Raw genomic sequence first — 72,089 nt, forward strand, 5'->3', positions numbered from 1 at the left:
ATTGATTGTATACACACATCTGCCAGTGTTGGTGACTATCGACCCTGAGAGTAGTCAATTGCATTTATGTATGTATCACAATAGTTTTCACTAGATATGGTACCCGTTAAGAAATTGTTCTCAAAAGATTATCTGTGAGGATGTGCGTGACCAGATCAGGTAATCTGGCTAGAACAATTAGTCTTTGTGAGAAAGTACATTGTCCAAGAGCGGGTAGCCCGCGAAGAATTCCTGTGAGGAAATGCATTGTCCAAGATCACGTAGACCATCCATCCACGATAGTAACTCTTTATGAAGTTGTACATTTCCCAGACCAGGCGATCTGATGTGGATCTTGTGAATATTTATATCATTAAATAAAATATTATGATGAATTATGATGATCTTCTGAGTTGATTGAGATAGTCAGTTATGAATCTAAAGGTTTGACTTTTCTGTTGTAGCATGATTATATACTGAACTCAGATGTGAGAATCAGATCCTTATTGATTTTAGATTTTGATATGAGGTTATGATTGTGACGCTTATATTAGAATATAAGTGAATGACACATCACACCTACAAATAACTATATTGACTTATTAGATGAATGACACTTCACGCCTACATAGTTTCATTGCAAATGATTGCATTATGACTGTCTAAATGAATATATCACACATATGTATCATGATTGGTGTGTATTATGAATATCTAACGAAATTACTTAGAAAATATGTGTGTGTTTCACGCTGGATGGTTAAATATGATTTGACCTATTGTTTATAAGAATTATGAATGCATGTGAAAATGATGCAATGACCTGAATGTCTTAGATGTATGTATGTATTGAAGCGATTACTTGTATGTCTTGAATGCATATAAATTATGTTTGATGATGTAAGTTTATATTAAATGAAATATTAAGTGATAGATTACTTTTAAATGCCTTATGTTTAAATGCTTGAATGGATGACTTATGGGATGTTATTTCATTGTCTGTCACTTGATGATTAATAAATAATATATCATGTTTTTACCTTTGGATGTTTGATATATTTTCTTTAAGTTTGAGTTTAGATTGTTCTACCAGACTTTAGCGAATTTGACTGTGTTTTATGGGAGACATGTAATACAGGTAAAGTAATGATGAGTAGTTTGAGCAAAGGACTAGTCGAGTTGCATCCTCGAGGGTTTACTCTTACCTTGCGATCTCGGTATATATGATCTTTTTGTTTTAAGTATTTGATCATGTAGAGAGTGAACTATTATTTTTATACTCTGATTTAAAATGAAATTAAAACTCTTCGTATTTTAGTCTTATATTATACGTGGTTTGAAATGTATATAAAATGATTGTTATCTTTAGTGTAATCTCACCAAAGTGTAACTCCGCATTATAAGATCTGATTTACCTATACTTATAAAAAAAAATTAGTCTCGAAATTTTAATATTTAAACAATTAATTAAGGTTAAAATTATATATATATTGAAAAATCACAGGTGTTACACTAACTTGTCGCTCTCTTTCTAGATTTCATTTTCTAGAGAGAGAGAGAGAAGGAAAAAGAAAGAAAGAGAGAAGAAAAAAATAGAAAGGAAGAAGAAGAAGAAGAAAGATAGGAGATTACCTTCTGTTCCGATCATTCGTCAAATATTTTTTAGTAATTTCTGTTTTTTATCCAAGGTACAGGTTCCTCTCTAGGTTCGAACGGGGAAGAAATAGGTATAACTCAATTTATTTATAAATATTTAATGAGAAAAAAGAAAATTTGTTTCAAAAAAGATATATATATAGAGAGAGAGAGAGTGACGATTTTTTATTTTCCTTTTGTTATGTCAATTTTCCTAAAGCATCCACGGCTGAAAATACGATAATCTTGATAATAGTCGACTTGTCTTGTGGAACTAATACATGTTAATGACCTTTCCTACTTATGCATGCGAGATTGCATGACTTATTTGTGTTAATTTTAACAGTGTAGCTCTGGATTTCATATATTATTTTATTTCTGTTATATGATATTTATTTATTAATTAATTAAGTTGGTTATTCGTTGGTTGATTCAATGTAAGATCACTTAATTTGGTAGTTGTCAAGTCTCTGAGACCCCAAATCCTTGGGTTTTGGTTTTCGCAATTGTTTAAAAAAAATTACATTTCACGAGGATAAGTTGGAGTTAATACACTATTGCTGCAAGTTGATCCACAATAGCTTTAATTTTGTTGAGGTACTTTATGACATTCCCTCTTTTCAAATCCAGTTAGTGCACCTTTGGAGTGAAAATCTCTTAGTACCACTTGTGCATGGTGTTCCACAACTCTTTCACTTGATCACCAAAGGGAATATGTAGTACTTTACGAAAGGAAGGTGTTATGAAAGTTACCACTGGTTGATGAGACTCCCTCTTGTCGTCCTGTGAGGAAGTTTAGAAAACATATTTGAGAAGGCGTGAGAATCGGCTCATCAAGGTGTTCCATTAAATCATGACTGCAAAGAAAAATAATAATTTGTTTCTCCCCGGTAGAGTTTTTTGGTAACCAAGTGGCTAAAGAAGCATTGAGAGAGGAGGAAGAAGTGATGAGGAAGATAAAAAGGAATTTACAAGAAAATAAATGAAATAATGAGGAAAAATAAAATCAGATCTCTGATCTGGACAGGTCATCAGCCATACATTTTTTTTTAAGGCGGTCAGATATAAAGAGGTGACCAGAGATCAGATACACCCACGTTCAATCAGGGTATACAAATTTGTTTTTGTTTTTTTTTTAACGATGTCACCCAACATATATATACATTTTGAGAAAGGGAGGACGGAATGCTGGTCATATCTGGATGCTGATCTGACCTGAATGATGATCAGATCTGGGAACGATCGGGATATCTGAATAAAACTCAGATTTGAAAGGAAACTAGAGGGAAAATAGATCTAAACAAAAGAGAAACAATATTTAAAGAAAAAGGGATTTAAGAAGAAAAACAAGATTTAATAATGAGAGGAAGAAAGAAGGAGAAAGAGAATATGGAGAGGAGATATTTCTTGAAAAAGCGGAAGATTGCAGCCAAAATATAATGAAACTCACCTCTATAGGGCTCTGATACCATGTGAAAATCAGCCTAAAAATGTGTCCTGTACAACCAACTCCAGCAACATGATGAGGTGAGAGAGAGAGAAGACTTGGAGGCTAAGGGACGTCCAGCAATTATATGTTATCTCAGGTATATAATATTAATAACATGAGGAAAGGACAAAATTGCCCTCAGTAGAATGAAACATATTACACACACCACATACAGATTTGGATCTCTAAATCTGGACCCGCATTCATGACCCATATTCCCAACATAAACATGGTAAACAGAAAAAACAAGGAAATTGTATGCACATAAGTACATGAATGCTATCTTAATTTACATAAATTAAGATTTTATCTTTCTCGTGGCATGTTAGCCCATGGACTCAACTTGATCAGGGAACATAGAGACAAGCTTTCTTAGTGCAATCTAAAAATCCTGGCAACATCTTCATGCCTACACAGTGATTTCTGACATTTGAAGTTTCTCACCAAGCAGGTTTCTGTATTGATCATCATTGTCCTTCAAATGACGCAACGTCTGGACCTGTTCAATTTACATGCAAGTCTAGTAAACAGCAGTTGAATTGCACAAGGGGAAAAATCAATTACCTGTGCAAGCATTCATCTGAATAAGAACACACATGGCAGCACAAATAATAATTTCACTGGCCTGCCTACCTTATCTGTTCTGTCTTGAGATAGAGCTGCTCATGAAACAACTTCATTAAGGGGGAAAAAGGAAAAAAAATAGACCACATACAAAATGACCAAGAAATCATCATGGCCACTGATATATCAGACTGATTAAATTAAGTCTTTATGGGAGTAACTGCAGAGAAAGAAACAAGTAATTGTCATATCACATCACAGATTGAGAAACCACTCATTATGGTTTAGAATAAAGGCAAGTCTGCAAATTTGCATGTTCACCTAATTCTTATTGAACTAAAAAAGTATAACCACAGCCTTTGATTGTAAAACCCATAATTTTTAAGGATTATTAATAAATAAAGAACTCACTTTTTTATCTTCAAATTAGAAATGTGTTTCTAGTTTTTGAATTTTATTTATTTATTTATTACATATTCATTTGTTCATTCAAGCCAATCAGGGTATAATTTGCATTTATAGAACTATTTTGAACTATAAATCACTATATATATATATTATATTTAAATATATTTTTGATGGAATTTATAAATTATTAGAGTGTATTTGTGTGTTATTTGACTCTTGGTAATGATTTATAGGGTAATTTGCTATTTTTGGCTAATCTTGTTATAATTGGCATTTTTTTAGTTTTTGGCATTTGCGATCGCACACGAAGGGTTCAGGGTTCGTTGTATTGCTTGTGTAACGGTCTTTGCGGACTTCAAAACTCCTCGATCTTTTGAGTTTCAATTCATTGTTCTTCACATTATTAAGGTAAGATACCTTAACTGAACTTGTAGAGAGCATGTTTAGACACTAATTGTGTAAGCATGATGTCGTTGCACTCAATATTTAAATGAATTGCAAATATAAGTTATGCTCACACACTTCACTTAGTTATGGATATCTACGACTCTTGTGATTGTAATTCGGAGATCATGCTTGTCATTTGTAGTTAGCGGAATATGAAGTGTGTTTGTTGCAGGTACATCTGTGTGTGTGTTTGAATACCCGTGCACTTATAAATGTATAATATATACGTAATGTGTGTCATCATACTTTGGTTTGCGCATACTATGTTGCTTTGTGTGTTTGTATGAATTTGATATATGGTGCACATATAACTACTATGGATATGTATAAGTCGTGTTCGATGCATAATGTAAATGTTATATATATTGTCTTGTCATATGATGGACTTATTTATTCTTGTATAGAAGAATGCATGCGAATGTCATAAATTGTTTTAAACTTGTATGTCTTGTTTGCTTGAGAAATATATGCGTACGATGTACGGTAGGATGGTCAATAAGATTTTGACCAACTCTTACACAATTATATCTAAGGTGATATATCGATTCATGTGATGAAAAATGCATGACTTATCGTGTGTGCAAATCTCGAACTACATAGGAGTTATGTATGTTAAGGTTTAGTTGTTTTGTATTATGAAATGTGCATGTTCACGTATGCATGCATAGAACTCATGTTTTGTTTACGCATTTTTCGAGGTTCAATTTACAAAGTGCAATGTTCTTTGTGACGATGATATGATGCGTAGGATAATATGCTTCTATATGATATGATTTAAATATCAAGTGATATGAAATTATGAATGCATGCGATAAATGTTTAAGTTCAATATTGAACTTTGGTTCATGAAGCCTTATTGGTTAAATGTGTGATTTTATAATTTTAATATCATATGAAGTGATGTATGATGTGATGCTTTGATTATATACATGCTTATGCCCGTATTGATGGCTATCGACCCTGAGAGTGGTCAATTATATTGATGCATGTATCACACTAGTTTTCACTGAATATGGTACTCATTGAGGAATTGTTCCCAAAAGATTCTCTGAGGATGTGCATGACCAGATCAGGTAATCCGGCTGGAGCGGTAAGTCTCTGTGAGGAAGTGCATTGTCCAAGAGCGGGTAGCCCGCGAAGACGGTATATTCCTATGAGGAAGTGCATTGTCCAAGACCAGGCAGACCATCCGTCTAGAGCGGTAACTCCTTGTGAGGTTGTATATTTTCCAGACCAGGTGATCCGATGTGGATTTTGTAAATCTTTATTATGAATAAATGAAATGTTATGATGAATTGTGATTATCTTCTGAGTTAATTGAGATAACCAGTTATGAATTTATAGATTTGGCTTTTCTATTATAGCATGATTATATATTGAACTCAGATATGATAATCAGATCCTTATTGATTTTAGATCTTGATATGAGGTTATGATTGTGACATTTATGTTAGCGTATAGGTGAATGATACATCACGCCTACAAATGACTAGTTTTGATTTATTAGGTGAATGATACATCACGCCTACATAGTTTCATTGCAAATGATTGCATTATGATTGTCTAAGTAAATATATCACACATATGTATCATGAATATCTAACTAAATTACTTATAAGGTACGTGTGTGTTTCACGTTGGAATGGTCAAATGTGATTTGACTTATTGTTTATAAGAATTATGAATGCATATAAAAATGATGCAATGATCTGAATGTCTTTATATATATATATATATATATATATATATATATATATATATATATATATATATATATGCGATGACTTGTATGACTTGAATGCATATAGATTATGCTTTATTACGTGAGTTAAGGTTGAATAGAATATTAAGTGATGAAATGCTTTTAAATGCTTTATGTTCGAATGCTTGAAATGAATGACTCATAGGACGTTGTTCCCTTGTCTATCACTTGACGATGGATGAATAATATATCTTTACCTTTAAATGCTTGATATGTTTTCTTTAAGTTTGAGTTTTGATTGTTTTACCAGACTTTAGCAAGTCTGACCCCGTTTTCTGGAGGACAGGTAATGCAGGTAAAGTATGATGAATAGTTGGAGCGAAGGGCTGGTCGAGCTGCATCCTCGAGGGTCCACTCTTACCTTGCGATCTTGGTATTCATGATCTTTTCGTTTTAAGTACTTGATCATGTAGAGACTGAAGTATTTTTTCATACTCTGATTTGAAATGAAATTAAAACTCTTCATATTTCAGTCTTATATTGTACGTGGTTTGAAATGTGGATATCTTCGTACATTTTGATTTTATTGTTATCTTTAGTGTAACCGTGCCCAAAGTCTTAACCATTTTTAAAAATCGTTTTTGCATTATAAGATCTGATTTACTTATACTTATAAAAAAAAAATTGGTCTCGAAACTTCAATATTTGAACTATAATTAAGGTTAAAAAATTTGGGGTGTTATATTGATTCTTATTACATGGGAATCTATCATGTAGGATCGCACATTTCAAAAGGAAAGCTTTATCACATCACTGAACAAGAACACTACCGAATTCTGTTTTTCATATTCATATAGCTTCACCTAATGCTTTTTAAAATGAGTACTACAGGTCTAGTAAGACGCCATTTAACATTACATGAGAATCCTCAGGTTTTAATGAAAAGTGAAATTAAATTTGCATGCATTTAATAGGGACATGCATGCAAAAGAGAACTCTGATAATAACTTAATAAGTTATTCATGCATGTGCATTGGAATCATGCATATTTACTGTTTTGCATTAGTTCATGCATTCTTATTTGTTTTGTTTCATGTGAGATATTGTTATTACATGATAATTGTTTTTAAAAGCTTGGATGATAATTTAATAATGAGATTATTGTAGTTATGTTCCTCTTAAAACTTGCATCAATTTGATTTATGTTTTTTCTTGCCTATTTGGATCTTTAGAGAAATCCGTACAAAAAATCTTTGATTCTTACCCAGTACTTCGTATGTTTTTTCACATGACTTGTAGCTCTGTGATGAAAATGACTGCATCAGGGAGTCTACAAGATCGCGTGACTTACTTATGTTATTCTTGGACAGTGTGGCTTTAGGATTTTATACTTTAATTTAATTCTATTCTCAGACTTCGATTTTTTATTAATAAAGTTAGTTATTTTGATTGGATGGTTCAATGTAGAGATCTCTTGTGGTTTGAAATGTTGTTAAGTCTGTGAGGCCTCAGATCCTTGGGTTGTAGTTTCTGCAATTGTTTTAAAAAAAATATACTTTTCAATGGGGATGAGTTGGGGTCGTTACTCTCTCTCTCTCTCTCTCTCTCTCTCTCTCTCTCTCTCTCTCTCTACATATATATATATATATATATATCAGTGGTTGTGTGCATTTGTTTTGGATGGATGCACATAAGGTGTATGCTTGAGTGTTTTGTAGTGAGATTGATTTGTACTTTTTGTATATTTTTGGTATTACTAAAAATTATTTATTTTATTTCTTGGTGTTCTTGTGAATATTCAAATATGTTGTTCTTTATTTTGGGGCTAAATGAATCATGTTTTTGCTTTTAGTCACTTTTTGTTTGTCTTTTGGTTGTCTTGGGTTCTGTGACACTTCACTATTTCGCTCAAGCTAATACCCTAGCGTTCATGACATCAGCGTTATGACTATAGCACATGCTCAAAGGTCCCGAACCATGCACTCCCAGAGAGAATATTCATTATAGAAAACACAGCAATAGCATGTTCATTTGAAAAGGTCATCAATCTCAGTGATGAACTTGCAAGACATAAAGTCTCCTAATGGAAGCTCTATCCTACATAACACACAATCCCAATGATAACTCTTTATCTGGAATAACTGACTTGATAATGTTACCTGTTATAGGGCACACACAATTTACACATTGGTTGAGGGTTCGAAAATGCAGAAGTTAAAAGGAACTGTGCTCAAGCTTATGAACTATCAAAGTCTAACAAAATTGTCCTCAGTACCAAGGTGAATTTAGTTTCCTTCCCTCTCCATCCTACTACTCTAAAACAGGACAGCGGAATGCATATTCCTTCATCTCTAGTCTGTCAAAGAACTTAAAACCTACAGAAATTTAGGCAACAGACCATAATCACTACCCATATCCAGAAAATGACATCCTTATTGACCTTATTTTGAGTTTAATGGATAAGGCTGTTTTGGTAATAGAGGGCATTGATGGGTTAAAAAGTAATCTTAGTTACGCCCTGGCAAGGGATTTTGTATAAATATTAGGTTTTCTTCTACATGAGATATGTCATGTGGGAAGTGTGTGCATGCGTTTAGTGCCTAGATCTGCCTGAAACTAACAAACTTTCTGATAGCACTAACATTTACCTGTGTCTGAAACCAATCAAATTCATCAGAGCTTAAAGACCCATCACTGTTTGCATCAATAAGCTGCATTAGCTCCATGGCGTCCTCCCTATCAGCTCCAAGCTCCTCCATCACTTCTTTAAGTTCCTCACTACTTATCCTGCCATCCTCATTTTTATCAAGAAGATGAAACACACGGTTCTTCTGATCAATGCTGATGCCTCCCATTTGACTTGGAGGATAGTCACTAAGACGTAATGCTGCAAGTTCTGCTGCGGCCATCATAATGGCCTTGAGCCGCTTTGCCTGCAAATGCAACATCGTGTTCATTCAAAAAATTTAAAAAGCTGTAAGAAGTGTAGAAGACTTGAGCATTTGTATGCCTCCAACAAGGACATTTGGATGGATCCCCTATGGCCCCAGCAGAGATATTAGGAATTAAAACATTATATTTCAGATCCCCATCTTTCATGGTTCTGATATTAATCTCAGAAGGAAAGTCTGAAAATCCCTTGTTTGGTCTTGCATCAAAAATCTGAGTTAATCAAACATTATATTGTTATGCTTTATATTGTCTTGGACTACAGGTCCTATAATCAAATCAATCTCAATTAAAAAAAAGAGAAGAATTTGGTGATTGGCTCATCTTGAAGGTGTTAGGTTCATTCCTTGGCTTATCGCCAACAAAGAGAAGGCAACATTTCATAGGAAATATGTAAAGTCTTATCATCAAAACACTGTGACAGAACTCAATATTAAATGGCATAGATGGAAGGGGTTTCAGAACCAAGGCAGGCAAATGCAGCAAAAAAACTGATAAATCACCAGAAATAAAAAGGTCAAGCAAAAAACATCCAATTGACAATTAACACAGATATGTGCAAGATCGGATCAGTATTAAGGAGCTATGGAAACCCTATACAAGTTTCACCAGCATTGTAACATATAAAAGAAAAGGGTGGAGTCCTTGTAATTTCTTGCAATTTTTTCACTATTTTTAAATTTAATAAATATAATTTTTATTTAAATAATAATATTTTGATGTCTAAAATTAAAACAATATATATATAATAAAAATAGTGGCTGACATTATGTAATATCTCGCAAATTTTGCCTAATTTAAAATTTAAAAAAATGTACTTTTTTATCTAATAAATATATTATTATTAACTAAATTGATATATATATATATGTGGGTATAGAGTGGTTGAAGTGATGTGAATCTTGATATGGATCTTGGATCCATTGCCAAGATCCATGATCCATTTGTGATATGGATCTTGGACCACTTACCAAGATCCATGATCTAGTTAAAATATAGATCTTGGATCCGATGCCAAGATCAATGATCCAACTATAATATAGATCTTGGACTCATTGCCAAAGATCCATAATCCATGTATGATAAGATAAATTTATTTAAAAATATATATATATTAAAGATAGGATAATAACTAGATAATATATATATAGTATATATATATAAGAGTTTGATTTAGAAAGACTTCTATTTCCATAAGGAAATAGAAGGCTTTCTATTATTAAAAACATAAGGGTCGACCTCCTATGGGAGTCCCTATTGTTTTATATAACTCATGTTAGCCTTCTTGTAACGCCCCAAAATCATGGACTTGAAACCTTTTATGAAAAGGTTGAAAGCTTTGAAATCAATCATTTGTCAGAGTTTAAAACAGAAGTTCAGCGGAAAATCAGGTTCAAAACAACAAGTCCCTAGACCTTGAGCACATTACAACCAAAAACAGATTCCCCCTTACAAACCGATTTGCAGTTCAAATATATATTTTATTGAAATTAAAGAAGAACCACATTTTGGTAGTACAGTTTTAGAAATGCAGAGTTATAATCGAAAGAGATACTTTCAAAGAAACATTGTACCATCTATCAAAAGAGTCCCCAGGAGCGCAACGTCAGGAAAGAGCATTGCCTTGAATGCATCACATCATCATGCCATCGCAAGCTGTCTCAACCTGTTCACCACCTGCCCATGGAAATGGGTCAGTCACACAACAGACTAGTAGGGGTGCAAAGGACAAGAAAGAGCAGAAGCTGCAATAAGTAAGATAAACGCTAGCTCAAGCAGAAACAAGCAAGACTAGCAGATCTAACCAAATGTGTTGTGGAGTAAGCAAAGCTCTAGTAAAGCAGACAGCTACGTAAAAGAGCAGGAAGGATCAGAGTGCTGAACAGACAACTATAGCAATCTCATAAATATAATAGGTGAAGAGTAACTAACTCTATCCACCAGCCAAGCAAAGCAATTTCATCAGACAGGTATTCATAACAACACTCGTAATACATCCAAGTACCATAGGATGGCTCAGTCCATCGACAAGTGATTACATTAATTGTGAGGCACACGCTATTGCATCACAAGCAATTCCTAAGCAATATAAGATAAGCAATCAACTAGTATGAGAAGCTAGTTATTACCAAGCAAGGAACTGCGTAAGCAGTTTAACCAACAAGGGTAACGCCTCGACGGGTGTACCTAGCTCAACGAATAGCATACCGAACTACCGAGCTAACAAGCAAGCAAGCAAAGCACATCACAACATGTGTATCTCACGATCATGTGTATAAGTTATATCTTGTCTCATTACTGAGCAGGCCGTTGTGGGTACGCACAAGGCAAAACGTAGAAACAGCCGAGATCGATTCGGGGGTCCATTATGCTATGTATTTTATTATACCCCGAATGACTGACTGAGTCCGCTTCCTAAGGGGACGGTCTGTGACCAAGAGAGTAAATCCCCAAAGGCAAACAAAGGCCCAATAGATGCGCATCCGTACTTCTGCAGAAGTGGCCCGAAGGATTTCCCCTAACCTCCGATGACTGGGGAAGGTCGGATCTTTGCCCGAGATTGCCATATATGACTGTCCATCGGAGTTTTGTACCATCCATCCTCTTTCTTGATGAACCGTCCCGAATGAGCACGACGGAGGGTTTCTTAACCGCCGTCACATTCTCATGCTCTGGTCTTTCAACCCAATCGAGCATCTTGCCTGTGAAGGCGCATGATTATTATTTAGGTGAGTTATACGCGCCATTGCGCGTTCGAGACAAGCACACAATTCACATCTTACTCACAGCAGTACGCATCGTAACTATTCACATATACAATCACGATGAAAAGGGGGTCAATCCTCAGTGAGGGTAGAAACATCACTCTTGTGATCTCAAACACATGCCATTGCATGTTCGAGGCAGACATAGGCTTCTCATCCTACTCATCGTAGTACGCAACGTACCTGTTCAAAAGTACAACCACGATAAGAGGGGTATGGATCTCTCGCAGGAAATCCCAAAGCTTCTACTTTATAGAAACCCGCAGTGAACTCATTTCAGTTCCAACTGATCGTGCTCGGGTCCTTTAGACAATTGCGAGCAACCCGCCTATTAGGCGAAAGCAACATAACAGGATTAGCTTAATGTGTCAATACACGCTTAGAGGTTACTGTAGACCTCTCGTTCTGCTCTCGTAGCCCAAACATATCGTATGTGACTAAGGGTACAACTACAAGAGGAGGAACATGGATCCTTCGTAAGAGATCCAACAATACCTTCACAAAGGAAGGCACTACAATCTCGATTGAACCAGAAAGGCCTAGAAACTAGGTCTTGTATCAGAGGTGAGGTAACGCCGATCTAGTGATGGCGCAAGTACCTTGCTAGGATTCCCGCCCCTACTCGTGCACAGGCTTCTAAACCAGGCTATCTGAGTCATATCGAATAGGTGAACTAAGGTTGTAACACACCTATCCCGAATGCATCGGTTTGGGAGATCTGGCCACTATCACTTTACAAGCTATACATTCCTGAAAATAGGATCGCACCTAAGACGATGTCTTTTGAGAACTGAAGTGCATAAGAGCGTGTTGTGGCTTGTAAGCCAAGTGAAACGATATACACTATACATTCGAAGTTGCACGCAGGGAGTGCAAGCTGACAAGAGGCAAACACATGCACATACTAATACAAAGGCAAAACGAGGGACAAGACTCAGTGGGCGAAACCGTACCGCGAGGGTAGAACGCTAAAGCTCCACACGAGGTATGAGATCATACCTCGATCATCGTAACGCACAAGCAGGCAAACACGTAAGCAACTCGTGAGGTAAGAGATCCTATACTGACCACGCGAGTGTAAAGGACGACTCACGAGGCATGGGGTTGCACCTCGATAGATCAATAAGCACAAGTAGGAAAAGGAGCATGCGACAAAGATAGGATACATGCACGAACAAGGCATATGCACGAAGCGTAGCAACAAAGTAAGGACGAATACATACAAAAGGTAAGTGCAAGAGCAAGCACGGCAGCACAGGAAAATAAAATACGAAGAGTAAAGCAGAAGCAAAGCCATGGCGCATAAAGCGCGGGGCAACAAGTAAATACAAGAAGTAAAGTGCAAGAACGTAAAGGAGGACCAGGCATCCTGGAGAACAAGGCAAACATAAGCAAGTAAATGCCAAGGCGCAAAGTGCGGGGCAGCAGGAAAGTAAGTGCGAGAAAGTAGGGAGGACAAGGATCGCGAAACCGCGTCCTTGAGTTAAGAGACATGAAATGTAAAGACAGGAATGAAAATCCTAGGCACATATAGCGCGGCGGCGACAGAAAGGAAAGTGCAAGAAAGTAAAGAGGACAAGGATCGCGAAACCGCGTCCTTGAAGGTAAAGACATACGTATATATATTATACGTATACATATATCATCCTCTTTTAGTTATCTTCCTTATTTTAGCATTTATCAGTTCATTGTCCTTTCACGCAAGAATCCCCTACCTTAAGGGGTTGCGGGTCCTCGTACGCATGCAGCGTAGGCAAGCAAGAGCTCGAGCCACAGAGGGCGAGCTGGATCCACCGTTCAACCTGGAGATCTCAGAACATTAGCATATGCCGAATATAAACAAGAAGCAACAAGGCAACCAGGCCTCTTGCCTGCAGGAGGCAGAGGCAGGAGCTCTGCATCCTGCAGACAAGGGTGCCAGAGGCAGGGGCCTCAGCCCTGCTTGGCAACAACAGCAGAGGCAGGGAGCAGGAGCTCCCTGTCTGCTAGCACAAGGAAAAGCAGGGGAGGGAGCAGAAGCTCCCTGCCACACCTGCCACAACAAGGCAGGGGGGAAGCACCCCCTGTCAGAACACGAGACAGGGGCGCAGCCCCCTGCCGGCAACAAGAACAAGGCAAGGGGGCAGAGCCCCTTGCCAGAGAACACGGAGATGCAGAGGGCAAGCCCCTGCTCGAAAACCAGAAAGCAGGGGAGGCTTCGCCCCCTGCTGGCACAACGCAGGAGGCAGGGGAGGCCCCGCCCCCTGCCGGCATAATGCAAGAGGCAGGGGGGGGGGGACAGAACCCCCTGCCGAGGAGCAGCAGAAGAGCAGGGGGGCTCCACCCCCTGCCGAGGAGCAGCAGAAGAGCAGGGGGGCTCCACCCCCTGCAGGGGAAACAACTAGAAGGCAGGGGGCCCGCCCCCCTGCCGGCAACAAAAGACAGGGGGCAAAGCCCCCTGCCGAGAGGCACCAAAAGAGCAGAGGGACTCAGTCCCCCTACCGACCCACTGCAAAAAGGCAGGGAGGTAACCCCCTGCCGACAAGAGGCGACAGGGGGCTCAGCCCCCCTGTTGACCAAGAGCAAAAGGCAAGGGGGGGGTAACCCCCTGCCAAAAAAGGAAGCGACAGGGGGCTCAGCCCCCCTGTCGTCCAACAGCAAAAAGAAAAGGGTTGCAGGAGGCGGAACCCCCTGCCAAGAAGAGCCAACGACAGAGGCTCAGCCCCCTGTCGACCAAGAACAAAGGGAGGCAGTGGGGGGTTTAGCCCCCCCTGCCAACAAGTGGTGATGACAGGGGGCTCAGCCCCCCTGTCGATCCACCCTGCACATAGACGAAAAGAAGCAACGAAGAGGGGAGGGTTTTATACCTCAGAAGACCGTAGCAACGGGACCGCCTGAGGGGAGTCGTGACTGTCGGGGCTGGAAGGTCGACAGCACAGGCTCCAAGGAGAACGAGGAAGGCGGTGGCGATGAACGGTGGCGGCTGCAGCACCCCGAACGGAAGCAGAGGCTGACGGCACGCTCGGGGTCCCTGGCGCAGCCTCTGACGAAGGGGGAGTAGAGAGGGGCGGCCGATGGCAAGGAACCCTCGCTCGAAGGGTGAGAGGCGAAGAGGAGACAGCAAGGGGAAAAGGGGTGGTCGGCAAGGCTCGAAGGTCGCCGGCGATTCGTCGGTGCTCGAGGTCGCTGTGGATGCAAGCGGCGAAAAGCTCTGACGACGGGGGCTCCCGCGCAGTCGACTGGGTCACGGGTGGCCACCGAGGAAACCAAGGTCGCAGGCGGCGGCGGCGAGGACCGGGAGTCGTCGACGCCCAGGGATCGTCGATCGTCAGGGAGGCCGGCCGGACGGAATCACTCGCCGGCGTCTCCGATCGTCGGCGGCAGCGTGAGGGGCGGGAGATCGGAGCAGAGGAGAGAGAGAAGGGGCGAGGGTTTTACCCCTCGCCCGAGACACCTGCGTCTTTTTAAAAGACGCAGGTTCTCGAGAGTTCGAGAACCCGGGTCCGGGTTGATCTCGGGTCCGGCCCGGATCCGGCCCCGACACAGGGGTCAGACCCTGACTCGTGTCCGACACGTACCGGGCACGTGTCTGACACGAGTCGGACGCGATTTTTTTTTTTTCACGGGCTTTACACTTCTCCTTCTCAATACCAATTTTATGCGAGAGAAGAGAGCTGAACACATAAAAAAATATTGAGGGAGGGAACAGTGTGTGAAAGGCTATAGTTCACTCCCAACGTCATCTTCAACTTCTTCTTCTTCCTCTTTTGCTCCGTGAATCAACCAGCAAGGTATGGGATTTTCTCTTCCTTAAACCAGGGGATTAGCATGGGTCAAACCACGCATAGGTTTAAGATAGCTTGAATAAGAAATCCAAACTGGTATTGACAGGGTTTGGTTTCAGCAGGCTGAGGAAATCACAGCCTGTATGGGTTCGGATTTCATAATGGTTTTTGAGCCATTAAAACTGTGTTAGAAATAAATTTTTCTGGCTCACATGCATGCTGTTAGTTTTAGTGTGATGTTATTTTATAATTTCCGTAGATTTCTGTCAGTTTTGCTTATAATTTAGTCACGTTGTTCAGTTCTGGTTTGAATGGGTACCTTTGTCTGTAACGCCAGTCAACAAGAACAAATGCATATATATATATATATATATATATATATATATATATATATATATATATATATTTTTTTTTTTTTTTTGCTTTGTTCATGACTGATTTCTGTTGAGTTTTTAAGTTAAAACTAAAGAAACTGTCAAAGAATCATATTCGTGTTGGGATTCATGGATTGAGACCCATTAGAATGCAATGTGTGGGCTGTTGCAAATTCGGGTTTTATTTAGGATCAGATTCAGATGTTCTGAACCCTATCTATACAGTTTTTTTTATGTATTCAGAAACTCTATTTAACATGTGTCATGTTGAAAAATACATTCATATGCACAGTCTGGTCACATTCAGGTTTAGTTTCTTGTTGAAATCTGTTTTCTTTTTTATCAATTTAATCCTTAAAAGATGATTAATCATTATGCAGATTTTTACCATGCTTTGAGGCGGCGATTTAGTCAGCTTCTTTTGTTTTTTCTTTTTTTGTGAGGCTAAGATCTAGTCAGCTTCTTTTTTTTTCTTTTTTTGTGTTCTGTTATGCCCAATGCATGGGTGTTGGATGTATGGTAAGAATCGGGCATGCTGTTTTTGTTAACTGGCGGTTTTAAGAAAAAAACATTAGAATGTGTCAGTCTCAAGCAGTTCCGATGCAGATCTGAACCTAAAACAGGTTCAGATCGTTCTCAGACTGAAGGTGTATGTTATGTTGTTGGTTCTTTGTTGTTTATACTATGTTGTTAGATCTTTATTGTGTATGTTATACTGTGTATTTTAAACTGTCAGTTCTTTGTTGTGCATGTTTTAAATCCATTTGGTTTTAAGTTCTTGATTTTCTTAATCATCTAATATGAAAGGGCTCAATATATATATATATATATATATATATATATATATATATATATATATATATATATATATATATGATCTAAAGTATGTGTTTAGAATAAGATCAATGCAAACTCAAAAGTAAAGGAATATGTTTGTCCATAGAAACACACACAAACCATATTCCTCTTCTTCTTTAGATATTCCTTTTGTAATGAAACTAGAAAAAGAGTACAAGTGGGTGCCTCTTATGGTCATACAAGAACACTACATAATCAAGAACAATGGGTCAATAAAAAACACAATCACACAAGCCACTTGGGGCTAAATATAATATTGCGTATTTTCACACTTAGTTATTTTGAGATTTTTCGAAAATTTGGCTAAGTATAGAGGAAAAATTGGTAGATTCTCGATTTTAGGCCGATGCTTTTGAGTCTAGGCTTGGCCCAGGTCTCATCGATAAGGCCTAAATGAGCACACTTAAAATATGAGAAAAAGTTTTATTTTCAACCTTTTAATTCAAGCAAAAATCGGGTTATTTTTTAACAAATTTCAGAGGCGAAATTCAAATTATATATCGTTAGATGCGTCTCGAAGGTCTGAGGGTAATAATATTTTACTTTTCGGAATTCGGACTACGGTTGGCTCGAAAATCATAATTTTTCAAAAAAAGACTGCCTCGACGTGCCTGGTGTAATGCCCCAAAATTTTAACTTGTGATTCGAAACCATTGATGAAAAACTCTTCAAAGATTAGGATTTTTATTTTTAAAATCGACAGCAAAAGCAATTTAGAAAGAAACATAAGTTGATAAATTTTGGTCACATTAGCTTTAAAATCATCATCATCCATAAAACAGTTCTTAAAAGGAAGTGAGGAACAAAACAATAGATAATTAATAGAAATTGCAGTTAATTACAAAAATAAGCATGCTTCCCACAATCCAAAAATCTAAAGAAAACCCAAAACACAGAGCCAAGATGCCAACAGAAAGAAAAAAATCTCGAGCCAAGTTGCATCGCGTCATCGGTCGTTTATAAAGTCCTACTCGTCACCTGCCCATGAAATGAATCAGTTTCATAACAAACTGATAGGTGCACGAATAGACAACAACAACTACGCCTCCATCCCAAAACAATTGGGGTCAGCGATATGAACCAACAAAGAGTTTGATCGAGATTTCGGGCGATATGAACCAAAACAATTGGGGTCGGCGAAATGAATCAGTTATCATTTTTCAGGTAATGAATACAGTATATGAGCGGTTGCGGGCTGAGGTTTCGATCGAGATTTTGGATTTACTGTTCCAGGGATGGTTCGAGAAACTCTGATGTTAATTTTCATTGATATTGAAATAAAATAAATGATTTTGGTTTGCTCCCCACTGTAATGTTCCGGAATGCTTAACCTTATAGTATGACTTGTTTCCGCTATTTCAAAAAGAAAAAAAATCCTCAAAATTTGGGTTAAGATTTCGGGGCGTTACAGTACATGACTCTTACATAACTGACAATTGGAACAAAGAGGTTCTTCTGACATTTTATTCAAACTAGACTCTGGAATAAGCTCATTTGACATAAGATTTTCAAATAACGAACGACCACAATGACCCAATCGACGATGCCAAACTTCTGGCTTATTACATTTAGACAGACTAAAACAATCTTGAGACAACTTTGATTGAATAATTGACGAGATTGGTGAAGCAACACGAACTGAAGAGGGAGACTCCTTGAGGACATAAAAAAAAAAATTTAATTGTATCGGACCCGGGCCCGTCATCGGTAGGGTTTTAATAACCCGACTAAGGAAGAGGATTTTAAATCCTCTTCCCGAGTGCCGCACCCCCCACCTTCGTTTTCGGGAGGATTAGGGAAACCCATCGGGGTTTCCCCATTCATCGCCCCCCCTGTGCCCTTTAAGAGCAGCGTAGGAGGGCGAGGGGAGGCATGCCTCCCTCTCGACGCCCTTCGCTCCCATCACGCCGACCTCCTCCTTCCCTGCGTACGCCACCAACGTTGATCGCCGTTGTCGCTGTGACGCCGCCGACGCCGATCGACAACGCCGGCCACCGCCGTCGATCTCCTTCCAGGTACGCCCTCTTCACCTCCCTTTTCACTGCCCTCTTCACCTCCTAATTTTCCCCCTTCTTAAGGGTCTGCCGGGAGGTCGACAAGCGGCGCACGGCCCCTGTCGCGCCCTCCCTCTCCCTCTGTGAACATCGGAGGGTCGACAGGGAGCCCTCAGGCCCCTATCATCTTTCCCCCCTCCCTCTTGGGGCTGTCAAAGAGCCGACAGGGGTCCAGTCACCCCTGCGGCACCCTCTTTTTCCCCTTTTTGGTGTCGTCGTGACTCTGTCAAGCAGGGGCTGAGACCCCTGCCATTCGTCGATTCTTCAGGCAAGGGGCCGAGGCCCCTGCCATCCCTTATTTCGTTAGGCAGAGGCCTGTTAAAATGTACTCATCAATTATTGTAATTAGATATATTTTATATATATAAAAAATAATACATATACATATATGGTATATATGTATATGTATCTTCCTATTTATATATATAAAATATACATATTTCTATATTAGTCGTAGGGGTAGTTTAGTCATTTTACGCATATTCCATTTTGGAATATGATTGTATTTTCTCTTTTATTTTTATTTTTCATTTTGTTTTTTCTAAATTTATTTTTTGGTGGTTTGCGCCACATTGGAGGGATCCCCAAAGAGTCGTTGGGGGCTCCCAACGACTCCTTTGGGAGCCCTCAATGTGGCTCCTCAAAGGCTTATAAATAGGGGCTTTCCCCCATGTATTTGTGACTTCTTGGAGGAGCTTTTGCTCCATTGTAATGGGTGTTACACCCTTCTTCTCTTCAATAATATTAACTTATGCCTTATAGGCATTTTTGCCCCTTTTGTGGGTTTATGTGTTAGCACATTATGTGCTTGTGTTTTCCCCTTTAGTGGGTATATCCGTAGTTTATGTGCATGTGTATTGGTTCATTATTGAACCTAATGTATTCAAAGTTGTTTCTTTACATGGTATCAGAGCAAGGTTGGGATCGAGTTGCTCTTTGTTGCATTGGGAAGTGTGCTATTCAAGAAATTTTAAAGAAGAATGGTGAAGTTCTCGTTTCTCTCTTTTGCTTCTTAAAATTATTTGGTATGCATTATATTTCTTTAAGTATTGTGCATTATGAAGAATTAGATATGTTTTTGCATATGTGTTTCTCTCTTTTGCTTCTTAAAATTATTTGGTATGCATTATATTTCTTTAAGTATTGTGCATTATAAAGAATTAGATATGTTTTTGCATATGTGTTCTTCTTGTCATTATGAGTTTGGATTCCTAACATTCCATTGAACTTTTTATATTATTCTTTTTCGTATGTCTTTTCTTGAAAAATAGGTTTTTTTTAAAGAAAGTTATGTTAAAAGTAAAATGTTTGTGAGATATGTAGCATTGCTCACATACTCTCATCATAATTATTTCATATTAAAGGTATGTGTTTACCCTCTAAAATGTCCTATACGAGTCTTTTCATAATATCATGTGTCTTTGAAAAATGATGTTTTATTTTCCTACCTAATGAGTTCTTTTTCATACGAGCAATGTTTGATTAAGAAGGCATTTTATAATACCGGTTGAATTAAGTTTTAAAAATGATCTCATAAAATATGGTTATTCTCTTTACATTCTTCAATTCAATTTCAAGAATATGCTTTATTATAAAATTTATGGTCTTCATTAATGTTGCATACTTATTACATTAGGAGTTGGTTATAATCTATTAAGTTATATAATATTATGAATTTTTGTTTATAGATTTATGCCATAACGCAATCCTATTATTCTTTTTGGGATTTTCTCCACTTTAATAAAGTTTTCCCTCTTCCTTTCATATGTACCCTCATTTGGGGATTTGTTTTTTTTGTGTTGGATCTCTCTTTGAGAGGCCTTTTGATCCTTGTGAATCTTCTTATGAGTATATACTCTGAGAAGATTTCATGATTGCTATAAGCTTCTTTTTAAATAACAATATTGGTTTTTATGAGACTTCTTAAATATTACCATCTTTATGAAAGCTTGAGAGACTCAAGCATTTGCTCTTTTTATGAAATACATGCACTAGTGCATGTTTGCTACTTTTTATGCTTTTTGCGTATTTTGTTGAAGTGTTGTGAGAGTATCTTTGTGCACTTCTTTTATAAAGTATTTATGCTTGTATGCGTATTGTCTCTTCATAGACATTTTCACATGGTACTCTCTTTTCAATAAAGAGATGTTTATATTGGCTTCTTTAGGGCTTGTTTTTTGTCCCTTAATGGACTTGTGAGATTGTTTCTTTTATCACTATAAGTGCTTCCGCAATACCTTATTACATGTTGTCCTAAATTTGCTAATTTAAGATTATTGTTATTCTACATCTTGGTATGCATATAATTGCAATTTATAAAGGCTTGATTTGATTCTTGGATTATTCCAAATCCGTTCACACATAACATTGCTATATATTTCATGTTGTGTTTATTAAGTCTTTTTTATAATGATCATGATTGAACATAATTTCGTGTTTATGCAAAATTATTGTTATAAGGCATATTGTTGTGATTAATTATATTGGACCTTTGAATCGGCCCTCTTTGTAAAATCACATATTTTGAAAATGATTTCCCTAAGAGTTCATTGCCTTTTTATGGCATTTATCTTCTATCCATCACAAGTTATATGATGCATCAATCCTTTTTTATGGCCTTATTGTTATATTAGAGATGATTGTTGAGGTGAGTTATGGGCACCTTGTGTTATGTCATTTTAGATTGTCCACTTGCCATATTATAGATGGTTGTTGAGGTGAGTTATGGGCACATTGGGACTCTAGAATGATTTGTTATATGATCTCTAATTATAAGTGTGTCACTCGAATATATCGTGTTTGGAACCTTAAATGTTTTAAGGTACATTAAATTCAAGGGTTTGGGGACTATTGCTCAACCTTTTGTTGCTTATGAATCTTATGAGTGCATTTGCACATTTGTGAGTTTGTGTTTTGTGCTTTTTGTGCACAAGTGTTTCAAGTGTTCTTGTTGTGCGTATGTGCACGTATCTATTTTCAAAATATTGTCCAAGGTTTTATTTATATGTTTGTCATTACAAGTTTTATTGCTTCAAAAGTCTTTTCCTCTTATACCTCTTATTTAAGTGTCATCATATGTAGACAAGAATTTTATTACACCTTTGTGTGTTGGTAGCCCTTTGTTGGCTTTGTTCTCTTGGTCTAGTAGTTGAACACACTTATCTTGAGTGTTATTATAGGTAGACAAGGCACGTTGATTCACACCATGGTGTGTGATTTTAGTCCATGTTGGCATTTGTGTCCTTGTTCTAGTCGTTGAGATGTATGCTCATGGTTGGCTTCTTTCACTCATTTCAAGTGTCATTTTATGTAGACAAGAGATGTATTGTATTTTAGCCCATGGTTGGCTTGATACTCTTGTTCTAGTAGCTGAACATACTTGATCTTGAGTGTATTTTTACGTAGACAAAAGATGTTTTTGGTCCATGTTGTCGTGTATTCTCTTGTTCTTGTCGTTGATGCACTCATATCAAGTATTATTACATGTACACAAGAGGTTCTTTTACACACCTTTGTGTGTGTCTTTGGCCTTTAAAGGCATTATATTTATGTTCTTGATCTAGTAGCTTATACACTTGATTTATGGGTTTTGGAGGACTAATGAGGTAGTTGCTTGTAGTGAATGAACTATTGTTGAAATTTGCAAAATTTCATTCATAACTTGTGGTTTAAGATATTCTAGTGAATCATATCATTGATATGCATATTTGGAAACCAATTTAATATTTTGGCATTTAATCTACATATTAAGTGCTTATGGTTTTGACCACCTTTGTATTTAATATACAAAATGAATTTTTATAATTGCAATCATTTGAGTGAGATGTTCTTAAATGTGTAAGGTTCCCTACTAAAATAGAGAAATGTGTAGATTATACATTGCAAAATGCATATGGTTCCCTCAAAATGATTGAATTAACTCATACCTCTTTATAAGCTTCTTATGAAGCCTTTTATGAGTGAAATATATTTTTCCACCTCTCTTGTGTGTTTGACCACTTTTGTGGTCTATTTTGCACATTAGTGGTCTCTTGTATATGTGAGTGCTTCTGTGCTTACTCTTGAAGATTTTGTCTCTCTTGTTTGGCACTTCATTATGAGCTTCTTATGGGGTCCCATGGCGGACCATTGCTTTATTCCCCATTGTGGGGTTGTGTTTTGACCAATTTTAGAGTTGTGAAAGCATTATGCATTCTTGTAATTTGTTTTCTCTATCTCTTTAACATGATATATGTTTTTGAAATATTGGTTTTCTAAATTTTCTTTTCATGCTAAAGTAATTATTCTATCATGTGCTTCAAATTACTATGCATAAGTTATATTTTTGCACCATTGTTTTGTGGGTGAGTCATCCGATATGGTTTTGATTAATTCATCTTGTTAGGAATGCTCCATTTGAATAAAGTGCAAAGATATTTTTTACTTGTTTTTTTGTTGTTATTCTATAGGATCTTGGAGATGGGATAAAAAGAAGCACCCTGGATGGATCGGGAAATGTGTTCATCATTAGAAGACAATTGGAGGAAGGCATTTGCAAATTTCAATGGCATCCTCACCGAAGCCTCTTGGAGTCTTGCGCCTTTTTTCAATCTTTTTGTTTCTCCATGCAAAGTTTGAGGGGGTGTTAAAATGTACTCATCAATTATTTTAATTAGATATATTTTATATATATAAAAGATGATACATATACATATATGGTATATATGTATATGTATCTTCCTATTTATATATATAAAATATATATTTTCCTATATTAGCCGTAGGGGTAGTTTAGTCATTTTACGCATATTCCATTTTGGAATATGATTATATTTATTGAGACTAAGAGGCTTTTAGTAAATAAGTTTTTCTAAACTAGAGGTTATTTGAATCTTAATATTTAACAAAGGACCTCGGTGTAATTTTGTTCCTTGGACTATCTCTATTTAATATAGAGATTAACCCTAATCCATATAGTAGTTTTTCTTTTCTCTAAGCATCTCTCTCTCTCTCTCTCTCTCTCTCTCTCTCTCTCTCTCTACTCCGATTTCTGTATTTATTTTCAGAACATCAACATGGTATCAGAGCAGTTGATCTTGGGAGCGTGATCAATCTTCTTCCAAGTTCTGGATGTCGTGATCTATATGGGAGCAGCGATCGTGATCTCTATGCATCTGTGTGCGCATGTTATCGTGGGTCGTGAATCTAGGTGTTGAGCTCTCCTTAAAATCCATTTGGGTGTTTGATTTCAGATGTGATTCCCTGCTATATCGTGAAATAATGTTTTTTCGTAACATGTTGTCGTTGCTAGTGAATCTAAGTGCCGAGTTCCTCTTAGATTTTATTTGGTGAATCTGAGTGCCGAGTTCCTCTCAGATTTTATTTGGTTGTTCATTTCTCAGAACATAAATATCAGCAGTCGTGATTCCTGCTGTGTCGTGGGATTTTTTTTCTTTCTGTTCGTGGAAACAGCAGGCTGTATTCGTGGAACCGCGTTGTTTGATTTCAGACGTGATCAAAACTGAATGTTAATATCAGTTTTCTGTTCGTGGACTGTGTTATGGATAATTTTTTTTTCAGTCGTAGCATGAGTGCTGTGAAAACAGAATGTTAACAGCAATTTCTGTTCGTGGAAGCAGCAGGCTGTGTCGTGAAATATTTCTTTTCAGTTGTAGCAGGAGTGCTGTGAAAAACAAATTGTTAACAGCAGAAAACCGCAGGCGTGATTCTTGCTGTGTGGAAACATAGGTTGCTGTGTTGTGAAATTTCGTTGGTACTGCAGCTAGTCGTAGTATTGGCTTGTGGAAAGTTTTGTTTCAATTAGTTCTGCTGTTGTGTGGAAACATTCATTTCAATTAGTACTACTGTCAAAACCGTGGTTGACAGCTTGTGTAGTCGTGGACTTGCCTGATGTGGGGTTATAACACACGCTATATCGTGTTGGATGTGTGATCTTGATTTGCAACCTATTGCCATCCGTGGTTGAGGTGGAAGGTTTTGGTCAAGTTTCTTTAAAACTATTTTTGAAGTTTGGATCTGAATAGTCGAAGGTCGTGTTTCTCAGATTTCATTGGTGAAGTCAAAACTTGATATAGTCGGGTTCGTAGTTGATTGTGGGTGTGTGTGTGGTTGCTCCTGCATTTTGTGAATCAAGTCAATTAGTTTATATTATGGCTCAAGTGGTTAAATCAGATGCAGATTCCTTCAATGATTATGTTACTCTTAGCAGGGTTGAATATGACGAGCTCCTTGCTTTACGATCATCCAGTTCAAAGTCTTTTGTTGCGGAGGTTGTGTGCTCGGCAGGTGATGGCCTATCTGGTCAAGGTGATAGGTGGATCATTGATTCTGGAGCCTCTGGTCACTTGTGCGGAAATTCGAGTAATTTTTTGAGTTTAAAACCTGTGACTGGTCAAAAAGGGGTACGTCTTGCTTATGGTAGCTCTTCCCCAATTGTAGGGCAGGGAAACATGTCTATTACCCCTACCCTTCAATTGTCGCATGTTCTTCATGCTCCTTCGTTTCCACAGAATTTATTATCCGTCAGTCGAATGACAAAAGATTTGAATTGTAGAGTGATTTTTGATCCTATGGGGTGCACCTTTCAGGACTTGCTGACGGAGAGAAAGATTCGTGGCGGCTATGAGGAAGGTGGTCTGTATTACCTACACCAACCAGAAGTTTTGGCATATTCTGCTGTTACATCATCCTCAAGTCCTCTATTGTGGCATCATCATTTGGGTCACCTTCCAGTGACGAAACTTCGTCGTGTCATCCCTCATATACCTCCCTCAGTTTCTTTTCAGTGTGAAACATGTCAATTGGGAAAACATTGTCGAAGCCCTTTCCCCTCTAGTCAGAGTCTGTCAAGTCAAGGATTGTTTGATCTTCTTCATGTCGATGTGTGGGGTCCGTGTAGGATTCCGAATAGGTCTCAGTGTCGTTATTATCTAGTTATTGTTGATGACTTCTCAAGGTTATCGTGGGTGTTCCTGTTAAAAGATCGGTCTCAAGGTCCTGTCATTCTTAAATCTTTAATTGCATTGATAAAAACTCAATTTGATGTTTGTGTTAAAATTGTTCACACTGATAATGCTCTTGAGTTCAAATCCAAAGACTTACTTCAATTTTATTCTGTTAATAGGATTCAACCTCAATTTACATGCCCCCATACCTCCCAGCAAAATGGGGTGGTTGAAAGGAAACATAGACAAATCCTTAATGTTGCTCGGTGCCTTATGATTCAATCCAATATGCCTGCTTCATACTGGGGCGATGCGGTTTTGACAGTCGGTTTTCTTATAAATCGCATACCGTCAAGCTCTGTAGAAGACCAGATCCCTATTCAAATTCTCCATCCAAAGGCTTCTCTCTTCCCTATCCCCCCTAAAGTTTTTGGATGTGTGTGTTTTGTGCATAAGCTGGGTCCGGATCGAGATAAACTTGTTGCGCAGTCTATTAAATGTGTTTTCCTTGGGTATCCTAAGAACCAAAAAGGATATCGTTGCTACGACCCTATATCTCATAAAGAGTATGTTAGTGCGGACGTTACCTTCTTTGAGTCTATTCCTTATTTTTCAAGTACTACTCCAAGACTACAGGAGAGCCTTGGTGATATCCTTCATCTGCCGATTCCTCCCTTTCCGTTAGAGTCGCTTCCTCCTCAGTCTTTGTTTCCAACGTCGAGTGTGTCTCGCTTCCGAAACCCTCCCATAGTATACACTCACAGGTTACCTCCTACCTCCATGTCGCCATCACCTCCTTCTCCTCAGGTAAGTATTTCTGAGCAAATTGTTGTCCCTACATCTGATATCTTCCCATTGCTCTGCGCAAGGGAAAGAGACAGTGCACTCTTTATCCCATCTCGCAATTTGTATCAGAAGCTAATCTTGGGGCATCTATGAAGAATTTTATTTTTGCTCTGTTTGCCTCCTCTGTTTCGCTTCATCACAGTCAAGCTCTAGTCGACTCCAACTGGATGCAGGTTATGCGTGATGAGATGGATGGCCTATGGTCTCGAGGCACTTGAGACTTGGTTGATCCTCCCACAGATGTAGATATTGTAGGCTGCAAATGGGTATATAGCATTAAAACTCGGATGGGTCGATTGAACGGTACAAAGCCCGGTTGGTTGCAAAAGGCTACACTCAGACTTATGGTGTTGACTTTTTTGAAACTTTCTCTCCAGTTGCTCGTCTTGGCACTATTCGTCTCGTTCTTTCTCTTGATGTGCACCATGGATGGCCCCTGTTTCAGTTGAATGTCAAGAATGCCTTTTTGTATGGGGATTTGCATGAAACTGTCTACATGCAACAACCCCCAGGCTTCGAGGTTCAGGGGGAGTGTTAGAAGGTATGCAAGTTGAAGAAGGCTATTTATGGCCTGAAGCAGAGTCCGCGGGCATGGTTTCACAAATTATTTGAGGTAATGTCGAGCTTTGGATTTGTCAGGTCAGCTTCAGATCACTTCTTGTTTATCAAGAAAATCAGTGTTGGAATTGTTGTTATGGTGGTATATGTCGATGACATCATATTAACAGGGAGCAGTGCCCAAGATATTTCTGCAACAAAAGATCATCTTCAGAAGCACTTTGTTACTAAAGATCTTGGTCACTTTCGATATTTTCTGGGTATCGAGGTTGCAAGAAACAGAGAGCGCTTAGTGTTGTCTGAAAGAAAGTATGTGTTGGACTTATTAAAAGAGACTAGAATGCTATGAGCCAAGCCAGCTAATATTCCAATGGATCCCAAAACTCGCATGTTGGATGAGAAGTCTGACTATGTGAATAGTGCCAGCTTTAGATCCTTGGTGGGTAAGTTGTTATATGTGACTGTTACTAAACCTGACATTTCATTAGCTATGAGTAAAATAAGTCAGTTCATGGACAAACCTACAAAAGTTCACTGGGATGCAGCTATGATGGTTATTCGGTACTTAAAGGCATCTCCTGGTAAAGGTTTGTTGTTTAAACGAAATCCATCTTTGGACATTGTTGCTTACACGGACGCAGATTATGCAGGATCTGTTGAAGATAGGAAGTCAACATCTGGATTTTGTGTGTTTGTGGGAGGAAATCTTGTTACCTGGAGGAGTAAGAAACAAACCGTTGTAGCCAGGTCGAGTGTTGAATCTGAATACCGAGCAATGGCCCAGGCTGCAGCTGAGATTATGTGGGTAAAATCAGTCTTGACCAAGCTTCAGGAGAAAGTATCCCTACCTATGTTGATGATGTGTGACAATAGGGCTGCTACATATATTGCCAACAACCCAGTGTTTCATGAAAGGACTAAACATATTGAAGTTGACTGTCACTATGTTCGCGACTTGGTTCAGGCTGGGTATATATGCACCGATCATGTATCTTCTGAAGATCAAGTAGCTGATGTTTTTACCAAAGCCCTGGCGAGACCAAATTTCTCAAAATGTTGTGACAAGCTGAGCATGATTGATATCTATGCTCCAGCTTGAGGGGGAGTGTTGAGACTAAGAGGCTTTTAGTAAATAAGTTTTTCTAAACTAGAGGTTATTTGAATCTTAATATTTAACGAGGGACCTGGGTGTAATTTTGTTCCTTGGACTATCTCTATTTAATATAGAGATTAGCCCTAATCCATATAGTAGTTTTTCTTTTCTTTAAGCAGTCGTCTCTCTCTCTCTCTCTCTCTCTCTCTCTCTCTCTCTACTCCGATTTCTGTATTTATTTTCAGAACATCAACAGTATTTTCTCTTTTATTTTTATTTTTATTTTTCATTTTGTTTTTTCTAAATTTATTTTTTTGCGGTTTGCGCCACATTGGAGGGCTCCCCAAAGAGTCGTTGGAGGCTCCCAACGACTCCTTTGGAAGCCCCCAATGTGGCTCCTCAAAGGCTTATAAATAGGGGCTTTCCCCCATGTATTTGTGACTTCTTGGAAGAGCTTTTGCTCCATTGTAATGGGTGTTACACCCTTCTTCTCTTCAATAATATTAACTTATGCCTTATAGGCATTTTTGCCCCTTTTGTGGGTTTATGTGTTAGCACATTATGTGCTTGTGTTTTCCCCTTTAGTGGGTATATTCGCACTTCATGTGCATGTGTATTAGTTCATTATTGAACCTAATGTATTCAAAGTCGTTTCTTTACAGGGCCGAGACCCCTGCCGTTTCTTGTTCGCCATGCAAGGGGCCAAAGCCCTTGTCGTTCTCTATTCTGCCTGGCAGGAGCCGAAGCCCCTGCTTTTTATTAATTTGTTTGGCAGGGGCCGAGACCCCTGCCATTCAATGTTGGCAAGCAAGGGGCCGAGGCCCTGCCACTTGTCGCCTTCGTGAGGCAGGGGTTGAGGCCCCTGTCGGCTGTTTTGTCAGGTAGGGGCCGAGGCCCCTACCATCCAATGTTTGTCAGGCAGGGGCCATACGTTGCTTTGTCTGGCAGGGGCCGAGGCCCCTGCCATTCACTATTTCGTCAGGCAGGGGCCGAGGCCCCTGCCATTTGTTGTTCAGTCAGGAAGGGTCGAAATCCTTGGTCGCCTAATCCTACCCCTGCCCCCGTCGCACCATTAAATTATATTATCATAATTGAATACTCACACTTTTGCAGACTTCGTATCGAACCCCGCTCTCGCTCCGCGGCCTGAGCCTCATGTCATCTACACCCGTAGACGCACGCAGCTGCACGACATCCCGAGGTAGGGGAAAGTCGCACGAGGATTTTGGATGAATGAAATAACATATAAGACTTCTGAGGTAGAATAGTTATTTTACATACCTACTTATCTGAAGAAGTATTTAACTTATGATTGTCTTGTCAGTGTTTTTATCGTTCTTATCCTTTTGAAGTTGCATGCTTAATGTAAACTCTATGGGTAGACTCATTCTAGCGAGAATCAAATAGTTTAATTGGCATACATGCTTACCTGTAGGATTACTTAACTTGTGATTGTCTGTTTTGCGTTTCCTCATGCTTATTCTTTTGAAATTGCATACTTAATGTAAACTTTGCGAATAGACTCATTTCTGGAAAGAAACCCACTGCAATTGCTATTGTAACCGAACCTTAAGACAGGTACGGTATAAATTTTACAAGAGGTCATGGAGTACCTTGAAGTGGGAAATCAACACTTTATTGATATAGATGAGATAATGTCAGCCTTCAAAGGCCAATTGCTCAAAGAGCAATACATGTCATCTATGAACCAAAAGAATCATAAAACATTATATGTTGCCCTCTCATCGTAGTCGTACCTCTAGGTAGGTACGATCGTACTTTTGGACAAGTACGTCCCATGTGTGTTACGATGGTTTGATGATGAGGTTGTAGCAACCTCGATGCGTGCATTTAGCACAATGCGGAGATCACATAAATGGTGACAACTCGCCTTCACAGGCAAGATGCTCGAGTGGGTCTAATAGACCAGAGCATGTAGAATGGGGCGGCGGTTAAGAAACTCCCGTCGTACCCATTCGACCTTCACGGTTCATCAAAGGAGAGGATGGATGGTACAAAAACTCCGATGGACAGGTTGTTAACAACCACCCCACGGGCAAAAGACTCGGCTTCCCCAGTCATCGGAGTTAGGGGAATTGGGATTACCATAAATTATCATATGTGATAACTCCCAAGTACTTCTGCAGAAGTTGGATACATCCATAGGCCACGAATGCCTTTGGGGATTTACTCTCTTGGTCACTGATCGTCCACTTAGGAGCGGACTCAGTCAGCCATCCGGGTTAATAAAAACACCTGACATAATATACCCCTGGATCGGTTTCGGTTGTTTCTACGTTTCGCGTCTGTGCGTACCCACAGGCCAGTTAATATCATAACATAAAGAATATCTTTTTGAATAGTTGTAGGTGATTGAGACTTACACTGCTTGAAATGCTTCAAACAATAGCTCTTTGCACATGTTACACTTGTTAGAATAGATTACAATTGTATTGGTTGTTTTAATATAATAACTGTTTATCTCATGAATGTCCTGCTTTATTTTTATTCTACTTATCTATTCGTGCACCTACTGGTTTGTTATGAAACTGACCCATTTCATGGGCAGGTGAGGAGTAGGACTTCACAAGCGGCCGATGGCGTGGTGCAATATGGCTCAAGATTTCTCTTATTTCTGCTGACGTCTTGGCTATGAGTTTTAGAGTTTTTCTTTAGATTATGAAACTTTGGGAAATTACTCATTTTGTAATAAACTACAGATTTTATTAATAATCTATTGCATTATTTCCGCAATTCCTTTTTAGTAGTTGTTCATGTGAATGGTGGTTTTTCAGCTAACGTACCCAGGATTGTTGACTTATGCTCCTTTCTAAATGTCTTCCGTTGTCATTTTTAAAAGTAAAAACTTTAAATCTTTGAAAGATTTTTCGATAATGTTTTCGAAATCACAAGTTGAAATTTTGGGGCGTTACACATATTCCTTTGTCACTCTCCTTCAACGAGCGTCTCCTTCGTAAGAAGATCCTTAACATATACAGAATGAGTAAATTCAACAGAAGAGTTAGTATCGTCAACAAGTTTAGACACAAAAACAATATTCTTAACTATGCTCGGGGAATGGTAAACATTAGACAAAGTTAGGGAAGAATTAGAAAGAGGAAGGTTAACGATTCCAACATGTGATATAGGGTGAAGAGTACCATCGCCAATCTTAATGCTGAATTTTCCAAAATAAGGAATCGGTTTTGAGATCTTACCAATATCACCTGTAACATGTGTTGCCGCTCTAGAGTCAATATACCATGTTCCTTGCTCATTGTATTTGAAACTCAACCCTGAAAGTGCAGAAATCAAGAGATTCTTCACGTTATCCTTATACTCATCTTTAGGTCCCCCCATTTCTTTTCCTTTGTTGGGAAGTGTTGCGCCATTCATCAGTTTGCCTTAATGTGTCCTCTCTTATTACATAAATAGTATGTTTGTACATTTCGGGAGTTTTGATTGTTGGGAAATGAGTTGAACTGATTATTTGGAGTAGGTAACAATTCACGTCCTCCAAAATTAGCTTTTCCTTGTCCACGTCCTCCACGAAAAGAGTTGTGCCCCCTTTTTTATATCATTCCTTTGATCATTACCTCGTGAATGTTGTAATTTGAAAAGGTCCCCCCTTTAATGGTGACTTCATACTGTAGCAGCTTTGCACGAAGATCTTCAAGGTTTGGTAGTGATGGCAGACATAGCAATGATGTAACCAACATGTGATAATCGGTCCCAAGACCATTCAGCGTTTGTTGAACCTTTTCTCTATCAGGGATCTCACAACTCACCATAGCTAACTGATCTGTGATGGTCTTGACTCGATTCATATAGTCTGTCACAGTCAGACTTTCCTTCTTTAACAGCTGAAACTCTCTTTTCAAATGAAGAATTCTGGCCTCTGAAATCTGTGAATATGTCTTAACTAACTTCTGCCACAACTCCATAGCAGAGCAGTCATCTGGAACACTCACCAATACCTCTTGAGAGAGAGTAGAGGTAATGTATGCTACGACTGCTTGGTTTCTCTTCCTCCATGATGTGAAATCTGGATTGCGAATTACTGTGTTAGAGACATCTCCTTTGTCACCTTGTTGTTTTTGCGTGACGAACTCTGGTGGTGCGCGGATTGTCCCATCAAGGTGCCCAGAGAGATCCAGACTCTTGATAAATGGCAGGATCTGTCTTTTTCAGGTCAAGTAATTTGAAGTGTTGAGCTTTTCAGAAATGAGTTGTCCGAGAAAACTAGACGGCAAAGATGGAGAATCCATAATGATGAAAGAAGAAGGAAGGACAATGGGTGATGGTGATGCTGAAAAGTTGTGAATAGATGTGTGAAAACTATCTAAAATTGTAGGAAACGTGTTTGTTGTTCTCTATTCCTTTATTTTTTTTAGGTAACGACAAGCACAGTAAACAGACTGATATAAATAAGATTTGCTATAATCTGATCTGACGCAAAGGCAAGATTAAAATCAGTAAATCAAACAATTCAGATTTAACACAGAATTCCAGATTTGATGCAATTTGGGGTGAATCTGAAATAGCTCAGATCTGTCGCAGTTTAGAGCAAGTATTGAAAATCGACAAACTTATCAAGGTAGGACTCCTTTAAGGAATCAAGAAACAGAAACAAAGAGAGAAGAAGTGGCAGATCTGACGACAACCAAGGGAGAAGAGGCGGCAAATCTAACGACAACGAAATTTGGGGTTGTCGATCAGACCTAGGGTTGAAGAACTCGATATTAGGTCTGAAAACAATCAGGTCTGACGACACAGATAACAAATGATAAGGAATAGAGAGGAAGAGAAGAAGGGATGAATCACCTAACCTGTTTACGACAGAAAATTTGAATCTCGCAGGGCACTCTCGCTGGAACTCGTCCTGCACACTTGTATGGGAGTCATAGGCGAACCTGCTCTGATACCATGAAAGTTTTATCCCAAGGGTTGCGTTCACGCAGTGCCACAAGAGAGAGAGAGGTTTTGGAGATGTCTGCAGCAAAGATGGGCTCTCTTCATTCTCATCGTGAGAACGTGCCCTAATCCATCCTTTTAATTACTTTGTTAGTTTGGGTCCAACATAAATAGATATTGGGTCTGCTCCAGACCCAAACACCTGACCCAACAATATAGTACAGAGATACAAGCATAATACAAAATTACAATAGTAAAGTGACATAAATACCCCTGGATGACTATCATCCTTAATAGTAGCTCTTTGTTCTTTTTCAGAAGTTAGGGATGCATCATGTTTTAGTTTTGGGTCTTTGGGAGGTTCTCTCGGTCACTGGCCGCTCCATTAGGATTTACAGTTTTAGTTAGAATATTCGAGTTAATAAAACACCAATGAATAATAAACCAATGAATGTTCTCTTCTGAAATAGTTGCATTGGCCAGTGTTTACCCACGAGATAATTAAAGATAAACATTTGAATTAGATCCTCTTAAGTATCGCATCTCAGTAGGTAATGTCAGATTTACAATTATACACATAAACAATTACTTTTGACATGTGGGCATTTAATTTTAGCATGCAATGAAATATGTGGTTACGAGAGATTTACATTTTGCTAATGTTTTTACCTGTTAGTTACTTTTATAACTGTGGCTATCGTGGTGTAGATTTTATACTTGTTCTTGTATATGCTGGAAAACACACACGGCACCAATATTACATATTTGACACATGATATACCTGCAAGAAAAATTACACTATTTCCTACTTAGATAGTTGTAGTCTAATTTTAATTATCTTTATTGTTTTTCAGGTAAAGAGTAGAGTATTATGAGTGACTCCGGGATGGGGTGTTGATCGAGATGCTTGATTTATTGTGTTCCTGAGACAATCTCATATTAAATTTCAATTTATTATTATTCCTGTTACTTAGAAACTCTGATGTCATTATTTATTTAGAATAAAATAAATATTGTTGCTTGAACACTCCTGTAATGCACCTGAATGCTTAACCCAATGAAATGGTTGTTTTCGCTGTTATCTATAAAAAAAAATCATCTAAAAATTTTGGGTTAAAATTTTGGGGCGTTATAATAATAAACCCCAGAATATTCTCTTTTGATACGGTTGCCTTGGCCTGCAAGTACCTGTAGGATAATTAAATAAAAACTTAAATTAAGTATTTTATGTTCTTTGACATGTAAAAGTTATGAGATATTGTGCTTAAAGTTATTATTTAGTTATACTTATTCACGTGTCAGAAATGAGTTATGCTATTAAATGATCATGTGATATCCATTTAATTATTCCATGTTATGTCATGATTGTAATTTTTTAGATTTTTGAGACATCTAGAAATTTGATTAGTCAATTTCATTTCTGTTATTGTATTATCCGAACTTGTGGATTTTTATTAAATTTCATTATAATGGAGTAGATGGTTTTGCTTTGGTTACCCCAGTGTTGTGAAAAGCGTTGAGCCGTAGCGAGGCGCTCAACCAAAAACCGAGGCGAGGCGTAAGCCTTGAGGCGTAAAGAGTAAGCCTCAAAAATTTTTTTTGAAAACTTTTAAAAAATTATAAAAAAATATCTAAAAATACAAATAAATAAAGAAATGCGTTATTGATGAAATTGACAACCAATAAGAAATAGAAAATGTCAAATAAGTACTAAAAAATATAAGATTAACATATAAAAGTAACTAAAACCTGATTACATAACTAAAAAATATGTGAGATTAGCCTACAAAAGTTAAAATATATGGGATTAACCTATAAAAGTTAAAATATATGAGATTATTCTAAAAAATATGAGATTAACATATAAAAGTAACTAAAAAATTGATTACATAACTGGAAAATATATGAGATTAACTAAAAGAAATTAAAATATATGAGATTATTCTAAAAATATGAGATTAACGTATAAAACCAAACATCAAACCATGACAGTATATCATACACCTAACATCAAACCATGGCAGTAGAAGTAAATTTAGCCACAAACAACTTAGTTATTGTATTGTGGAATAATTAAAGATTGATAAAATTGATTAAATACTTAGTATCAAGAGCATTTACATTATTATGCCATAAAATAAGTTTGTTTGCATGTGCACACAGTGTTCTGGCCAATGAATGGAAACTCTAAATAAAGTAAAGTAAAAGGGTAAAGAAGACATGAGAGGGATCCCCAACATGAAAAGAGATCTGATATTTTTTTATGGCATAAGAAGCGAACCAATACAATTAGCCAGAATCCTATATATTCCCAAACCTATACCATGTGCTTGAAGTTAGACTATTGGATTTGATTCCTGAATTAGTTATACTTGTCAAATTATGTGTTGAAAACTACGTTTCTATAAGCTAAGTAACCAGTGAAACTATGGTTCTCTTTACTGATCCAACTGTGATTTGCATCTTTTTATGAGACAGCGTGCAAAATACAACACTCCCAGTGTGGATGCTATTGAGAAAGCAAGAACAGTTCAACTGTTACAGTTGTATAAACTGCAGTGAAACAACCGTGACACTTTCATTAACGTGACACCCTTTTCTAAGATCTAGTTATTTAACTAATCCTAGGGATGATGTTTCTATATATATACCTATATATCCATTATTTTTGTAGAATAAGATTTAAGTCTGAGCAGCAAATTGGCCTATTGTTGGCCCATCTTTAAATTCTTGTATAATAGTCTACTGCACTTCTAATCTTACTAAAAGTGAATCTAACTTATTGCTTATGACTTGAATAGTAAATTCCAGGACAAACTAATTAAAGTTGAACGATTAAACTTATACAAAGATTCTCACAAAGCACATATGAACAGACACACCACAGGGAGCACTTTGGAGTGGAGATAATAATAGATCGATAAGAGAATCCTGGTATTAATTCTGTGTAAAAAGGTGAATGTGGATATGATGAACATATAAGTGATCACTTTATTGAAGGGAAAAAGTGGGCATGAAAATCAATTATATAATTTCCTTCTTCGATAGGCATGTATCTATGGATTATATATAGAGAGATTCAGATGGCATATGCTAGCTGTTGGAGAGTATAATTTGCTAATGACATAGGATAAAGTTAATTACCCACTTAGTTCTTAATTTCATAAGGGGGTTTACTGTTTTCATACAACTTGCAAAAGATTGGTGTTTGAGTTGGACTCCCACTGCATAAAAGTTAGAAAAAGTTGGAGAGAAAATTCAATAGGACAAAACCAGTGTTATTAAAAGCCTCACCTTGAGGCGCGTACGCCTCACCTTGAGGCGCGCCTCGCTCTGAGGCGTACGCCTCAAGGCGTATGAGGCGTGCGCCTCAGGGCTTTTGCGCCTTATGCCTGCGCCTCAAGGCACAAAGCCCCTCGCCTTGAGGCGAGGCGCGCTTTTTGCGCCTTGAGGCGCGTTTTTAATAACACTGGGTTACCCTATGACGTGCCCGAGATGCTTAACCTAGAATAAACTTAATACTTTTGTTGTTATATATATATATATATATATATATATATATATATATATATATATATATATATATTCTCAAAATTCGGGTTAAATTTCGGGTCGTTACAGTTGTGACACAGTTGTTGTTATTGATATACAAAGAAAGCGGTATAAGTGGATGTTGATTTTTCTAGTGTCCCGACATTAGATGTTGATGGTGTTGATTTCTGATATCGATCGAGGAACAAGTGTGGAACCTAGTAATAAAATATAAATTGTGTATTAAGCTACAACTGAGAATCTAACTTAGACTTCGGGAATTGTTGGGTCTATTTTGAGTATCCGCGGGTTTAATGAAAAGTAAAACTAAACTTGTGTGCATTTATTAGGGACATGCATGCAAAAAAAAACTTTGTTAATAACTTAATAATTTATTCATGCATGTGCATTAAATAATGCATTTTTACTGTTCTGCATTAGTTTATGCATTCTTGTTTTGTCTCCTCTGAGAATATGTTATTGCATGATACTTACTTTTAGATGCTTGAATGGTAAATGAATTATTAGATTGATATTCTTATATTCCTCTGAATATTTTGCATGAATTTGATTTATGCTCGTTTCTTATCTATTTGGATTTGTAGAGGAATTCGTACAAAGAATCTTTGATTCTTACCAAGTATTTCAAATGTTTTCCTTAGGACCTAGAGCTCAGTAATAGGAGTGACTGCCACAGGAACCTGCAAGATCGCGTGACTGGTTTTGATATTTTCTTAACATTGTGGCTCTGAATTATATTCTTTATTTTAAATTTTGTTCTATGACATTTATTTATTGATTAATAAAGTTGGTAAAGTTGGTTATTTGTTGGTTGATTCAATGTAAAGATCACTTGTGGTTTGGAAGTGGTTAAGTCTCTGACGCCCCAGATCCTTGGGTTTTGGTTTTCACAATTGTTTTTAAAAAAAAAAATCACTTTTTGTGTGGATGAGTTGGGGTCGTTACACCAAGGATATCATTAGCAAACAAGAGTCAATTGCATGATTTAGATGATACTACTTTTAAGCTATCCACAAAACCAAGAAAGAAGAAAGTGAGCACTAGTTAGTTGAAAAAGAGAAAATTACCTCTTCAGGATTTGTCAGACCACCCTTGTATAAAGGATGTGATGCAGATCCATCAACAGCTATGGCATCCATTTCTGTGGTTCGGATCTGTATTTCCATCAAAGGTTTATGATGGCCATCATCACTAACATCAGCAGCCATATGTAAACTTTGATAACCATTTGATTTGGGCCGTGCAATGTAGTCTTTCATCCTATGAGGGATTTCTTTCCACAAACCCTGGATAACCTCACGTGCCCTATAACAAGCTATTTTACCTCTCTCAAGTGCATCTCCATCAGACCTAGGTCTTAAAACAACACGCAATCCCAACAAATCATTCACTTCCTCTGGCCTACGACCATCCTTCAAAAGCTTTTTCATTGTGCTAAAACGACTCTTAAATCTACCATGAATTGATATATCATCCACCAAGCTTTTTAATACAGGATCACCTTGTAAGGATTGAAGCAGCTGTTCCCTGTATACATCAATTAGTGGTATTTTTCCTGTTTCATGGCTCCTCAACCACCTGTCGAGGTAAGTATAAGAACGAGGAAATAAGTAACAGAAAGAAAGGTCCTCTAGTTCCAGGGATAATGCACCAATGCCTATAGCATGAGCCAAAGGAGAATATATCTTTATAATCTGAAGAGAGAATATTTGCTGGCGATATCTTGGGAGATAATCCAAATGTCTCATCATGTCAAGCCTAAAAGCAAGTTCCAGGATCACTGCTCTGATATCATAGTAGGTTAAAAAAAACTTCATTAATGCAGTTGCATTATTATCATCAATGTTCTCTATCCTGGATGGAGTATCTTTTACTCTCAAGCATTCATGCAACAGATGAGCAACACTGGTCCCGATTTGATTCTTCACATCTTCCATGGTTATTACACCTGCTTCTAGAAGCTCTCGCAATATGCTAGCCGAAATAACTTCTGCATCCATCTGCAAGATTCCTCAGGTAGACACTTAGGATTTCCAAGGAACAAAAAGCAACAAATTTATCAGAGCAATAAACAGCCATAAGCTGAGGCGATACAGTATCCACAAGGAAAATGCGAAAATGCACAAACTTTTCACATTGGTTCTAAAGCACTAGAAAAATGAATACATCAAGGAGATTATACATTGGCAAACAAAAAAACACGAGACACCAAAATAGAAGATAAGCATCTTAGACATTTCAAACTCCACTAGTAAAAGTTCTTTTTTTATCAACTTTCAATTCTTTGTGGTCAATAAGTGCAACAAGGGGAGAAAGGCACGATACCATGAGCATATATCATGATCTTATGTGATCCTTATTGATATATCCATCTTCTAACAGCAAGTCATTTCACTTTTTTTGTTGGTATTGTTAATTTTTAGCCCCAGGATGCATGTTTTGGAAGAGAAGGAGAAAAGGAGAGGAAGAAAAGTTGCTGCTGCGAAGGGGACATCCTTTAATGAGAAGAGACATCCCATCTTCTATATTTATATTAGGGTAAGAAAGAAGATAATTACAATATTGTCATTCTTACAAATTATAAACTACATGCATACATTTCTTATAACTTGAAGGACTCAAATAACTCATAAGAGGCATCTACTATGCTTAACATGCCCCCTCACAACTATGCAAAGATATAACCATGGGTAGTTTTCCTTTAAGAAACCAATGACAATTAACAGATAATAGTATTGTGAACAAGTCAGTTATTTGGTTCTGTCCAAAAACAAATAAAGGCTGCACCTTTTCGTCCTCAACTTTCTTGCAAACAAAGTGTTGATCGAGCTCTACATGCTTCATTTTAACAGATTGAGAGAGATTTTTTGCTATGGCTATGGCACTGCATGCAATGAAGTCTCAAATACGAGCACAAGCACAAAGCCACTAGGGCAATACACAAGCCACTAACGAGCAATCACAAGGCCACAAAGGGCAAACCTCACAAATAACACTCAAAGGAGCACAATAATAAAAAATAGTATCCTTATTTACTTAAAGAATGCTTTAGAAAAGGATACCATCACAATGGGTGAGATCCCATTTAAATAGGGGAACCAAGAGCTACATGAGCTAGTCCCAACAGCTAGAAATAATTATAAAAAAAGAAAATAAAACAAAAAATAAAAATACTAAACTGCCCTTGATGGACATGACCTATTATAATATTATAAAAAAACCAAAATGCCCCTAGAGGGCATGACCTATTACAAACAAAGAAAAATATGTATATATATATACATATATTTTTATTTAACAACCCCCCTCAAACTTACGGTGAGATAACTGAAAGTTTGTTAAGATGGAAAGAAAAATGAGGCATCAACAAAGCCTTGGTGAAGAAGTCAACAATCTGGTATTCAAATGTAACATAAGGGAGTTCAATAGTGCCCTAAGAAACTCCACCTGAACATAGTGGAAATTCATTTTTATGGAAAGTGTCATTGCTAGCAATGTAGATAACACTATTATTGTTGCAACACAATGATAGTTTTCATTTCTCTTGACAAACGGAACTCGGTGGTAGTAGTTTTCATTGCTCGATACTCTGTTTCAGTGGAGGAGAGTGACATCTTTTGTTGCTTCTTACACCTCTAAAATATAAGCGAGTCCCCAAAAAACACAATAGCCTGTAGTGGAAATATGATCGTTAGGATTGCCTTCCTAATCAAAATCAATATAAGCAATTAAATCAAGGGATGAAGAAGATAAGAAAAAACCCTTTAGTTATAATTTTCATAACTGCTTGTAATGAATTTTCAAAGATTCAAATATATAAAGCCTACTATGAGCAAGAGCACAAGAACAACCTACAAAGAGGCACTCACAATGTGATGCCCCAAAATTTAAAAACCAAAATTTTATCGAAATTTTGAAAATCAGGAATCATCACTATCTATCAAAACATTAGAATTCAGCATCTAATGTCGAGACATTAGGGAAATCAGCATTCACTAATATCACTTTCTTGGTATACCAATAACAACAGTTGTGTTTACACACCACCCCCAGGGAAAGCAGATTAGGTCATGTTGAACATGAGCGTTTTTGCTCATGCGGACATCGTGGTCGTCTATTTACATTTTGGATGAATGCCACGTGGTTTTGTTGACTTTTGAGCTTTTTAAAATGCAAATCGGATGGCCAAATGCTCATGTTCAGCATGACCTGATCTGCTTCCACCCCAGGCAAAGTGGCGGAATCTCCCTAAAACCGTGGCTGGAAGGTGAACCACCTAGTTGGGTTCAAGGGCACAATTGCACACGGAGTTTTAGTAACCTCACAATTTCCCAAAACCGAAGTTCAGGATTCCCACACTGTAGAAGGGATATCCGGAAAAAGCATTAATTACATTGTTTTACTTTATTTTATCTTTTTATCGAAAGAAAGATTTGTTTCTCAATATTCGTTTTGCAATTCAGCATGCAAAACACATCAAAATTCGTTTTGCAAAACACAGCTCGAGACCACAATCCGTTATTAATTCAATTAATGTCAAATCAATTTTTGCAATGCATATAACAAAATATAGAGCACCCCTAGCTCATGGCCCGCACGGCCTACAATGGTTCACTTTTAACCATTGATGCACCTTATGCAAAAAATACCATGAGGATACACATATGAAATCATTCATCATGCTCACCAATGCACATACATGCAACCAAAATGAGAATGCACATGTATAGTTATTTCACATATGCATAATATCACATGCTTGCAATTACATCATTCTTTTTATGGTTCATCTCATGCACCATATGCAAACATGCATCTGACCATTCGAGTGCCACAACAATATAAATTGTTGGATGTACATGTTCACTATATGCATAAGTATGTAAACAACATTTTAAAGGTCGTAACCATGCATAACCAACAATTTTTGTCTGTCACTTCGGCAAGCTCGGGGTACAACACATACCCACCGAGTCCAAGTCATGCCTCCCATACAATGTTGAAATATTCAAATGCTCATATACAACTACTCATAACAGTCAAATCACACAAATACTTAATCTAGACATGAACAAACACTCTAATCTGAATATTACACATGTATAAAGTTAAACAATGGTCATGTGTAAAAATCTGAACTCTTAACATACATAATTTTGGCCATAAACATGAACATTTGGCATAATAAATCGGAATATAACCAGGAACATTTAACACATTAAATTCGAGCATGATCATGAGCATTCAACATGCATACATCATGAATATGTAAATTTGACTATACATATAAGTATGCACATATATGTAATATCATGTTGAGTCTGGGCTTGGCCCAGGTCTCATTGTCAAGGCCTAAACGAGCCACTTAAAACGTGAGTAAGGGTTTTATTTTCAACATTTAAATTCAAGCGAAATTTGGGTTATTTTCGGGTGAATTTCATAAGTGAAATTCGAGTTATATATTGTTGGATGCGTCACAAAATTCTGAGTGTAACGGTATTTTTCCTTTTCGGATTCGGACTACAATTGGCCCGAAAATCGCATTTTTTCAAAAAAGGACTGCCTCGACGAACCGGGCCGAATTTGGATCAGACTGGATCCAATGGATTTGATCCAAATTAATATGGATCTGGACTATATCCAAGACCCATAATAATCCGGATTTGATCCAGCCCTAGACCCATTTGGATTTTTGGAGATAGTCTTGGATCTTAGATCTAGATCTAGATCTAGATCCAAATTCATGCCCAACAAATTTTCAACTTTAAATTCATTAGATACCTTTAAATTGAAGTTAATTAGTGTTAAGAAGTCTCCCAAGTTAATTTGGCAACCTTTGGAAGCTTTTGGATAATTATTTAATAATTAATAATTAATTAATTAATTTTATTTAATTCCAAAATTTTATTTTGGTATTTGTTTAGAACTCTTAGTAGAGTCCTTAAACACTTGTGAAGATCTAAGAAGGTTTTAGAAAGTCTTTTTAAAATGAAACTTTGAAAAGTCAACACTTTAGAGTTTTGAAATTTTCGAAAGCTAGAGTGTTAGAGTCCATAGAGGGAGAGAGTTATCTCTTCTCCAGCCCATCTAGAAGGGGATGGAGAAGAGGGAGGGGCGTCACCCCCTACTTCTCTATATATACCTCCAAAAAAAAAATAAGAGAAAGAAAGAGAAGAAAAAGAGAGAGAAGAAGAGAGGAAAAGAGGGAAGGAAGGAAGAAGAAGAGGGCTTTCTTCTTCAATCACCCCATGTTTTCACCATCTGTTCTTAATTCTTTTTCAATCTACACGTATGGTACGGGTCTTTCTCTTGTTTCAAATGAGAAAAAGAGCATGGATATGATTTTCATGCAAGATTTTAGTAAAAATCTATAGGAAAAGAGTAATTCTGAATATTTACTCTAATAGGGGTTTTATATTTCTCTTTTGCGGGGTTTATTTTGGGGGAAGATACTTATATTGATGCTTGCATTCGGGGATCCCTAAATCAGGACCGATTTGCCATGTTTGTAACATGCGCAAATCTGACCCGAATTCAGAGCATGTAAAATCTTGAAATCTAGATGCAATAATGAGTATATGCATGAATTTTTGTAAATGAATTTAGTGGTACATGCATGCATAACTGAAAATCTGCATAAGCATCATTGTTGTTTTATGAATCTATGCAAATCTGAACATGCTTATGTTATTGAGTATGATTATGCATATAAATGCATACTTAAAATATGAATCTGTCCATGCATGCATAGCTGAATGAAAATATGCATATTCATGCATACGTGAGATGTGGAATTTTGCTTATACATGCAGTCTGAAAATGAGTAGGCATATACATGCATAATCGGAAACTAAAAGTGTGTTTTTTTGCATGTCAGAAATAAAAAATTTATATATACGTGTATTGGCCTGGCTGGCAGCCAGGCTGAGTGGGGCTCGGTTGGGCAAAATCCAGCCCGGCCAGGCCCAGCCAGTCGGCTGGTCTGGCAGTCCTTATCAGGGATTGTTGGACCCTACCTGGCCAGCCAGTTGGCTGGGCAGGTGCTTCTTCTTTTTTAAGTATATAAAAGTTTTTTTTTTGGATCCCAGCCGACCCCTGTCGGCTGGGCTTTTGGGCCAGTCAGCCCTCAGCTGACTGGGTCGGCTGGGCTGGGGGTCTGACCCAGCCGACCGTGTCGGCTGGGTGGGTTCGGCTATGTGCCGGACCCAGTCGACTGGGTCGGTTGGATCATATGTCTTCAAAATTTTTTTATGTTTCAGTTTCTGCCTAAGTGAGGCTCAGATGGGTATATGCAAATTTTCAGTTGATGCTCATGTTGCTTATTTGAATCTGAAAAAAAATCGGGTCATATTCAGTTTGGCACAAAAAAATTTAGATTTGCTTATGACAATAGATCTGGTTTTATGCATGTTAAGAATGAAAATTTTCTCATGCTTGGCTTGATACATTGTGCTTGATCAAAATATTATTGCATAGTGGCTTTCATGTGCATGTGTATACATGAAATAAATATGTTTTGCATGTACATAATTGCATGAATGTTCACATGTTTTAATTGAAATGATTCATGAATGAAAGCATGCATTTGACATGAATATAGGTATTGAATGAAAGCATGCATTTAACATGAATGTGTGAACTCATGCACGTGCATACGAATATTATTGTTTTATACACATTGAAATTGACATAAATGAATGTGCATTGAGAAGCATTTAAAATGAATGCATAGTGGCATGTTATTAATGATTTTTGCATATGAATGCATTGATGATCAAAATAGATCATCGTAAGTCGTGTTATCCTTGCTCCTTGTTTGATATGTTGTCATGCATTGCAAAAAGCAAATGTGATATTATTGTTCTAATTGCACTGTTTTATGTTGTCACGGGTTGTGATCTCGTTAAAAGCTCCGCATGTTGATTTGCAAGCTTGTGTTATTAATTCTGCATATTGAATTGCAAATTAAAAGAGTTGAATTAATAACAAGATAAAAGAAATTAAAAGAACAGTGTAATATATCTTTCCTTGATATCTCTTTTATAGTATGAGAATCTTGGACATTGCGGTTTTGGGAAAACTGTGAGGATATTAAAACTCCGTGTGCGCTGTTTTTGCTCATGAACCTGATATTGAGGTTATTCTCTTGGCCATAGTTTTAAGGAGAATCTGTCACTTTACCTAAGGGTAGTGTGTAGACACAACTGTTGTTTTGGTATACCAAGAAGGTGACATTATGGTTGTTGATTTCTATAGTGTCCTGACATTAGATGTTGATTTCTAATCTTTCGAAGGCTGTTTCGGTCGAGGGCTAAGTTTGGAACCCAGTAATAAAATACAAATTATGTGTTAAGCGACAACTGGAAACCTAACTTGATCTCAGAAAATTTTACTTGTTTGAAGTATCCGCGGACGATGATAATAAAAAAAGAAACCTAAATTGTGCGCATTTAATAGGAACATGCATATAAAAAGAAAACTCTGATAAAAGATAATAATTTATTCATGCATCTGCACTGAAATCATGCATATTCCTGCTATGCATTAGATCATGCATATTTACTTATTCCCTTAATTGTGATATATTGGTAAATGCATGATGTTTGTTCCTTAATGCACGTTAAATGTCTTTATTGCTTAATTTGTAGTCTCTGTTGTTTATTAAATTGTTCTTCCATGCTTAATAATTATTCACTATTGCAAGAATGGTTAATTGAGTTATAAATTTGTCATAATTGCATCCCTCTAAAATATTACAGGAATCTTATTTGTATTCTTTTTACTTATTTGTTTCATTAAAGGGATTCGTACATAAAATTCTTTGAATCCTGACACCCTTACTTTTGTGTTTTTACAGTCTCAAAGGCACAGTGAGGCGACTTGCTTTCGAAAGGGCTACAAGGAGACCACACAACTGCTTGACAGATTCTTTTGGACATCGTGACTCTTCTCTATGCTTTATTTATATTTTATTTGCTTATGTCTCAGGCTCTATGTCACGCCCCAAAAATCCAGGACTTGTAACTTTTTAGAAAAGTTTAGAAAGCTTTGAAATCATACAATAATCAGAGTTTAAATAATACTTCAGCGGAAAATGATATTTTTAAAACCACAAGTCAATGGATCTTGAGCATATTACAGCGTAAACTCTCCTTTTGTCAAATCCCGCACAACCATTGAAATCAAATGGTTTAGAAACAGACTTTCAATAATTGAGAATTCGTTTGTTGAAACCAAGAAGAAGCTTACTAAAACAGTTTTATTAACTCACGGTTTAATAAAAGAGAAATTTTGAAACACACTTTATACCAAATTTACCAACATGTCCTCAGGAGCGAAACGTCAGGGAAAGAGCTCTATCTTGACCTCATCACGCCATCGTGCCATCGCAGACTGTATTACCTATCCAAAATCTGCCCATAAAATAGGTCAGTTTCACTAAAAACTGGTAGGTGCACAGACAGGACAATATAGAACATAATTAAGCAGAATAATTTAATATGTCAAGTAGACAGGCAATTAAATAGCAATTTGCTTTCAGCAGAGTCATAGAGCAAACTATCATGAGCATAATGCTAAAATCATTACTAGCATTTTACTGGCACAAATAAGCTAACTATTACAAGCAAAGCACTGCACAAGAAAGTTAACTAGCAAAATACAATGCTTCATCAACCACACACACAATTCCATAAGTATTGAACCTGTTGTACCCTATAACTTTCATACGTGCATAACTGAACACATTGTGTGATCGGATTTAAATTATGCTTCGATATTAACTGGCCAAGCGGGTACGCACAAGGCACGACTCTAGAAACAGCCTAGACTGATCCAGGGGTTTATTATGCTATGTATTTTATGATAACCCGGATAGTTGACTGAGTCCGCACCTAAGGGGACGGTCGGTGACCAAGAGAGAAATCCCCAAAGCAGCATAAATAATGGATGCATCCCAAACATGGAGAGCTACCACCTAGGATAATTATGGTAGTCTCATTCCCCTAACTCCGATGACTGGGGAAGCCGAGTCTTTTGCTCGTAACTGCCATTAATGGCCTGTCCATCGAAGTTTTGTACCTTCCTGTCCTCTCTCCTGACAGGAGTCAGCGATTCGAATGAGTACATAAGGGGTAGTTAACTGAAGACTAATTCTACATACTCTGGTCTTTCGACCCACTCGAGTATCTTGCCGGTGAAGGCGAAAACATCACTTATTTAGGTGATCACAACATTTTGTTATTTGCACTCATCGAGGTTGCCACAACCTACTCATCCAATCATCGCAACGTAAGAAGACGTACTTGTCAAAAAGTACGGTCGTACATGTCATAAGTACGACTACGATGAAAGGGATATGGTTACACAAAAGAAACCCCAACAGATATTATCTACAAAAGGATTAATACAACACATCCTGGCAAGATAAGTCTTGAATTCAATTCAACATTTTTCATATTTCATGATGCAAGGTCATCTCGGATCTCTCGTCCGATCAACAAAGTACTTAACATGTTGTGCATGTCTAAAAGTACGCTATATTGAACCAGGGAGGTCTGTGGGCTTCTCAAAAGGAATACCCAACACGCAACTTCATAACAATTCAAAGAATATAGGAGTGCTCATTTGACACGATTCATCCTTAAAAGTCATAATGCCACATTAAGTCATTCACGCAAGGCACAACACTATCAAACTCGCATCCAAAATTTATCTTAGTATCGACATGTGACACTAGATTGATAAATAAAGAATGGGTCCTTCAATAGAACTCCACTCATTCATATGCTCATGCCCCTGATCGGGGTTATTCGAATTGGGTCGCAACTCGAATCGGGGTTATAAAATATTTCTCCCAAGTGTGCGGACTTGGGAGGACTCAAATGAAACTTCAAAATCCTGTGAGGATTAAAACTTAACTTTGCAAAAGTTGTGCCATTTGAAGAGCACTGGGTTCGCAGGAGGAAACCCTCTTTTAAAAGAACTATAGCGCACAAGTGCAACTTCTAGTGTTTTGAAAACAAGTGATAACAGGATTGGCACAAGACTACATTTATGTAAGTACATATTTACCATGAGTGTGAGCACATGCAGGTTATAACATGTCAACAATCAACTCTCGACTTGCGATGCCGCACATCGAGGGAAAAGCACATAAGTAATACACGAGGTACCAAAACCATACATTGACCACTTAGACAGGCAAACACATAAGGTCATAAGTAATACACGAGACACAAAGTCGTACCTCACTCAAAGGAAACGTGCAGGCAAAAATGGATGCAAGCAAACAAGGCATATGTATTTCAAGAAATACGAAACCACACCTCAACTCATAATCAACTTATGCAAAATAATGATCGAATAATGAAATTGTACATCGACCCATAGGAACAAACAGGCAAGCATATATGCAAGCAATTAAGGGCATAAGTATTGCAAAAAGTACGAAACCACACCTCAACTCATAATCAACTTATGCAAAATAATGATCGAAGAATGAAATTGTATATCGACCCATAGGAACGAACAGGCAAGCATATATGCAAGCAATTAAGGGCATAAGTATTGCAAAAAGTACGAAATCACCTTCAACCACATAAGCAAATACGCAAATTAATACTCAAAAAGTAAAATCATACATCGACTCATAAATATGCAGACAAGAAAATATGCAACGCAGAAGCAATATAAATCTAAGCATATCTAGCATGGGCATCTTAATTATTTCAACTTAAATACGTTCATCAATTTTCCTTTGTGCGACTTTACCCTACCTTGGGATGTCGTGCAGCTGCGTACGCCTACGCGTGAGGATAATACGAGGATCGGGCCGCGGAACACGAACGGGACCTATTGCAACAATCTGCAAGAGTGTGAAAAAGATATTCAATTATGCTAATATAATTAATGGTGCAACGGGGCAAGGGTAGGATTAGGCGGCACGGAGTGATCCCCCGAATGCCGACGACAACGGGGCAGCAGGGAATGAGCCAATGTCAAATATAGCGAGGCGGCAGAGGGCGAGCCCCTGCAGACAGCACTGAAGCGGCAGGGGTCGCACCCCTGCCAACAGCACTGAAGCGGCAGGGGTCGCACCCCTGCCAACGACAATGAAACGGCAGGGGCTAGCCCCTGCCGACAGCACTAAAGCGGCAGAGGGTCGCACCCCTGCCGACGGCAGCGAAGCAGCAGGGGTCGCACCCCTGCCGACGGCAGCGAATCGACAGGGGTTGAGCCCCTGCCGACGGTGGCGAATCGGCAGGGGTCGAGCCCCTGCCGATGGCAGCAAAACAGCAGGGGAGGCAGCCCCTGCCGTCAGCACCGAAGGGGCAGGTGGCTAGCCCCTGCCGACGAGAGAGGGATCAGGGCGGCAGGAGCCATCAGCCTCCTGCCGACCCCTTCGCAGATCATGGCAGAGGGGAGGGTGACAGGGGCCAAAGGCCCCTGTCGGGCTTGAAAAGAAATGGCAGGGGCCATCGGCCCCTGCTGGGTTTTAAAAGAAGAGGGGTTGGGAGACAGGGGGACGACCGACCTCCTGTCGGTCGCCCGATCTCCCACAAGGAAGAGAAAAGGGGGGGTCCGCAGGGGCCATTGGCCCCTGCCGGCACTCCGACGCACCCCAAAAGAGAGAAGGGGACGACAGGGGCCCTGTAGGCCCCCGGTCGGGTCTCCAATGGGCAAGGAGGGAGATGGGAGGGCGCGGCAGGGGTCGTGCGCCGCCTGCCGGCGTCCTGGCGAGGTGACAGAGAGGGAGATGGGAGGGGGAGGAGGAGAATGTGGAGTGGCGTACCTGGGAGCGATGGCCGGCGTCGGCGTGGGGCGCAGTGACGGCGGCGGTGGCGAGCGCAGAGAAGGAGGAGGGGGTCGTCGCAAGGAGATCGAGGGCGACGTGCTGGGGGCGAAGGGTTGTGTGCCCTCCCCCGCCCCCCTGCAGTGCTTTTAAAAGCCTCAGGGGGGGCGATGAATGGGGAAACCCCGATGGGTTTCCCCCTAAGTCTTTCGAAAACGAAGGTGGAAGGGGGCGGCGCTCGGGAAGAGGATTTGAAATCCTCTTCCCAAGTCGGGTTATTAAAACCCTAATGAAGAGGGGGGCCGGGTCGGATCTGAACCCGACCCGGCCCGGGTCCAAATTAATTTTTTTTTTTTAAAGCGGGTTTTACACTCTATGCATTTTAATAAATAAAGTTTGTGCTTGGTTTGGATGATGGGTATAAAATCCCTTGTGATGGTGATTGTGGTTAAACAGTAAAGGCTCTGGGTTTCTAAGAATGTTTTTGCACTTGTTTAAAAAAATAAAATAAATTTTTGTCACTTTTTCACGGGTATGAGTTGGGATCGTTACATATATGTCAATTTGACCATATATGTAAATCTAGACATTCAACGTACATATATATCTAAGCATTTAACATGTCAAAAACTACACTTGTAACAAGTATAAAATCTGTCTATTTGGCCTGTGCAAATCAGCCTATTTACCATATACTAATTTGAACCTGTAACATATGCAAATCTAGACATTTCTCTCTTTCTTCTTTTTTTTGTCCAGATTCATTTTCTGAACCTACCCAGCCGAACAGCAGACCAGTTGGGTTCACCAGGGCATGAAGACTGCCAGTTTTATATTTTGAACTTGCACAGAAATTTTGAATCGGTTGGGCTTTAACAGTATACAACAATGCCCAACTGACCTGCAGTCAGTTGGGATTTGATCAGAAGTTTACTACTCAGCCGAACTGCAGGTCGGCTAGGACAAAGCTCAGTTTTTTTTTATATAACAATTTTTTTTTACAGTCAAGGGAACTGCCCAGCCGACAGTCGGCTCGGCTCCTGACTTGATGTCTGCCCAGCCGACAGTCGGGTAGGCTTATTCAGTCCGATGACTGCCCAACCGACTGTCGGCTGGGCCCATATATATTTTTCTTTTTAATGTGAACCAAACTTCAACATATGCATGAATAGTAAATAGAACCACAGGTTTCAAAACAGAATTTTCAAAGGATCTAAACTAACCAAAATGCATGTTTACAACACTATATATATATACATATATTCATATTGATTGCCTCATCAGATCTGGCAGCATATATGATGGGATAAATTTGTCCATCATTACAATAGTCAGATCGGTCCATATTTGATTGTATATCTCATGGGTCGTACACCATAACTATGAATATATATCATTTTTCCCTAATTTAAACATGGGAAAACAAACCAGATTCATGGTTTCCTACGAAAATATTGCCTAAACTCGATTTAGTTTTGTTTTTTTCCATCTGAATACAAAAGAAGAATTCGTACCTTGTTCTTGAAGTTCGAAAAAGGTTGAAGAAAGCGTCCGATGACCGGAGAAGAGGGTGAATCCTCCTCCTCCTCCTCTCTCTTCCTCTCTCTCTCTCTCTCTCTCTCTCTCTCTCTCTCTCTCTTTTCTTTCTCTCTTTTTTTTTTGAAGCTTATATAATGAAAGCCCCTAGAGGGGTGATGCCCCCCCGCCCTTCTAGGGCTTTCCAATATGTCCAACTTCCCTTCCTAATCCATTAGATTTTTTTGTTGACTTTCTAAACCTCTTTCCTTATTCCTTAATTCTTACTTCTTTTTATTTTTATCTTACGTCTTTCTAATTAGCCATTGAGTCCTTCTAGAAACCCTAATCAACCCACTATCTCATCTAATAAATTTTGAAATTTATTTATTTTAATATTAAAATAATTAAATAATATTTATTTATTATTTACTGGAGTCTTTTAAACCTTTTATTTCCTTAATTTAAACCTGTATTATAAATTTAAAGTTTATTTTTGTTGGATCTGGATTTTGGATCTAGTTCTGGATCCAAGTCCATATCCAAAATCCATTTGGATCCTAAACTGGACCAGATCCTAATTAAAATGGGTCTTGGATTGAGTTCAGATCTATATTTTTGGACATATGGATCCGATCCGATCCAATCCAGACCCAACCCCATCGAGACAGACCTTTTTTGAAAATATGTGATTTTAACCATAGCTCGAATTCGAAAAAGTAAAATACCGTTGAACTCATAATTTTGAGGTGAATCTAACGGTATAAAATTCGAATTTCGCCTCCGAAATTTGCCTGAATTTAACCCGAATTTTGCTTGATTTTAAAGGTTAAAAATAAAAGTTTTTATTACATTTTAATTTGCTCATTTAGGTCTTGTCGATGAGTCCTGGGCCAAGCCCAAACTCAATTATTACACTAGTTAAATCTGTTATGAAACGTACATCACCTTCTTGTTCTTGTTCTTGTTCTTGTTCTTCTTCTTCTTCTTCTTCTTCTTCTTCTTCTTCTTCTTCTTCTTCTTCTTTCACATATTTTCAGCAAAGCAAGGTACGGGTTCCTCTCTTTTTCTGATAGAAGAAGGTTTAGCATGTCTTAAATCATATGGGTTTAAGAGTTGATCATATATAAAAATTCTTGCATGTATATACTATGTATTTTTTATATTCTTGATGCTTAAAATTGATTTTCTGTATCCCTGAACATGTCTGTAAATTTTTTCATGTATATAGTATGTATTTTTTATATTCTTGATGTTTAAAATTGATTTTCTACATCTTTCAACATGTCTGCAAATTTCTGCATGCATATACTATGTATTTTTTGTATTCTTTATGTTTAAAATTGATGTTTTGCATCCCTGAACATGTTTGCAAATTTCTGCATACATATACTATGTATTTTTTGTGTTCTTGAATATTAAAATTGATTTTCTGCATCTCTAATCATGTCTGAAAATTTCTGCATGCATACCTATAAAGATTTTTATTGTTCTTGATGCTTAAATCTAAGTTCATCCATCTCTAATTATGTCTGAAAAATTCTGCATGTACACCATAAAGATTTTTATTGTTCTTGATGCTTAAATCTAAGTTTATGCATTTTTAATCATGTTTGGAAATTTCTGCATGCATACCATGAAGATTTTTATCGCTCTTGATACTTAAATCCAAGTGTATGCATCTCTAATCATGTTTGAAAATTTTTGCATGCATATCATATATATTTTTATCGTTCTCGATGCTTCAATTCAACTTTCTGCATCCCTGAACGTGTCTGCAAAATCTTGCATGTATTTATGTGTTCTTGATTAGATTTACAGCACATGTAGTGTATACACATGTGCTGGCTGCACTCTTGATGAGATTCACAGCAACATATTTGCGTACACATGTGCTGCCAACGTTCTTGAACATATTCGCAATCTTAACATATATATATATATATATATATATATATATATATATATATATATATATATATATATATTGTGTTGATTGCTTTTAAGCAGATTCGCAACATAAAATACATATGCGGATTGCTTTTGAATAGATACACGACATAAAAAAATATATAAATATTGTTTGCTTTTTTAATAGCTTTGCAGCAATATATGTGTTTATATGCAAATATGTTGTCTGCATTTGAACATGAAATTTTGGTTATTACGTGTGTTTAATGTTCACTGAAAAATCTTGCAATGCTAATTTATTGTGGTAATGTTTGATCCACTAACGGGCCATTGAAAGCCGTGAGCATATGTTCCTTACGAAATATTAAATTATGATTTTTGCATTGCAGAATGATTTTATTGGAAATTGGTTTTTCTTAATTAATTACAAAGTTGAATTTGATGGGACAAAGGCCCGAATTTGTTATTATATGTGGATTTGCATAATTGAAGAACTCTTAATTAATTAAGATGGTAAAAGAGACCAAACAATGTAATAATTTTCTTCTCTGGTGTCCCTATGAAAGGGTGGGAACCTTGAATGGCGGTCTTGGGGGACCGTGAAGATACTAAACACCATGTACATTTGTTGTCTTGAAGAACTCGATATGTGATTCATCCCGACCACAGTTGTAGGGAACTTTCAGCCGCTTTGCCTGAGAGTGGTGGTGTTGACTCGGTTGTAGTTATTGGTATACCAAGAAAGTGGCGTTAATGGTTGTGGATTTTCATTAATGTCCCAGCATTAGGTGAGGATTCCTAATGTTCCGACAGATGGTATGGATTTCTGATATCGGTTAGGAAACAAGTGTGGAACTCAGTAATTAGAATACAAATTATGTGTTAAGCTACAATTGGGAACTGCCTTGAACCTTGAAAATTTTGCCCGTTTTAAGTATCTGTGGGTTTATAAGAAAGTAGAAATTAAATTTGTGTGCATAAATAGGGACATGCATGCAAAAGCAATTCTAATAAATTAACTTAAAAAGTTATTCATGCATGTTACATTGATTCATGCATCTCTAAATGTTTAATTTAGCATGAAATTGTTGATTGCTTGTTTGAACTGCTTAGATGGTAAGTTTGTTCTGAATCTTCTGATGATATGTTATCTGTGATTCCTCTTAAACTTGTGCTTGATTTATTTTATGTTATTTTCTTATTGTTGAAAATTTAGAGGGTCTCGTACGAGAACTTAGGTTCTTACTCGGTTTTCGAAAAATGTTTTTCAGGCACTGAGGCTCCGTGATGATGGGACTGGCTAGCTAGAGAACTCGAGGGTTATGATCGGTGGCTCGAGTTCTGATGGATATGTATGTTTTGTCTTTTTGTTTTGGGAATAGTGTGAAACTTCATTGAGACTATTCAATTAAGTTTATGCTTTAAATTTATTCTTTGTGAAACAGTTGATGGGTTGTGAATATTAAACCTATAATGTGCTCCTAATCCTTAGGAGGTTTTCCGCAATTGTTCAAAAAAAAATCCACATTTTTCGAGGGCTAATTTGGGGTTGTTACACTTTGATGAGCATTCCACGGGCACTCGAACAAGGAGTCTAGCCAACAAACACATGTGGTTGTCAATCACCAATGATGAAGAGCACTATGGCTCTAATACCATGTAAGGAAATAAGAGCCTTCAAGCACGAACAAAATGTCCAACAAAAGACAAAATGGACAAGCACAAAAGGGCAATTATGGACACACTCACAAATGCCACAAGGTGTCACACAAATGAAGGCTCAAATATAAAACATAATATTTTATTAATCCACACAAGCGTGCAAAAATGCATACTTACAAAGTGGGGGTTCTCCCCTATATATACAAGCCAAGGGAGGAAACATATAGCCATTGGACTAGCCCCATCGGCAAATCAACCATGAGGTGACCAATATAAAAAACAAAAAAATACATAAATAAATAAAAATACAAAATATAAAAAGATGTTTATATATAATACATATATATATATACATGTATATATGTATACAAATACATATACAAACATAGGTATGTATACATATAGATACATATATATAATATATACACAATTTAGGAAAATGATACAATTTAAAGGCACTAAGAACACCAAGTCTTTTGTGCCAAGTAGCTATATCCTTGTTTTGAACATGATTACAAAAAAATTTAGAGGGGAGAGACAAAAAATCCATATAGTAAAGATCTTCTCTCCTATGGCTTTGCCCAATCAACTTCTCGGACCAAGATCCCGCATAGAGCAACCCGTAGGTGAAAAAGAGACTCTACAACCATGGTCAAAAATTTGAGAAATGAAAAATAAATTTAAGTTTAATTTTGGAATAATTCTAATTTTGAGAACAAAAAAAATCTTTAGAATTGTTTAAAACTTTTTTCAAATTTTCAATTCCTTTGATTTTCAAAGATGTTGCATCGGCGGTGAAAACAAAAGAAGCATGAGAGTTGGTGCATTGATTAAATAGTAGAGATGCATTACATGTCATGTGAAAAGAAGTTCCCAAGTCAAGTATCCATGAAAACATACCGGGAGGAGTTAAGAATGAGATCGCGGCACCGAATGTGGATGGCGTAGAGGTGTTAGACTTAAAAAATTGTTGGAGAGCCTCCCCCAATTGAGCAATGGATAACTCTTTAAGATCTCCTCCTTTCTTTGAATTGTCACTTGTTTTGGTTGGCTTCTATCCAATGAACGCCACTTTCCTTTTTTAGCTTAGGACAATCAGGTTTGATATGTCCCAGCTCATTACAAAAGTCACATATGATTTTTCTAATTCCTTCATTGTTTTGCCTCCCAAAATGAAGAGGCATGTATGTTCTTAGATTGTTCCTCGGTCTCGATATGACATGCACCTTATCTCCTTCCTTGGTCATCAAGAGGTGAGTCGCTTCTTGACATAACTCGGCAAGAGCTTCATTTAGGGGAGGATGAGAAGTTCTATGAAGCAAAGAGACCTGAACTTGTTAAAATTTCGGGTGAAGTCCGTGAAGAAATTAAAAGAAATGCTCATTTTCAATTTGTCTTTGTCTAAACTCAATGGTGGCTCCTTCCCATTGAGGAAGTAGTGCAAGTTCATCCCACAAAGGGGATAAAGTACAATAATAGTGATGTATACTCATGTCTCCTTGCTTGGTAGATCTTACACTTTTCTTGCAAAAAGTATTTTCTAGCAAGATCCCTTTGAGTGTACATGTTTTCATGAATATCCAAGCTTCATTAGCTTCCATGAACTTAAAAAGGTTGGCACAAATCTTCCACTCAACATTGCTCATAAACCATGCAAATATCTTGGTATGCTCGCTTTCTCAATCTTCCATCTTTATTTGATATTCTTGAATGGTTTTTTCTCTTTCCTCTCCAATAAGAGTCTTCTCTTGATTTCCCTCCTTCTTTGTGAGTTTGAGTTGTGGCTCGGGAACTGTGACATGTAGATAACCCCAGAGTTTATTTCCTTTGAGGTGGTTCTTCATCCACATCAAATAGTTTGATCCATTCAATTAAAAAGAGAACTCAATCTTTCACTCCTTTTCGACCATAACGAAGAGAAAGAGCAAGAAGAGAGGTGCCGAAGAATGGCAATGAACATGATCACCACGAGCACCCGATAACATGTGCACCATGATTAACAAGGCCTAAGAGTTTATACACCAAGGGCTCTGATACCACGTGATGAAGCCTCAAATACAAACACAAGCATAAAGCCACTAAGGCAATACACAAGCCACTAATGGGAAATCACAAGGCCACAAAGAGCACACCTCACAAGTAACACTCAAAGGAGCACAATAATAAAAAATATTATCTTTATTTGATTAATGGATGCTTTAGAAAAGCATACCATCACAATGAGTGAGACCCGATTTAAATAGGAGGAAACCAAGAGCTACATGGGCTAGTCCTACTAGTTGTTGGGCTAGTCCCAACAGCTAGAAATAATTACAAAAAAAAATAAAAATAAAAATAAAAATACTAAACTGCCCTTAATGGGCAAGACCTATTACACTCTTGTAAAAAGACCAAAATGCCCCTAGAGGGCATGACATATTACGAACAAAGAAATATATGTATATATTTAATACTCATATTATCACAATATAGCATTTCTTGACAGATGGATTAATGTAAGGCAGAGAGAAAATGCCGTATCCATAGTGTTTTAGTCATCACCACAATCATAGCTCAACATTTCACCTCAGTGTTTGACTATGCTACAGTTCTCTGCTTGCTAGTAGACCAGGACACAAAATAATGTCTTAAGGAATATATCAAAACTAGTCATAGACTGCCTAGTGCAGGGATCACTTAAACAATCAGAATTAGAATATGTCAGTATAATATAGAAATATTTGGTATATCCTTCTTGAACATCCTGTAGATCAACTCATCTAAAATCATTCATGTCACATATCTTAGGGTCCTCTTAACTGCTTTCATTGATTTCATTTCGGAGCATGGATGAACTTAAAAACTTAGTGGATAACAAATACTAAGGCTGGGCTCATGAATGTGAGATACTGTAGTATGCATATATGCTTCTAAGCTCTTCTAGTCTTTTTATAAATGGATCATCATCTCATTCTTCTCTTGACTTTGCTTTATGCATTATGAGGCAAAGGCATTTTCGCAGAATTGTGCCCTGCCATTCGATTTCATGTAAGAGATCCTGCACCATACTTCATTTGGGTCAATATTAAATCATCTACCAGATGGTCCACCTGTACTCTTAAGAAAACATTGAAAAAATACACCTATTTATTACAAAGATTGTTGCATTACTCGCATTCTCTTGTACGTGGATGATATGGTCATTACAAAGAATGAGCTCTCTCCATTAATGAAGTAAAGAAGATGCTAAATGACAATTTTCAAATGAAAAACATTAGATACCCTAAGTTACTGCTTTGGGATTAGGGTTACAATATGGCATTAGAAATGGAACATTTGCATGAAATAACTAAGAATGAAATCAATCTGATACTGCTCCAGGGACCGACAATCACCATATGACGGTTGCACCAATCTATGCTCCAGACATGGCTTTTAAGAGAATCATGCTTCTCTGCATCAAGGAGTAGACCTTGAGGCATCTCAATGCATTTTCCCTAACCTTGACATGATATCTGAAAGGTGCAAGAGTTCACACCTCTTCCCAGGTCAGACTACAAGCAACAATAACAGAATAGATTTAGTCAATCAGCATAGACTGATCCAAACCTAAATCAATTCCACTGTAGCACCTGTGAATGTATAAGACATCTATTAAATAGAAAGCTTAGGGCATGTGTGTCACACCTTGTGATTCTTAGATTTTCTTTGTGATTGCAAATCACGAGCATACCACTTTCTCATGTTTACTGAAACATAAAAAGGTGTACATCTGTGATTGTGATTCTCACTTGAGAATGCTCATCACTTGAAACCTGTGATTCTTGGTCACAAGATTGACCTTGTGACCAACAATCATAGCTTTTACTTTCTCGGCTGTGATTGTTCATCCCTGCCCGTGACCAAAGCAAATATACCCTTAGTTCCAATAGCAACATTGCATATGGAACTCCAAGGGATTGAATAGGAAATGATGCTCCAATTCATATAGCAATTATCAAGTAATTATCTATAAAAAGACCTTTTATAGATCATTGTTCCATCACTTGTTTGAAACATATGCAGAAACAAACCAGAAACAGGTAGAGCTAGTGAGGGAGCTGAAATTACAGTTCAGAGGGTGTTCAAGCTCGACTCGTTCTTGTGGTGAACAGAGACAAGCTCAGGCTGGCTCGTTTACTAAAAAAATACATTTTTCAAAGTAGACAATTATAGAATTTAGACTCTAAACCTAAGCTCAAACTGATTCATTTACAAAATAAATACACTGTTTCAAAACTGTAAGCAATAGGACTTGAACTCTATACTTATTGCTTGCAAGCCAAACACTTCATCTATCTGTGCTCTATGATATAAAATACATGTAAAAGATGTTTATTACTACTTAACAAGCTTATAAGAGCCAATCCGAACACCCAGTGTTCATGTTTGGCTTGCCATGCCACAAGTTCGAACAAGCTCTTTACAAGCTCAGCCATGACCGGCTAGCTCATTTCCCATCCCTATAAATAGGTCGTAAACAAATTCTAAATCCGAAACATAGTAATGGAGAATGAAATAAGTCCACCTGAAACATCTGCTACGAACGGAAAGAGATCATATAAATGAAAGCCGGCCGTTACCTGAAAATCAGCGAGAATGCAGGCTACAGAAAGAGCTCTAGAAAGCGGAGGCCGGCCGTCCGGAGCCAAAGGCAACGCCAGAAGCAGAGGGATGGAGAGCTTAAGGGTCTTGAAGAGGAGGCGGGAGGAGCTCGTCGACAGAACCTGGAACTTCTCCGTCAAGTCGTTGAATGCACCCACCAACTCCACCACCATCCTTCCCCCGGGCTGCTCCACCATTGACACTTTTCCGGCCGCCAACGGCCGGATATCGGCGAAACCAACCGCCAAAACGGGCGGAATTCGACCAGACCGGCGATGAAAGGTGAAGTTTGAGCAAGAATGATGAGATAGACGCCTCTTCCGCCATGGAATGGGTTGTTGGGGAGGTTGGGAGGTGAAGAAGGGAGAGGCGGAGGCCTCCATGAGTTCCGAGCGAGAGTGTGATTATGAAAGAGAATCAACCAAGTAATACGGTGGCTTTATTTATGGTTTCACCACTGTGGCCTCCAACTTGCCACTTAGCAAGATCTCGTGGGGTGGTCCTTTTCCGTTGGGGATTCTCTGCCGTTCATCGTAGAGAAAGTTGAAGCTGAGCACAGTCCTCTTTTCTTGGATCGGGTCGGGTCTAGGCCAAGGAGTAAAGAAACAGGGCAAGCCCTCTCAATAGTTTTGGATTAATCAGCATAATGCACATTAAAAAGGAGGATGCATGCTAATTATGAGACTAATATTGAAAGATTGCATCAAAGCACAAACTTGGCCATTTTTCTAGCTAAAATTAAGGGTAAATAATTAATTCCATCGGTTAATATAATAACAGAGGCAACAACTGAGCAATCTCCCAGAAAAGGTGAGACTTTTGTTTTCAAACATTTGAAACATGAGAGGCTAAACGTAAACTCATCAAAGATTAAGCGCCTGTTTGTAAATTATCGTAGCTCTTTTAGATAAGTGATGCTAAGTATAGGAATGTACGAGAGAACAAATATTTGCTAGAGTAGTTTGTATATATAATTTAGTAGGAAAACATTTTTTAAACATTCTTCCAAACTTTTTGTAATCCAACTTTAGAGATGTGATTTATACAGTTTGGTAGAAAACAGGTATTGAATAATGTGTTTGCAGCATGTAAACAGGTCTTTTAAGAGCTTCAAAATCAAAGGCCCACGTTATATCTAATTTAATTAATTAGAAAAATATATTTTGTAAAACCTACAAATTTTTGATATTTTTATGAGAAATAACGATGAATTTAAGGCTAAATTATTATTTGAACTTAAGATGAGAATTAAATTATAATTTGAGCTTTAGTTTGTATTCAAAATAAATTTCAAATTGAAAATTTGTTCTGAATCAGTTGTTTATTTTTAATTTGATTTAATTTGGATTTAAATTAAATTTAATTTGAATTTTAATATTAGTCTAGATTCAAATTGAGTGTGCATTTGAATTTGGAGTCTCAATGGATTTCATTTTCAATTTTTTGAGTTTTATCAAATTTGGATTTTGATTTGGGAAATTGAATTTGGATCATATTTGAATTTGAATTCGGATTTAATAAATATATTTCAAATATTATAATTGGATTTGGGCTTGAGTTGAACTTAAATTAAGATTTAATTGAATGTCAATTCAAATTTGAATTATACAATCATTTGAATATTTATTAAAATTAAACTTAGAATTTAAATTTAATTTGGATGTAATATCTATGATTTTTATTGGGTATTTTTAATGAATAAAATAATATTAATGATGAATTTTACAAGAAAAAAAGTGTAAAAATATAAATTAGCCTAAGATTAATGATAAAAAACATCTCATGAAAGAAATTTAAGTTGATTCAAGTTGATTTTAGTGAAAATTGCATTCAGAATCGAATTTATCAACAATATAGAATTTAATAAAATAATTGATAAATTTTATCAAAATAAAGTTGAATATGATTTCAGACGAATTTAAGATAATTTGGTATGTATGTAATATAATTTCAATAAATTTGAACTTAATTTTATAAGTTTGAAATCTAATTTACAAAAAACTCTCAAAACGACAATGCGCCTTGTCAACTTTTGTAGAAATCATTAATGACATACATTTTTAGCAAAGAATTTAAATAAACTAGACAAATTGGTGTTTAAAAGAATTTCATATGCATTTGAAAATAATTTGGTTTATATTGGGAATCATTTCATTTAAACTTAAAATATAGTTTTAAAATTTTTGAGATCCAAAATACTACATAAAACTAATTTATAAAATAAATAAAATAAAATAGAATAAAAATCTAAATTTAACCATATTTCATAAAATGGTAGAGGTCCATAGGTGGGTCATCCCATCCTATGTGGCACTTTTTTTGTTGACTTAAAAAAAACAAGTTAAATTAAAACTTTGAATTCAAAGGTTTTAAAACTTACCAAAAAACATATATTAAGAAGCAAGCCAAAACTTGACAAATCAAGAATGAAGGCCTCCCAAGGAAAGGGGGAACGCCCCATCCTAAACTGGATACTAAGATAGAAGGGAGAAAGGAATAGAGAAAAAGAAAGTGGAAAAAGAAAAGGAAAAAAAAAACTTGACAAAGTCACAATATGCAATAGGGAAAGGTGAACCCCATATGGGGGTGTTGACCTGCCCGTGTGCATATATATTATATTGTATTCCCTAATTATAATACATAATATTATATCAACTTAAGTCATTAGCTAGGAAAAAATATACATATATAAGACATAAAAAAAAGGAAAAAAGAAACTTAAAAGTTAGAAGAAAAGAAAGTAAGATGGAGAATAGATCAAGGGCTCGGATTAGCCCAACCCCTTGATCTATTCCCCACAACTATAAAATGAAGGAAGGGCTCATGCCCCCCATATTTGGCCGTCTTTTGTTTTTTTGAGCTTTTTGCTCTCTCTCACCTCACCTTCGCCTTCTTCTTTCTATTCTACTTTTATTTGTGGTTTCCCTCTTGTGCAACCAAGGGGTGAACCTACCCACGTTACAAGAGAGGGTTGAGCATCTAGCCGCAGCCACCACACAAAGCAGACAACTCGTTCTCTTGAGGAGACTTCATTTTTTGGTTAATAGGGGTGCTTTTCTGTAAAAGGTAGAGGATTATATTCTCTACATGTAAATCAGAACTCATACACATGAGTTTATTCCGATTTCTAATAAAGCAAACCCTATATCAAACTCCCCATGCGAGGGTTCGATGTTGGATTTGTCAAAATTAGAATAGAGAGGATTTTATGAAGAAAACCCTTCTCAAAAATCATTTTTGCTATAAATCAGTTTTTCTTGAAACCAAATTAAAATCTGATTTCAATAATAATATACGTGTATACACTCCGAATCAGGGGTTTACACACGTATATACATGTGATAAAAATTATAAGTTAAACCCTATAAATATATATATATATATATGTGTGTGTGTGTGTGTGTGTGTGTGTGTGTGTGTGTGTGTGTAAAACCGCTATTGGGTTCGAATACGAGCAAATCGGGCTTAGCCGATTATCCTGATTCAAAGTATTAAGTTTGTTTAAAAACATGGCCTTCATAAATTTTGAATTAGGTTTGGGAAAAGGGGTTTGATCTGATTTTCCCAAAGGGAAAACAATTCAATCCTTAGAGAAAATGTTTCACTTGAAACAAAAATGCAAATTATAATGGATGTCATGGGTTATGAGTTTTTTAGAAACAAAAACATATTTTGAAATACAGTAGGGTAATATATATTATTTTCTTGCTAAAATTTTAGTTATAACTCTTGATATAATATTTTCATGCATGTTGTATATTGTTAGTTATGATTTTGTTATTTTTATCATAGAAATTTATGTATCTCTATGTTATAAATTGCAAAAATACCAAAATTATTTCTCAAAAAATAGTATTCGAGAAGACAGATTGATTTTCCAGCCTAATGGCTGTAAAAATGGGATTTTTCTATGATGGATTATGTAAAAATTAAATATTGGGATTTTTGAGATTTTATTTGATGGTTTGTTGTTAAAAAAAACAAAATTATGAATTCTGGTGGCTTATTTATGCTCACCCGAATGCATATTATCTGCTATTATATATCTCCAGCCTGACACCCGATCGGTAAATCATTTGTATCTCCCTTGTTCTGAGGAGTTTTTATGAACAATTTATTGCATTGACAAGCTAACAAAATTTTACATAATATGTAAAATTTTAAGCTTTGTTCTTAGAATGAGCTCTGAACTGTCGTAGTCGAAACAGAAAAGTATAGGCATGTACTAAACTAGTCATATCTCCTTCATCAAGAGGATTTTTTACAAACAATTTCTGGTATCGGAAAGCTGACGGTATTTTCTACAACTTATTCATATTTTAGCTTTGTCCATAGAATATACTATCATCTATGATAGTTGTAACAGTCAGACAAAATTGAGGTTCGATGGGTTCTGAACCGGCTAAAGTCTCGGTTGGCAAATATGTGTGATATCTATACGACTTTTGAGTATATTTTTGCAAATCGTATCATAATGCATATTTGCTGTTAAAATAATTTTTATGCAAGGATTGAGTGCTCAACATGGGGCACAAACTGAATGAAATGATGATGCACAGTTTGAATGATATGATTATGCACGAATTGGCTTTGTCGTCATTTGCTTTTGAATTGAGCAAAATGAACATGTATTATAAATGAATATGGATGCTTAATTTTGCATGACTTTTGCATGTTCATGAATAAATGTTAAAGCTAAAAATGCATTGACACATGATTATTGGCTTGCATTTTCAACATGTGCATCCATAAGCCTTGAAGGAGCTTGAATTTTGTAAATATTATTCAATTGTGTGTTGCATGAAATCAACAAACTAAAAGTGTTTAAACATGTAACACTAAACATTGATGCTTACAAGGAGAGGGTATGTGGTACTTTTGGCTTCGTGGATACCGTATTTGAACACAAAAGGTTGCTCCTTCCTAGCCATGAAGATAGAGGAACCCTCCATATTAGATTGCATAATGGAGGACATAATCTCATGAGTAAAGTCTAATACATCAAGATAGTGGTGTTGGAAGCTTCGCTCGCTCTAGTCGTCCCTCACCCGACACTAGTGAATGGTGTCCTGCCAGGCTAAAGCCATAATTGTTTAAAAACAATGCCTGCATCATGGCCTTAATCCAGGTTACTGCTTGTGCTAGTACCCATAGGGATAAGAACTGAAGCTTAAAGTGAATGTGCATTTAGTTAGGCATAGTTTATCATTTAAAAAGAAAATTTAATTAAAGATGTTAAAGTTACTCATGCATTTTTAATAGTAAGTGTATGCATTTTTAACTGTTCATGCATATTTTAATGCTTATGATTAAGTGTTTGCTTTTGATTGACGAAGTTATGCAAATGACTGTTTGAAAGTCTTGTAAAGCATTGCACGTATGTATTCTTAGCATGAATAATTGATGCTTGGATGTGTGAGTATCATATTAATCTTTTGCATGCATGCTTAAATTTCTGGGTACTGAATAGCACTTCCCTACTAAGGACTTATTAGTCTAACCCTATTATTACTAAATGTTTTCCAAGTAGCAAATAGTGAACCACGCGATGGCAAGAGGTTGCAGCGGGAATCAAACCAATTCTTTTACCTTTTTTATTGTGTTTTGGATTATAAGCATCCACAAGTGTTCAAAGACTAATAATATTTAATTTGAAAGACTTTGATATTATTTAATTCAAAGTTTGTAATGGGAATTTATTAATTATGGATGTTCAATTTTTAATTTGAAGTTTATTTGAAAAGGATATGCTAGATCTGTAATACTCCAAAGCTTTTATCTCATTCAAAATTTCGTTGCAATTTCTAAAACCATTTAAAAAAAATTATGCAAATTTTGAGATAGAAATTTTGGAGTGTTATATATTTTTAACCCCAAAGATATGATTTAGGGAATGTTTGAAAGTGAAAAAGATATAGGAAAAGTGAAGGTAGGAAGAAAAATGTACAAATTTTTTAATTGTTCTAAACGAGAGAGAATTTTCTCTAAGAGAGTTTTTCTAAAAAGTGTAATTTTATATAGAAAACATTCCTCCAAGGAGGGTTAAAGGAATGTTGAAATAATGCATTTGAGACTCTCTGTCTCTCTCTTATCTTCATCTTTCTCCCACAAACCCATTCCTCTTACCCCCATGAAATATGTTGTTTCACGCTCAGCTCTGACACCCAGATTGACGAAGTGGCCTAGAAGAAGGCACCGACGGTCACAAACATGGAATAGGAGCTCTGTAGAGCCCCGGGTGCCAGAGCCCAGCATGCAGTAAGGGAGGTGGGGAAGGGTTTTGAGAAGAGGTTGATCCCTGTAGAGATGTCATCGGAGAGGGAGTTATAGGAGAGGTCAAGAAACTTGTTACCGTCCATAATATAACAGTAGATCCAGATCTAGTAGCCAAGATCCAGATGCTACTTCTAGAGCTTAATGGAGGTTGACCAGCACAATATAAGTCCCAAGATGATGATTTGGCAGCTAACATATATTTCCTCAAAGATCGAGAGTCTCAGTCAAGAGCAAAAGAAACTGGACTTGTATGAAGCCTAAAGGTCAAGCCAATTAAGGAATGGGGTCTACTTAGGAGGCATGTCATGCTAGAGAGTCCTATGGGGCGTTCCCTATTTCTAGAAGTTAATTAATGATAATTAGTTAGTTAATTAAATATGAGAGAGTTTTTTAGTTGATTTACTCTTGTGAGGAGTCCTTAGCTAAAAAAGAACTTTAGTCTTGTTGGTTTCTTTATGCAAGTAGGATTGAACTCAAGTTTCATCTATATAAGAAGGTTTTGGAGAGACATATAAATAATTGAATAAGATTATTGAAGTTTCTCAAAGGCTTAGTTCTCTCTCTCTCTCTCTCTCTCTCTCTCTCTCTCTCTCTCTCTCTCTCTCTCTCTTTGGTGTCCCTACCCTTTGATGCCTTTTTTCTCTCTCCTCCCTCTTGGACGTCCCTACCTCCTTTTCATTTTTTTCACTTTTATCTTTGATCTCACCTGATACTATGGTGTGGCGGTGGATCCTGCTTGAGCAAGGGCTCAATTCCTTCACAATTTTTCTTTTAGAGATTCAAGAAGGCTATATTGCTCGAAAAAGTTATTCAAAAGCATATACAGATGTGATTTTGTTGTACTGCCCTCTTCACAGCCTAACTCAGGTACCCTCTAAACATATGATATTAGTTTCTTAGACTTGTAACAAGATCCTACATTACATTATTTTGCTTTTCATAGCCTTAGATTAGTCTCGAGAGTCATTTTTAGCTTGCATGATTTTCCTATTTCTTTAGGTCTTTTCTCATAGCCACCTAAAACCTACACCACGATTACCCTTAGACCTCTACCCCATCATGTTTAGAGGAGATCTGCACCCTAGACACGTCCAACCTAGCCTAAGAGGGCTAAGAACTTTAAGCATGATCATCTCGCTTCTGTCGAGTTCAGATTAGAATACCCGTCTGTTGCTAGCCTAGGGCTCCCTTCAGGTCCAAGCTCCAAATCAATTTCAATGGAGTTTGAGGTTGGTATCAAAGCAAAGTCTTCTACATGGTTATACCACAACCCCTATGGCCTCGTAAGCATGCATAACAAGCTCAAACTTTTTGAGCAGACACAGGCTCAACTTTTTTTACAACAACAGAAGACCGTAGAGATAAACACCAGACTTGAGAGTATCAAGAGGGTTGTCTCAACTTTGGTGGATCGGATGGTGAACCTCTCACTCCCAGATATGGCTTAGATATGGGAGTCAATTTTCAGGGTGGTTATTTTGGGTGCTAGAATGAGTCCCTTATGGGTGAGCCACCATATGATCAACATTGAGGTAAGAAACCTTGTTTTGAGGTCCCTGTATTCGTGAGAGAGAACCTCAAACTCAAAACTTCTTTACCTACCACAACATGCTCATCAAAGCACATGTTTTGAAAGCAGTCGCTTATCTTGAGGGTGGCATACTGCATTGGTACGAGTGGTTGGACATTGTGTGCGACAAGCCATCTTGGGAGGACTTCATATAGTGAATCATGGAGTTGTTTAGGCCCACAATCTTTGGAAATCACCAAGCAGATCTCAAAAACCTAAAACATAGGGGTAACTTGGAGTATCATGCTAAGTTTGAGAACCTCAGTATGATGTGACCTTGTTAGGGTCTTATATCGCAGGACTACGGGAGGATCTTCGTATAGAAGTCCTACTTGTAGTTATTTGAACTCCTTAGGAGGCCTATAAAGTGGCCAAGCCCCAAGAAAAAAAGTAGAAGAGGTTTCAAGCTTTTCAAAATCCTAGTAGACCTACTGAGGCACGCAACAGGTCAACGGTTGGCCAACTAAATATGACATCAACCACTAAGGTTTAAACAACTACACACACTCGATGTGAAGAGAGGATCAAGAATGGGTTGTGCTTTAACTGCAACGCGAAGTCATTTTAGGGTCATACTTGTAAGAGCTACCACATCTCCTAAATAGTAGAATCTGATTCTGAAAAAGTTGAACCGCCACACCTGCATGATAAAGAGGATGATATTAAGGGAGCGCCATATGACGATATATCTTTCCATGCTCTCTTGCGTGTCAGCATGCCCAGTTCGATGTGAGTTGTTGGTCACATGAGCACGCTAGAGGTGAATGTATTTATTGACATGGTAGCACCCACAATTTTATCCGAGAGAGTGTTGTCTAGGAGATCAGATGCAAGTTCAAGGAGAATCCAGTGTTTTATGTGATGGTTGGCAACAAGTCACATATTAAGTGCGTGGAGGTATGGTGAAACATGAGCTTGCAACTTTAGGGAGATAAGTTCATGGTAGACATATATGTCTTACCTATTCACTATCTCTCCACGTTGGGGAAGATAGCATGGGATTTCAGGGCCATGAAGATGTCCTAGAAGGATGGATATGAGATCATCATTGCCATCAAACCTCCTTCAGTGGAGAAAATTCAATCTAGTGCCTTAAAGTTATTGAAAGGTACCAGACAATGTACTTTCTCACCACCCAAGCGCTAGAGTCTAGAGCGGCCCAAATCCCTATAGACATCCCTACTGATTATGTTACAATCTTGGCTAAATTTGTTGATGTGTTTGTTGAGCCATAGAGATTGTTACCTATAAGATCTTAGGACCATCAGATCTCCCTAAAGGTTGGATCTGAACCCGTGTTACTTCAACTCTAAAGGTATGCTCAGTTTCAGAAAGATGAGATTGAAAAGTTAGTGAGAGAGATGTTGAGTCAGGGCATCATTCGGCCTAACGCAAGTCCCTTTTCCTCACCTATGTCGCTGATTAAGAAATAGGATGGTTTGTGGTGTAATGATCCCAATTGACCCTTGAAAAATGATTTTTTTTTAATGAATAGATAATTTTAAAACATTGCAGAAAGATATCCCAAGGATCCAAGGAAGATGGTCATGGAGGATCATGAGGATACTGAATGTTGCATGCATTGCTTTCCTCAAGAACCCGGTGATTGGTTCATGTTTTCAACCACGGTTGTAAGAAACTTTCACCACTTTGCTTGAGGGTGTTGTTGTTTGACTAAGGCGCAATTATTGGTATACCAAGAAAAGTGGCATGAAAGAGTGATGATGCTCTTGTCGTTCTAGCATTAGGTGATGATTCCTAATATTTTGATTTAGAAGATGATTTTTGACATAGGTCGAGAGACATGTGTGGGACCCATTAATAAAATACAATTATGTGATAAGATACAAACTAGGGACTGCCTTGGACCTCAAGATTTGGTCTATTTCTAATATCTGCAGGTTTAATACAAGATGAAACTTAATGGGTTGCATTAAGTATGGACATGCATTCAAAAACAATACTTGATAATTAAATTAAAAAGTCATCCATGCAAGTTTCATTGGTTCATGCATCCCTAAATGTTTATGTAGCATGTAGTTTTTGGTTGTCTATAGTTGAAATGTTTAAATTTTAAGCTTGTTTTCAGTATGACTTATTTGTTAGAGCCCTCTTACATTTATGCTTGATTTGATTTGTGGTGTCTTTCTTACAATTGGATTTGGAGAGAGTCTCATACGAGAACTTCAGTTTTTACCTCATTTTTTAAAATCCTTTTTAAGTATTGAGGCTTAGTGATAGCAAAACTGGCTAGCTGGAGGAATCGAGAGGTTATGATTTAGTGGATTAAATTCTGACCATTTTAGGAGTATGTGGTTTCTAAAAAACTTGTTGAACCCAAAATGGGGTCTATTCAATTAATTTAAATTCAATAGAAATTTATGGTTTGAATAATTCTATATTAGGAATGTATGTTGGTTTATGGTTATAAAATCTATAATGTGCCCCTGAATCCCTGGTATATGTTTTCAAATATTTTAAAATTATCTATTTGTTAAAAAAAATTTGTATTTTTTAGGGTTAGTTAGGGTCGTTAGACAGTTGGTATTAGGGTTGGTTAGAATCAACACTATAAATCATAAACTCAACTCTAGAAGTAGTCTCTGCATCATTGGTAAGAGGTATTTTATGAATTTTGTCTTGTTGTTTTTTCTATAATTATGAAAATTATTATTATGCAGTGTGAACTGTTACAATTAATCAATGTATGATGATTAAATTTGTATGGTAGATGTAACTATTTTCTCTGATAGCGGGATCAAGCCTAAGGGGGTAGGGTTGATCTATGGGCATAGTTTAATGACAAATTTTGATTTGGATTAATTTTTAAATGTATACTCGTGCCCAAGCAAACGCTCCTGAGAACTAACAAGAATAGAAGGACTTCCTGATGAATGCCCTCAACAACTTAACTGTGATAGTCACTAACCATATTTAGGCACAAACTTATCAACTTGCACCATGCATGAACCCTGCATAAGTTGCGACCCCTAACCCTTGTGTGGTGACTTATGAGAAGTTTCTAAAGTTGGATCAACCAACTTTTTGGGGGAGGCCGACTCTGAAGTCATTGAGAGCTAGGTCAAGGAGATAGAGTGTGTCTTTTACGTCCTACTCATGCGAGAAGATAAATAGACTAACTTTGGCACATACCATCTAAAGGGTGATGCCAAGTAGTGGTGGGAGACAATCTAGAAAGTAAAGTTCATTAGAGTGGAGTCTATATTCTTGAAGACTTTTTGTAACGCCCCAAATTTTCAACTTGTGATTTCGAAAACATTATCGAAAAACCTTTCAAAGATTTAAAGATCTCACTTTTAAACAGTGACAACGGAAGACATTTAGAAAGGAGCACAAATCAACAATCCTTGGTACATTAGCTAAAAAACCATCATTCACATGAACAACTACTTAAAATGAATTGATAAAAATAATGCAATACATTATTACTAAAATTTATAGTTTATTACAAAATGAGAAATTTCCCAAAGTTTAATAATCCAAAGAAAAACTCCAAAACTCTCAGCCAAGCCGCCAGCAAAAAGAAGAGAAAACTTGAGCCATGTTGCATCACGCCATCAGCCGCTTGTGAAGTCCTAGTCATCACCTGCCCATGAAATGGGTCAGTTTCATAACAAACCAGTAGGTGCACAAATAGATAAGTAGAATAAAATAAAGCATGACATTCATAAGATAAGTAGTTTATTATATTAAAACAACAAATACAATTGTAATCTATTCTAACAAGTGTAACATATGCAAAGAGCTATTGTTTGAAGCATTTCAAGGAGTGTAACTCCCAATCATCTACAACTATTTAAAAAGATATTCTTTAAGTTCTGATATTAACTGGCCTGTGGGTACGCACAGACGCGAAACATAGAAACAATCGAGACCGATCCGGGGGTTTATTATGTCAGGTGTTTTCATTAATCCGGATGGCTGACTGAGTCCGCTCCAAAGGGGACGGTCAATGACCAAGAGAGTAAATCCCCAAAGGCATTCGTGGCCCATGGATGCATCCAACTTCTGCAGAAGTACTTGGGAGTTACCACCTAGGATAATTTATGGTAATCTCAATTCCCCTAACTCCGATGACTGGGGAAGCCGAGTCTTTTGCCCGTGGGGGTGGTTGTTAACAACCTGTCCATCAGAATTTTTGTACCATCCATCCTCTCCCTTGATGAAACGTGAAGGTTGAATGGGTATGACAAGGCTTCTTAACCGCCGCCCCATTCTACATGCTCTGGTCTATTAGACCCACTCGAGCATCTTGCTTGTGAGGGCGAGTTGTCACCATTTATGTGATCTCAGCATTGTGCTAAATGCACGCTTCGAGGTTGCTACAACCTCATCATCCAAACATCGTAACACACATGGGACGTACTTGTCCAAAAGTATGATCGTACCTATCTAGAGGTACGATTACGATGAGAGGGCAACATTTAATATTTTATGATTCCCTTGGTTCATACAAGACATGTATTGCTCTTTTAGCAATTGGCCTGTGGAGCCCGACATTATCTCATTGATATTTATAAGATGTTGATTTCTCACTTAAGGGTATTTCATTACCTCTCGTAAACATTATACCATACCTGTCTTAAGGTCCGGTTATAGTAGAAATTGTCGTGGGTTTCTTTCTAGAAATGAGTCTACCCATAGAGTTTTACATTTAAGCATGAAATTTCAAAAGAATAAGGATGAGGAGACGCAAAACAGACAATCACAAGATAGGTAATCCTATAGGTAAGCATGTACGCCAAACAAACTATTCTATCACAGAGTCCATATATCTTATTTCATTCATACAAACCCTTCGTGCGACTTTCCCCTACCTCGGG

The 72,089-nt window shown here is 37.4% G+C and overlaps 1 protein-coding gene across 1 annotated transcript; it reads right to left on the reverse strand.

Moving 5' to 3' along the window:
- Window positions 1-3,159: 3,159 nt before the first annotated feature.
- On the reverse strand, window positions 3,160-59,808 carry CRSH (Ca2+-activated RelA/spot-like protein). The gene is made up of 4 exons (XM_090018933.1): window positions 59,378-59,808; window positions 37,963-38,895; window positions 8,873-9,157; window positions 3,160-3,602 (listed from the first exon to the last, which is right to left on the reverse strand). Exons 1-4 carry the CDS (start codon window positions 59,780-59,782, stop codon window positions 3,513-3,515), a joined length of 1,713 nt encoding a protein of 570 aa, XP_089875059.1. The 5' UTR covers window positions 59,783-59,808; the 3' UTR covers window positions 3,160-3,512.
- Window positions 59,809-72,089: the final 12,281 nt, after the last annotated feature.

Source organism: Nuphar pumila, chromosome 10 (genome assembly GCF_984573655.1).
Source record: "Nuphar pumila chromosome 10, dmNupPumi1.hap1.1, whole genome shotgun sequence".
Taxonomy (NCBI): Eukaryota; Viridiplantae; Streptophyta; class Magnoliopsida; order Nymphaeales; family Nymphaeaceae; genus Nuphar; species Nuphar pumila.

Coding starts and splice junctions, on each gene's coding strand:
- CRSH (XM_090018933.1), bottom strand. CDS start 59,782: ATGGAGGCCTCCGCCTCTCCCTTCTTCACCTCCCAACCTCCCCAACAA. Junction 38,896..59,377: donor GCATTCTCGCTGATTTTCAG/GTAACGGCCGGC, acceptor GGAATCTTGCAG/ATGGATGCAGAAGTTATTTC. Junction 3,603..8,872: donor TTGATTGGTTTCAGACACAG/GTAAATGTTAGT, acceptor TAAATTGAACAG/GTCCAGACGTTGCGTCATTT.